The 72,089-nt window shown below is 41.9% G+C and overlaps 1 protein-coding gene across 1 annotated transcript; it reads right to left on the reverse strand.

Annotated features, from left to right (window-relative positions):
- Positions 1-25,479: 25,479 nt before the first annotated feature.
- LOC126176384 (calphotin-like) lies at positions 25,480-46,947 on the reverse strand. The gene is made up of 3 exons (XM_049923542.1): positions 46,824-46,947; positions 39,272-39,438; positions 25,480-26,685 (listed from the first exon to the last, which is right to left on the reverse strand). Exons 1-3 carry the CDS (start codon positions 46,945-46,947, stop codon positions 25,480-25,482), a joined length of 1,497 nt encoding a protein of 498 aa, XP_049779499.1.
- Between the last annotated feature and the right edge of the window lie 25,142 nt (positions 46,948-72,089).

A 72,089-nucleotide genomic window follows, 5' to 3' on the forward strand; every position in this document is an offset into this window, starting at 1 on the left:
ACTGAAGCGCCAAAGAAACTGGTATAGGCATGCGTATTCAAATATAGAGATAGGTTAACAGGCAGAATACGGCGCTGCGGTTGGCCGCGCTTATATCAAACAACGAGTGCCTGGCGCAGTTGTTAAGTCGGTTACTGCTGCTACAATGACAGGTTATCAAGATTTAAGTGAAATTGAACGAGGTGCTATAGTCGGTGCACGAGCGATGGGACACAGCATCTAAGGTAACGATGAAGTGGCGATTTTTACCGTACGACCATTTCACAAGTGTACCGTGAATATCAGGAATGAGGTAAAACATCAAGTCTCCGACATCGCTGCGACAAGAAGAAGATCCTGCAAAAACGGAACCAACGAGGACTGAAGAGAATCATTCAACGTGACAGAAGTGCAACACTTCCGCAGACTGTTGCAGATTTCCATGATGGACCCTTGATGAATGCACGACACAAAGCTTTACCTCTCGCCTGGGCCCGTCAACACCGACACTGAACTGTTGATGACTGGAAACGTGTTGGCTGGCCGGACGAGTCTCGTTTCAAATTGTATCCAGTGGATGAACGTATTCGGATATGTAGACAACGTCATGAATCCTTGGACCCTGTGTGTAATCAGGGGACTGTTCAAGCTGGTGGAGGCCCTGTAATGGTGTGGTGGCGTGTGCAGTTGGAGTATATGGGACCCCCGATACGTCTAGATGTGGCACTGATAGGTGATACGCACATTAGTCACCTGCATCCAGGCACATCCATTGCGCATTCCGACGGACTTGGAGTATTCCAGCAGGACAACGCGACACCCCACACGTCCCGAATTGCTACAGAGAGGCTCCAGCAACACTATTCTGAGTTTAATCACTTTCATTGGCCACCAAACTCCTAGACATGAACATTATTGAGCATACCTGGGACATCTCGCAACTTGCTCTTCAGAAGACATCTCCACTCACTCGTACTCTTACGGATTTATGGACAGCCCTGCAAGATTCATGGTGTCAGTTCCCTCCAGCACTACTTCAGGCATTAGTCGAGACCATGCCATGTTGTGTTGCGGCACTTCTGCGTGCTCGTGGGGCCCTACATGATATTAGGCAGGTGTACCAATTTCTTTGGCTCCTCTGTGTATATCAGTAAATCAGACTGAGCTCTGTAGTAGCTCTTAGCTTTTCCGCTACATGAAAGACATACACCGTAACGCAACTCAATGTTCACTTGGAGAATGATGAAAGGGTGTGTTGTAATGAAAATAATTTTCGTGAGCGAATATTAAGGCCACCAAAAACAGTAATGATTGACTTTTTTATCTTCATGTAACAGACGGTTTCTAAAATCTGTCCTGTACGTTGGGGTGCCGAGATATTATATTAAAACGTAATGGAAACTTTGACTTCAGGAATCCGTATTCGCAACTGGAAATTAGTGAAGTCAAGAGGTATTTAATGCAGTTTGTTTTTAAGTGAAATACCGGTGGACGAAGTACGTTAAGACATGTCTCTGCAGAAAGTTCGCATAATGAGTGCACATAGACTCGCTTAAAGTGATCACTATGCTGCCATTAGAGTATACAGTATGTTATGTTTGAGAGTCGCAGGAATTTTCAAGCACTAACTAGTAAATTAACACAAATGTCATATATTCACATAAGACAGAGCTCACTCCGCTCGTGAAGTATTTTATGGTATTCTGCGCAGTTTTACCTGGAACACTGCCTTGTTCCGTTTGTGTTGTTATTAGTATTATTTTTGCAAAGACTGCTAAATCTGATAAGGACGACGTCGACACTCAAAATACCAAGCAGTAAATAATTATGAAATGTATGATGACGTCAGCATACACTGTGTTTACTGCCTTGTTCCAGTTGCATTGATGCGAGTTTTATTTTTTTGCAAAGACTGCTAAATGCGCTAAGACGGTATGTAAACTCAAAAGACTGAGCAGCAAATAATTACGAGAACGTAAGCTGACGATATATATATCAATAGTATTAAAACTGATTCTTCCGGTTTTCCTGGTGTTCAGTCAAGAACAGATAATACAGCATATTTGAGTTTCGTGAATATTTCAGGTGCAAGATATGGTGTTCCATCTCATCGCTTTTTCAACGAGCGTAACGTAGTTTGACGATTATTATCTTTGCCGGCCGGAGTGGCCGAGCGGTTAAAGGCGCTATAGTCTGGAACCGCACAACCGCTACGGTCGCAGGTTCCAATCCTGCCTCGGGCATGGATGTGTGTGATGTCCTTAGGTTAGTTAGGTTTAAGTAGTTCTAAGTTCTAGGGGACTTATGACCACAGCAGTTGAGTGCCATAGTGCTCAGAGCCATTTGATTATTATCTTTATTTGCAATATAATACGTTGTAGAAGAACAAAAATAGTTCATGAACTTATCCACTAGGCCGATCAATTAAATTCAAGGTCAAGCATAATATATAATATCAGATTTAGTAGCATATTATCGACATTACACTGAGGTGGAAGCCTCCTGCAGAAATACTGAGCCACGATGCCTCTATTACCTGTTAACCTCTGATGTGCTCGAATGACGCTTTCTGTTTATTATCATTATTACTATTATTATTATTGTAACTGATTGTTTAGTAACCAGACAGAAGTAAATGTATATTCGTGCCAAGTATGAGAAGTGCTAAGAAACAAGAGCAAAACGAGGGGGAAGGGTAAAATAAGTTGTTTCAGAAGTGGGACGCGACAGAAAAATTTTGAGAACCCTTGTCTGTGGTCAGACGGATATGGTCACGAGCCCAGAAGAGGCATTACAGTTAAGAACGCAAAATCCCCAAGACTGGCTAAGTTTCACGGAAGCTCGTAATTTAGTGTGGACGTCAATGCGAGATGCTTTTAATTGTTTTCACATTGAAACATTATCTCAAAATATGGTAGAAAACCCAAAGAGATTCTGGTCCTATGTAAAGTACACCAGTGGCAAAAAACACTCAATACCGTCACTGCGCGATAGCTATGGAAATGTTACCGATGATGCTGCCACTAAAGCGGAGTTACTAAATACAGTTTTCCGTAATTACTTCACGAAAGAAGACGAAGTAAATATTCCAGAATTCGAAACCATAACAGCTGTTAGCATGAGTGACATAAAAGTAGATATCTTATGTGTTGCCAAACAACTCAAATCACTTAAGAAAGGCAAGTCTTCCGGTCCATATAGTATACCAATCAGGTTCCTTTCAGAATATGCAGACACAATAGCACCTTTCTTAGCAATCATATACAACCGCTCACTTGACGAAAGGTCTGTTCCTAAAGACTGGAAAGTAGCACAGGTCACACCAATATTCAAGAAAAGAAATAGGAGTAACCCATTGAATTACAGACCCATATCACTTACCTCAATTTGCAGTAGGATTCTGGAGCATATACTGTACTCGAACATTATGAATCACCTTGAAGAAAATCACTTATCGATATATAACCAACACGGATTCAGAAAATATCGTTCTTGTGCAACACAACTAGTCTTTATTCCCATGAAGTAATGAGTGCCGTCGACAAGGGATCTCAGATCGATTCCATATTCCTAGATTTCCAGTACGCTTTTGAAACCGTTCCTCACAAACGACTATTAATCATATTGCGTGCATATGGAGTATCGTCTCAGTTGTGTGACTGGATTCGTGATTTCCTCTCAGAGAGGTCACAGTTCGTAGTGACAGACGGTAAATCATCGAGTAGAACAGAAGTGATACCTGGCGTTCTGCAAGGTAGTGTCATAGGCCCTCTGCTGACCCTGATTTATATAAATGAGCTAGGTGTTAATCTGAGCAGCCCCCTTAGATTGCTTGCAGATGACGCTGTAATTTGCCGTCTATAAAATCATCAGACGAACAATTCCAATTACAAATTCACCTAGAGAGAAGAAATACGATAAATTTTGGGTATACGATAAATCGCACAAATCTAAAGGCTGTCAATTTGGCTGAATACCTAGGAATTACAATTACGAGCAACTTAATTGGAAAGACCACGTAGATAATATTGTGGGGAAGGCGAAACAAAGACTGCGCTTTGTTGGCAGAACACTTAGAAGATGCGACAAACCTACTAAAGAGACAGCCTGCATTACACTTGTCCGTCCTCTGCTGGAATACTGCTGCGCCGCATGGGATCCTTACCAGATAGGATTGACGGAGGACATGCAAAGAGTGCCAGGAAGGGCTACTCGTTTCGTATTATCACGCAGTAGGGATGAGAGTGTCTCTGATATGATACGCGAGTTGGGGTGGCAGCCACTGAAAAAAGGGCGGTTTTCTTTGCGGCGAGATCTATTTACGAAATTTCATCAATCACCAACTTTCTCTTCCGAATGCTAAAATATTTTGTTGACACCAACCTACGTAGGGTGAAATGATCATCATAATAAAATAAGAGAAATCATAGCTCGAACGGAAAGGTTTATGTGTTCCTTTTTCCCACGCGCCATTCGAGAGTGGAATGGTAGAGAAGTAGTATGAAAATGGTTCGATGAACCCTCTGCCAGACACTTACGTGTGAATTGCAGAGCAACCATGTAGATGCAGATGTAATGTCATACTGTTAGTAAAGGACTTGCGTCGGTCGCCTGTTGTCATAACCCATTAACGCCAAATTTTGCCGCATTGTCCTAACGAATACATCCGCCGTACGTGCCACATTGATTTCTGCGGTTATTTTACGCAGTGTTATTTGTGTTTAGCCTGACAACTCTACGAATGCGCCGCTGCTCTCGGTCGTTAAATGAAGACGGTCGACCACTGCGTTGCCCGTGATGAGAGGTAATATCTGAAATTTGGTACTCTCCGCACCATGGATCTCGGCTAAAGCAGAAGGTCTGCTTCCTTAAAGTTACAAATAGTTGCAAAAAATTACTGTCGTACCGAACGTCATTCATACTCCGCAAGGCACCTGACGGTGTGTGGAGGGTACTTTGAGTACCTCTATCGGTTCTCCCTTCTATTCCAGCCTCGTATTGTTCGTGGAAAGAAAAATTGTCGGTATGCCTCTGTGTGGGCTCTAATCGTTCTGATTTTATCCTCATGGTCTCTTCGCGAGATATACATAGGAGGGAGCAGTATACTGCTTGACTCCTCGGTGAAGGTATGTCCTCGAAACTTCAACAAAAGCCTGTACCGAGCTACTGAGCGTCTCTCTTGCAGAACCTTCCACTGGAGTTTATCTATCATCTCCGTAACGCTTTCGCGATTACCAAATGATACTGTAACGAAGCGCGCTGCTCTCCGTTGGATCTTCTCTATCTCTTGTATCAACCCTATCTGGTACGGATCCCACACCGGTGAGCAAACAATCTCTCCGTGATAACGCCTAATTATCATATCCAACAGCAGCAGCAACTGTAAATTGTTGGATGAGGATCCCTTCCAAGCATTTCCATATTTTATGACCAGATTTCCTCTTCGAATTTTGTTGTTGTAGATAATGTGCTTAACACATCTCTTACTAAGTCATCGCATTTTTCCATTGGGTAACACAGAAAATACTTTTCCTTAATATGTCCGCTACATGTTCCAGCCACCATTTTAGTTTCAGAACAGCTTATTTGATATCTCCACACACTTTCCTTCCTTCTCATTCACTCACTTATCCATCATATCATCCGTTCCAGGACTATAAGCAGCGAACGAAAGGACGTTCGCCCATCGTTCTCTCGGCCTTGTGACGCTTCTAGTCCCACCGCAGAGTGTGAGCGGATTTCTCGCTGCACGCTGTGTAGTGGAGGCTGTGAGAAGCCCATCGGCGCGCGTGGCGGGCGCTGGCGACAGGTGCGGCCCCGCCCACATCCCGCCTAGCGGTGAACGCCGCGGCTGACCTCGGCGCCGGCGTATATAAGGCGACATACAGTTGGTCGCCGGATCACACTCCCGCCGCGGAGGCTGGGCTGCAGCGACAGTAGCAGCTCTAATACTGAGGTAGACCTCCAAGTGAAGATTTCGATTTTATACTATCAGCGTCTCGTAGAAGACTCTCACTTGGTAGATCTGTCGTTCGTGTTCACAAATTCACAGCACGTTGTGTAATAATCATCTTACTATGGAAGCTCAGATATCTAGACGTAGAAGCGAGTTTAGGTTCTCTTCTGTAGACGTACCATGAGAATTCCATTAGCAAATCGACTGTACGTGCTGGACTTGGTTAGGATGGGAAATGAGCGGGTAGCGGGACGCCCGTTGGTGTTGGCGGAAAACGTTCAAAAGAAAAGAATGAATCCAATAACCAGCGTAGGTTTTATTTCTCGCCGGCCGGTGTGGCCGAGCGGTTCTAGGCGCTTCAGTCTAGAACCGCGCGACCGCTACGATCGCAGGTTCGAATCCTGCCTCAGGCATGGGTTTATGTGATGTTCTTAGGTTAGTTAGGTTTAAGTAGTTCTAAGTTCTAGGGGACTGATGACCTCAGATGTTAAGTCCCATAGTCCTCAGAGCCATTTCATCCATTTCTCCAAAAGCCTGCACCTAAGGATACACTAAATGCAGACTTGATGCGGTAGCAGGAGGCTGCCACAGTTAAGTTATGAGTCATTGCACCCCAAAAGGGAGGAACTAGTGGACACGTGTCCGGTCACAGACCGAGCTGGTAGGCAACAGAGCGTTCTCAATACCGACGCATTCTCACCAACCCGTCCGGCGCGTCCCGCGTGACCACCTCTCTGACCACCCATTCGTGGCTGAAGGGTGCTTCAGAGGGCGTCCCTCCGTCAGCAGCACTTAAACACATCGTCCATAGTCGGAGGTACTACCATGGAACTACGTTCATGTGGACTGAGCGTAAATGTTAAGCAAAACATCCGCCACTACGCGGGGCCTGACTCAGTCACTAACTTACTAAAGAAATATGAAATTAAAATGGAAAATACGAAAACAATTTTGAAAACCCGCTTTTCCTCCCAATAAAACTGCTCACAACGCATACGTCTCCCACTGATTCTCAAATCTTACCGACGTTAGCAATATGGGATACAGATTTTAAGTGGGATTCAAATCCGTAGCATTTCAGGGTAATCGAGATGGTTCCACCTAAAAAATCCGCGTATAATACAGTAACAAACATTGCTGGATGAATGCGAATATTATTTTTCATGTTGCTGAGCAACAATCATACAGTAATTTTTAAATCAACACACAGCCATTAGACTGTACTGTTGTTTATTTAATTACTACGCAGGTATCGGTCTTTTATGCCATTTTCGGGTGATTGAGTTTATGTCATTAACATATACTGCACGAAATCAAGCTCAAAATTGGCCATAAATTAAGAAAAATATTCACTCCCCACGAAATACCAGATGTAAAATCATCATCTTGTAAAATGCAAGAGTAGGTTTAATAATGAATAAAAAAAATACGAATGCGGTTAAGCTCCTACAAAGAGCCTAGTAAACGCATTATTGTGGCCAAGATAGATACGAAACCCACGCATATCATAGTAGTACAAGTTTATATGCCAACTAGCTCCGAAGATGATGAAGAGATTGATGAAATGTATTATGAGATAAAAGAAATTATTCAGATAGTGAAGGGAGACGAAAGTTTATTAGTCATGGGTGAATAGAATTCGACAGTAGTAAAAGGAAGAGAAGGAAACATAGTAGGTGAATATGGAATGGGGGTAAGAACTGAATGAGGAAGCCGACTGGTAGAATTTTGCACAGAGAATTACTTGATCATAGCTAACACATGGTTCAAGATTCATGAAAGAAGGTTGTATACATGGAAGAAGCCTGGAGATACTGACAGGTTTCAGACAGATTATATAATGGTAAGACAGAGATTTAGGAACCAGGTTTTAAATTGTAAGACCTCTCCAGGGGCAGATGTGGACTCTGACCACAATCTATTTGTTATGGACTATAGATCAAAACTGAAGAGACTGCTAAAAGGTGCCAATTTAAGGAGATGGGACCTGGATAAACTGACAGAACCAGAGGTTGTTGAGAGCTTCAGGGAGAGCATTAGGAAACGATAGAGAAGAATGGGGGAAAGAAATACAGTGGAAGAAGAATGGATAGCTTTGAGAGATGAAATAGTGAAGGCAGCAGAGGATCAAGTAGGTATAGAGACGAGAGCTAATAGAAATCCTTGGGTAACAGAACAGATACTGAATTTAATTGATGAAAGTAGAAAATACAAAATTGCAGTAAATGAAGCAAGCAAAAAGGGATACAAACGTCTCAAAAATTAGATGGACAGGAAGTGCAAAATGGGTAAGCAGGGATGGCTATAGGACAAATTTAAGGATGTAGAGACGTATATCACTAGGGGTAAGATAGATACTGCCAACAGGAAAATTAAAGAGACCTTTGAAGAAAAGAGAAGCACTTGCATGAATATCAAGAGCTCAGATGGAAACCCAGTTATAAGCAAAGAAGGGAAAGCAGAAAGGTGGGAGGAGTATAGACATGGTTTATACAAGGGCGATGTTCTTGAGGACAATATTATGGAAATGGAAGAGGATATAGATGAAGATGAAATGGGAGATACGATACTGCGTGAAGAGTTTGACAGAGCACTGAAAGACCTGAGTCGAAACAAGGTCCCGGGAGTAGACAACATTCCATTAGAACTACTGATAGCCTTGGGAGAGCCAGCCCTGACAAAACTCTGCCATCTTGTGTGCAAGATGTATGAGACAGGCGAAATACCTTCAGACTTCAAGAAGAAAATAATAATTCCAATCCGAAAGAAAGCAGGTGTCGACACATGTGAAAATTACCGAAATATCAATTTAATAAGCCACGGCTGCAAAATACTAACACGAATTCCTTACAAACGAATGGAAAAACTGGTAGAAGCCGACCTCGGGGAAAATCAGTTTGGATTCCGTAGAAATGTTGGAACACGGGAAGCAATACTGACCCTACGACTTATCATAGAAGATAGATTAAGGAAAGGCAAACCTACGTTTCTAGCATTTGTAGACTTAGAGAAAGCTTTTGACAATGTTGACTGGAATACTATCTTTCGAATTCTAAAGGTGGCAGAGATAAGATACAGGGAGCAAAAGGCTATTTACAATTTGTATAGAAAGCAGATGGCAGTTATAAGAGTCGAGGGGCATGAAAGGGAAGCAGTGGTTGGGAAGGGAGTGAGACAGGGCTGTAACCTATCCCCGATGTTATTCAATCTGTATATTGAGCAAGCAGTAAAGGAAACAAAAAAAAATTCGGAGTAGGAATTAAAATTCATGGAGAAGAAATAAAAAAATGGAGGTTCGCCGATGACATTGTAATTCTGTCAGAGACAGCAAAGAACCTGGAAGAGCAGCTGGACGAAATTGACAGTGTCTTAAAAGGAGGGTATAAGATGAACATCAACAAAAGCAAAACGAGGATAATGAAATGTAGTCGAATTAAATCGGGTGATGCTGAGGGAATTAGATTAGGAAGTGAGATGCTTAAAGTAGTATGTGAGTTTTGCTATTTGAGGAGAAAATAACTGATGATGGTCGAAGTAGAGAGGATATAAAATGTAGACTGGCAACGGCAAGGAAAGCGTTTCTGAAGAAAAGAAATTTGTTAACATCGAGTATAGATTTAATTGTCAGGAAGTCGTTTCTGAAAGTATTTGTATGGAGTGTAACCATGTATGGAAGTGAAACGTCGACGAGGAATAGTTTAGATAAGAAGAGAATAGAAGTTTTCGAAATGTGGTGCTAATTGATGATGATTAGATGGGTAGATCACATAACTAATGAGGAGGTATTGAACAGATCTGGGGTGAAGAGAAATTTGTGGCACAACTTGACTAGAGGAAGGGGTCGCTTGGTAGAACGTATTCTGAGGCATCAAAGGATCACAAATTTAGTACTGAAGGGCAGTGTGGAGGGTAAAAATCGTAGAGCGAGACCAAGAGATGAATACACTAAGCAGATTCAGAAAGATGTATGTTGCAGTAGGTACTGGGAGGTGAAAAAGCTTGCGCAAGGTAGAGTAACATGGAGAGCTACATCTAACCAGTCTCTGGACTGAAGACCACAACAACATCTTGTAAAAAGATCAGCAAATAATAGTGAGAGCACGTCATATATAATAGAAACAAGTTTACTTTGATATACAAAAGACGAAGAGAGCTTTACTTTGGTATATAAAAGATGAACACTCATTTTTGTTAAATATGACATGACACATGACGAGAAGAATTTCTCGTTGAAACCACACCTGTGGAGAACATGCTCAAGAGGGGGTTGCAGCGTTTTCGAAGTTGCGATACATAGCTTGGCTCGCTATCGACTGAAGTAAATTTCCGTTTCCGAGTGCTCCTACGCAGAGGCCTGACGTTCTAGGTTTCTATAACTCCTGCCTGTCAAACTGAATGGGGTCTGTGTCTGCTGCTGTAGAAAACGTGTACTAGTCTCCCAATAAGGGATGATAGCAGTAGCAGACGAAAGCAACCGACAACTTTGCACGACATACTAAAACCTGTGAAGTCACGCCTCCATGTAGGAGCACGCGGAAAAGCAAATTTACTTGTCAGTAGCGAGCCGGGTTGTGCATCTGACCTTATAACATGCTACGGCCTCCTTTCAAGATGTCCTCCGCAGATGAAACAATGGGCTTTAGCAAAAAGTAAGTCAGACTACAGCATAAAAATCAGAAATATTTTAATAAGAGTTGTATGATCTTAGTTAAAACTTCGAGGAAAATGTTGCATCTCATTCTTGTGTGTCTCGATGCAGCGCTTCTGATTTAGAACACACACACCCCAATCGTAGGATCAAGTCCTGTGTAGTTCGAAAAGTAATATAATACAGTCTCCTACAACTCGCATCATCCAAAAACGATTCATTGGACAGTTTCATCACATTCATTACGAACAATACGCCGATCAACGTTTGTGTAGAGATATAAATCTGATTTCCCTGGTCATATAACACGACGCTACTTCACGGTTTGGTGTTGGCGTTACTTTACCCCTGTAACCTGGAAACATTATAGGAGGGATAGTAAAGGAAATCCGCTCCAGATGTCAATATGATACATTTGTCTCTGTAGCTTTCCAATGGTTTCAAATGGCTCTAACCACTATGGGACTTAACATCTGAGGTCATCAGTCCCCTAGACTTAGAACTACTTAAACCTACCTAACCTAAGGAAATCACACACATCCATGACCAAGACAGGATTCGAACCTACGACCGAAGCAGCAGCGCGGTTCCGGACTGAAGCGCCTAGAACCGCTCGGCCACAGCGGCCGGTATGAGTTTTAATTAGGAAACAACTCGGGAAAGACAATCGATGACTTGCTAAAACGATTCTTACCTCGTACTAAACTAATTTTTAGCCACATGCTGGATTTAATGTCAGCTATTGTTACAACTACATCTACATCCGTACACTGTGAATCAGTGTGGAATGCTTGGTAGAAGGTATTTCCCGTTGCATCACTTGTTGAGGTTTCTTCACATTTCATCCACATAGGATCCGCGGGAAAAATAACGGCTTGAACGCATCTCTGAGTGGTGTAATTAGTCGCCGAACGGAGTGGCCGCGCGGTTAGCGGCGTCCTGTCACAGATTGCGCGGCCCCTCCCGCTGGAGGTTCGAGTCCTCCCTCGTGCATGGGTGTGTGTTGTTCTTAGCATAAGTTAGTTTAAGCAGTGTGTTAGTCTAGGGACCGATGACCTCAGCAGTTTGGTGCCTTAGGAATTCACATACATTTGAACATTTTTTTGTAATTAGTCTGATCTTTTCGTCGATGTCCCCGCGGGGGCGATACATAGGGTATTGTAGTACATTTCTACAACCATCATTTTAACTTGGTTAATGAATCTTACTAAGTAGGCTTTCACGAGATGATTTGCGTCTACCTTCAAGCTCTTGCCTGTTCAGTTCTTTAGGCGTTTCCCTCACCTTCTCCCACGTGTCAAAAAAAGCTATGAATAGTGCTGCCCTTCTTTGTGTACGTTAATTATCCACTGTTACTCTTGTTTAGTACGGGTCCCACTCACTTGAGTAATGTTCGATCATCAATCTCACATAAATTTTTCTTTTCTTTTTTTTTCTTTTAGCAATTTCCTTCTTTGATTCACGGCATTTCTTTAGTATTCTATTAGCGAACCGAAGTCTGCTACCTAATATAACTGGGACTGAGCCTATGAGATAATGCTTTTTCATATCACTACAAAGTGTTACTCCCATGTATTTGTATGAGTCAACCGATTCTGTGACTCATTAATATTGCAGTCACAGGATACTCCTTTTTTTCGTTTTGTGAACAGAACATTAGATTTCTGTACATCTAAAACAGATTACCAATCTTGCATCACTATGAAATCTTACAAATATCTGACTGATACTTGTTTAACTTTTTTCAAATATTACATCCTCATAGATAACTTCATAATCAGCGATAAGTTAGAGGTTACTATTAATATTGTCAGCAAGATCATCCATATACGGCATGAAAAACGAGGGTTCCTAAAGACTTCGTGGCGCACAACGAACGTTACTTCTACATCTGTCGATGACGACTCTCCATCCAAGATAGCAGTCAGCATCCTCCCCTTATTCCAGTTCCCCATGTTCATCTTCCAGTCACAGTCCTGTGAAACACGTAAGTCGTGTGCGTTTCCTGTTGGGTGAAGGTCATCAGATATGGTTCTGAGAAATGAACCCCTAACATTCTGTCTCAGGGCATTCGTGTTAATTTCAAAGAAAGAAGCTAGTTATCGTGATCTGATTCGTTACTCGCAGGGGACCCAACCGATACTGACTCAAATAACCGAATAAACGTCTTTATTCGTACATTTCATTTGCGCACGCATTTTTTCCAACTTGGGTGAGTCGATAATTTTCGTATTACAGTTCGTTACTCTCGCTTGCTGTTACTATGAAAGTGTACTCGCGTATATAGGGTAGTTATGATCAAACTGGCGGTGTACTGAAAGCTGCAGTGCGGGCTACGTACATCGAAGGACGCTGAAACATCGTAGGTACGCTGATTAATCGGTGCGCTCGCGGAGTATGCTGAACAAAATAACAGCCCACTTTCTGCCTCCGGGCGCTGTAAGCAGTTACAATCTCAACTGTTTCCTGTTTTGACATCAGTATGCTGTATGTCACTTGGCTGCGCGTGTTGATCTCTTTCTTGAAGTGACCGTTGCTGTGAAGGGTTACGAAGGTTGAAGTTTTCCGTACGAAATGCAATGGCTACTGACAAGAAAGACCGTTCACTGCTGGTAAAGTCGTTTTATAAGACCGACAGCAATAGTGGCACTGTATTCCGGGAATATCGCCAACAGAAACAGCTGAGAAAAGGCCCCATGTTAATATATGTGCTAAAGAATATGATCAGGAAATCTGAAGAAACAGGTGAATTAGGCGGTGCAGCAGAGAGAGGGAGGCAGCCCAATCCCATGGCAGTTGTTGACAGTGCAGCACATGCCTCAGTTCTCAAGCTGTGCCACGGGAATTGTCTCTCCCCTGGTCAACACTTCAAAGGATTTTTCGGCTCATTTTACACTGGTATCCCCAGAATATTCAGAATGTGCATCAAATGAGGCACCAAAACAGGCTACAACGCCGCGACTTAAAGGGGAAAGTCACGCATGGAAATGGACGACATGTGGCCGGGAAATATTTTTCGGACGAACGAGGCACGTTTTACTCTGCACAGTGCCTCAAATGCACAGAACTGTAGCATACGGGTTCCTACTTAGCCACATGTTGAGCAGAAACATCCACTACACTCAACGTATGTGACCGTGTGGTGTGGTTTCACAAGTCCTTCATTGTGGGCCCGTTTTTCTTCGAGATGGCATCTCGCGGTCCCGTTGGGTGTACAGTGACATCTGCACGATATAAGGACCTCCTTGTACGTGATTCGAACTTTGCATGAACGTAACTGTGTCCATACCTCTGTCTTCGTACAAGATATGGCGACACCACATGTCTCTTGCCAGGTAACAGATTTGTTTCGAGAAACCTTCGGTAATTACTACATCATCTCTAGGCAATTTCAAGATGTCTGACCTTCCAAATCCCCAGACCTAAAACCATGTGACTTCTGTTTGTGGGGATGTCTGAAAAATCTTGTCTATCAGGGATGTATCCGGACTCCTCCTGATCTGAAGGATAGTATACGACGACGTAACTTTCTGGTTATACCCTATATACTGCGAGCAACTGTCGAGCATGCCGCGTTACGGATGCAGCATGTCCCTGAGTCAGGAGACCATATAGAACGCAGTCATATAGTAACTTGTCTCCATATCCCAATAAACCTGCCAGAACCAACATGGCATGTGTTTGATCGTTCCTCCCCTTTTCCTTTACCCACACCACATTCTGATTGGTTACAGAAGCACCTGGTGCTAGAAAGTAAAGCTGTTTCTGGTTTTTTTTCCCGCATACATCGTTAGCGTACCTTCTAATGAACATAAGTACGATGTTTCAGCGACCAGTGATGTATACAACCCGCACTGCAGCACTCAGAACACAGTCACTTTAATTATAACCACTCGATACGTTCCTGGCCACTGAATATCTAGACTATATTTTAGTTACATGCACGTTAAAAGTGACAACAATCTCTCATTTGCATTCTGTACATTGCATCAATGTTTATATGAGGTCAGCATTGCAGTTATATTTGTAGTTAATGTTTTTCTATAAATCAAATAATGAACATATAAATAATGACAACCTAACGATTAAATTAGGGGGATTTAAAAGTATTCAGTGGGACTTGCCGACGGAACATGCCATATACCGAAAACTCCTAGTAAATTACGTAGATTTTGCACGGCTCAATGTGGGACACCAAAGTATAATTCGATGCAGAGCTACTATGTACTGCACAATTTGAAACGGTATTTCGTTATGATGCGTGTTGGTAAGTAACATTAAATCTAGAGATTTAAAAACCAACGAGATTTCCTCTGCTTATTCACATATTGTGATTAATGCTTCCTGGCTGTAATTATCCCTCCATCACTGGGCCTGCTATTCCTTTGTCAAGAAATAACATCATCTCAGGTGCACGATACGTAATGGCGATATCCTGTGAATCATTTGTAACAGCTAGATGACTCGAGAATACCGAAAATTTTTGGTTCACAATTTCGTTTTTATATTACAACCATAGTGAGTGTTGTCCGTTACCTAATGTCACTCCATCGTACGCAATGTCTAACAAGACAGTAACTATGCTATAACAATTGCGTAGCAAGTGGTCAATTTAAATCCTATTCTACACTGACTTTTTACTTGACACACTTCGTCACTGTTCGGAATTACCATTTCTCACAATAAGCACAGTAACCACCTGAGAGTCTAACAGAGACTGCTTCCAATACAAACAGAAACTGAATTTTGCCTGATTCCTTAGTTAGAGTTTCGGAAACATTTTGGCAACAATTGTCAAGGATTTTGGCAGACATGGTATGAATAGTGAAGGAAAATAAGAAACGTTATCACTATTACGCGTATTTCACAGCGCACTCTTATTCTCCATCCCCGGCTCACATGCGATTGTCAAACGCATATTAGAAATTTCCTTTATACATTTACTTCTTAAGTTTTCTGGCATGCCTTCAGTCAAGCATCTATGTTTCCACATGTAGGTTACTATCTTGTAAGTTTTCTCCACACTTCCATCCACGCACTGCTGCAGTATTTATTCAGCAGCCCGTCAGTAAATACATGTCTGCTCAATAGCGCACACTCACTGTAATGGAGGCTACTGACCGCTTGCTACCTGTATAATGTCTGTCTCCCTGGTCCTGACATGAAGCCGTCAGCCACGTGCTCCTGTTCCATAAACAGTAGGCATTCCTGTACTCTACAAGGATGATGAAAGTGTGGCCTCAGAAATCACTCACATGAAACTCTGGTAACACTGTTCGTCTAGTGAGACGGAAAATATGGGCTGTATTGTTCACAGTTTTTAGTGATTCCTTAGCCAGTCTTCATTTTTGCTATGTTCTCAGGACAGGAGACTCTGTATCTATTAATTATCTTACGCGACAGATAAATTTTGCAATATTTAAATCTATTTTGTGTTGATATGCCGAGTTCACTGCGTGGCACTTAGTAAATGTTGACAAGGGATCGTCCAGTCGTAGTGACTAGGATGAGTGAAGTTTTCTCAACAGGAGACCCACGTAAATTTTCAGAATATTATTATGTAGAGTACTGTTTCTATTACACTGGTATTTCACACGAAGGTATCAAGTTCGCAAGTCACCGTCTCTCCCGAAAACCTCCCTGGGGTGGGTTATTATTTGTCTCGATGACATGGCACATGTATTCGAAAGTCCATACTGTCTGTATAACTATTCATCCAAATATTCCATACACAGGATATGGATATTTCGATATAGTGTCCTTCAGCATGATTGCGAACTTTTAGGAGCTCCTTGCCTTTCCATGAAACACAAGCCGTCAATACGTTTGGTAAAGAGCACTTCCTAATTTTTTTTTTTAAACCGTGACTCCCTTTGGAAGCAATCGTATTCGCGCCTCCAGAGGGAACACGATACCTGTATAAGCAGCAGGTAGGGATATGACTATGCGCTCACAATTAGGTGTGGTTCATCTTATGGAAGAAATATCACTACATGTGTGTATATGAGCAAGATTCTATGTTGTACGTTTTTGCGTCTAGAGCTCTTCGTGACTTAATAACGTATTCGGAAAAAAGTGTCATCGTAATTTAGAGTACCATCTCTTTATTCCTGGCGGTACTGCACCGTAAATTCAGGTCTGTTTGATGGTGTTCCACATGGTTTAATGGCCAGTCTGCAATCTCAGAGTAGTTGCTTCAACTACGAACTTCAACAAAATTTTGTTTTATAGTTGTGTGAGTGAATGACTGACAAACCGATGTAAGAATCTGTGTCACTGACGGATTTCGCTCCATTTGTGTCAATCAGGAATATTTATCACAATCGAAGTAACACAAACTATGATTTTATTCGTGAATTGTCTGTATTTAGCAATTATTATTTCTTCGGTAATTAGTATTTACAACTTCTCCCAGTTTTTCTTCGACCCATTTCGCTGGACAATCACACTCTGCACATTTCACAGTAATGTGTGCGGTGTTCCGTAGACGACATAAAAGTGTAACCCAGATTCCTGCAACCGCCCCCTACCTACGCCTTTCACGACCCTCACTTTGTTTGATTTTTTTGTATTCGTGACACGATACGCATTTGCGACGAAGTTTCTTTAAACGTCTTGAGAGGTCCGTTCTGAAATTTTTTGGAGTAAATCTACTTGATTTCGAATGGAATTTTTCGAGTATCTCCTTGACATTACAGGGCCGACTGAACAACAGAGTGACAGGGCGCTCTCCTTTGAATTTCTGTCGCTACCGTCAATCAGGCATAGTGAGTCCTTCACTGGGGACAAATGCACAAAAATCGATCGTACGAGAGTTATTCAAGTCACCTCTTCCATGAATGAATTACACTAGGTCCAGTAAATGTCTAATTTACATCTCCCTTGGTCACAACTAGTTGTCTGCGGCGTGGATCCCAAAAATGATTTCTGGTGCATACCCCTAGAAGTTTGACAGTTTGACTGATTATAGTTTTTGCTCACCGAGGGTTTCTGAAACAATGCCCATCACGCTGCTCTTTGTAACAGAGTTATACCAAGCACGCCATGTGTATGGGGCATATATGTCCATTTGTGAAAGAATGCGTACAACGAGATGTGTCTGAAGATCTCATTACTGGATAAAAGGAAGTAAGCTATCTCAGCAAGCTCCTCGTAATAATGCTGCTAGTAGCTCAAAAAGGAGTACAGTATGCATCAACAAAAAGTTTGATCATTTGTCCAGTTACATAAAAGTTTAAAAAAATCTTTCAATTGATCTACGGAAAATGTAATTAATTAACTAACTAACCCTCATTTGCTCTATTTTCCTGAATCCGAGTGCAGTAAGGCACTGTTATGCATAGAGTACTATAACTATAAGGGGCGATCAAAAAGTTCCCTTTTGAGGACGTTGCTGGAGCGGATATGCAGCGTAGTACGATTCCGATGCGGGTACACAGTCACTGGCAAATATGCAACGGATCAGTGTGGCATTCGTGTCTTTCTGACGTGTGTGCGGTAAATACGGAAACGTGAACTGTGGCGACGTAATTAACGAATGCGTCCAAGCAGGATTAACGTGCTGTTATTTATTTTTTGGCTGCCGGAGGACAAATACCGGTACGTATCCATCGAAGAATGAAGAATTTGTACGAGGCAGCATATCTGTCGAAACCAACGATTTGGAATGGTGTGCGTAGTTCCGTGCGCGACAATGGGTGCTGCTATTAAACGGTGACGCATGTTCCCCCATCGCAAATGTCTCAACGCAGAAGTTAAGCCAACTCAAGTGGGAGGGGCACAAGCCCTACAGTCCTGATTCAGATTGACATACAGCGTTATTACAAATGATTGAAGCGATTTCACAGCTCTACAATAACTTTATTATTTGAGATATTTTCACAATGCTTTGCACACACGTACAAAAACTCAAAAAGTTCTTTTGGCATTCACAAATGTTCGATATGTGCCCCTTTAGTGATCCGGCAGACATCAAGCCGATAATCAAGTTCCTCCCACACTTGGCGCAGCATGTCCCCATCAATGAGTTCGAAAGCATCGTTGATGCCAGCTCTCAGTTCTGGCACGTTTCTTGGTAGAGGAGGTTTAAACACTGAATCTTTCACATAACCCCACAGAAAGAAATCGCATGGGGTTAAGTCGGGAGAGCGTAGAGGCCATGACATGAATTGCTGATCATGATCTCCATCACGAACGATCCATCGGTTTTCCAATCTCCTGTTTAAGAAATGCCGAACATCATGATGGAAGTGCGGTGGAGCACCATCCAGTTGAAAGATGAAGTCGGCGCTGTCGGTCTCCAGTTCTGGCATGAGCCAATTTTCCGCGGGCTACGCGTGAAACTTGCCCGCAGGCGTTCAACCGTTTCTTCGCTCACTGCAGGCCGACCCGTTGATTTCCCCTTACAGAGGCATCCAGGAGCTTTAAACTGCGCATACCATCGCCGAATGGAGTTAGCAGTTGGTGGATCTTTGTTGAACTTCGTCCTGAAGTGTCGTTGCACTGTTATGACTGACCGATGTGAGTGCATTTCAAGCACGACATACACTTTCTCGGCTCCTGTCGTCATTTTGTCTCACTGCGCTCTCGAGCGCTCTGGCGGCAGAAACCTGAAGTGCGGCTTCAGCCGAACAAAACTTTATGAGTTTTTCTACGTATCTGTAGTGTGTCGTGACCATATGTCAATGAATGGAGCTACAGTGAATTTATGAAATCGCTTCAATCATTTGTAATAGCCCTGTATATCGAACTATATGAAATAAAATCGTTATAACTTCTGAACGGTTTGTTTTAGGATGTTCAAACAACATGGTTGGCCGCGGGGCATGATGGGAATTAGTATTCCCGCGCATGGTTTGATTTAGCTAGGAAGCTCACTTTCCTTTGGATGGGTTCGTCAATAAGCAAAATCGGCGCATTTGGGGAACTAAGAATTCGCATTTCGCGATCGGTAGGTCTGTTCACCCTCAACGGGTGACTGTGTGGTGTGCAGTGTCCAGTCACATAATAATCGATGCGATATTCCTTCATGGCACGGTGACTACCGAACAGTATGTAAAGATTCTGGAAGATAATTGCATCCCCATTATCCCAAGTGACCATGATTTCGATGTGGTTCATACAAGACGGAGCCCGACACCATCGAAGCAGGAGAGTACTTGATGTCCTGGAGGAACACTTCGGAGATAACATTCTGGTTCTGGGGTACCCCGAAGCCTCTGGAATGGGCCTCGATTGGCCACCATATTCACCGGATCTGAACACATGCGACTCCATTTTGTGAAATTGTATTAAAGACAAGGTGTACAGCAATAACCCCAAAACCACTGCTGAGATAAGAACAACCTTTCAGGAGACCATCGACAGCATCGATGTTCCGCTACTTCAGCGGGTCATACAGAATTTCGCTATTCGCAGGCGTGATGACAGGTGTATAGAACATGTAGTAACATAGATCTGGATATCTGTAGTGATGTTTACATGTTGAATAAAGTGTGTGAACGTCATAATTTGTAACTAATTTATGTTTTTTTCGTGTAGCTCAATAATTGTATTTCTCCGTGCGATTATCACGCTCTCGGTCCCTTAAAAAGTCCTTGAAGGGTTGACGGTTCCTTTCGGACTACGATGTGCAGCAGTTAGTTACGGACTTGACACAACAGGAGACGTCGGCGGTATGATTGGCTTAACAGTGACGTCGAATCGCCTGATACGAATATCGATTCTGGACTGTACGGCCTTCGAACGAAAACTTTTTGATCGCCCTTATACATTAGATTGGCCAGCTTTTGCATTTAATTACACTCATTGCCTTTAAAAATTATTCTTGGGGAGTCCTAATACGATCTCTAACTTTTTTCCTTGCGTCGGTTACGTGTTTCGGTAATCTGTTGTTTGGATCAATGCCTCAATGATACTTAATTTTTTCACCACACGGATTTTTTAATAGCCAGTTTATATACACTATGTGATCAAAAGTATCCGGACACCTGGCTGAAAATGACTTACAAGTTCGCGGCGCACTCCATCGGTAATTCTGGACTTCAATACGGTGTTGGCCCCCCTCAGCATTGATGACAGCTTCCACTCTTGCAGGCATACGTTCAATCAGGTGCTGCAAGGGTTCTTGGAGAATGGCAACCCATTGTTCAAGAAGTGCTGCACTGAAGAGCGGTATCGACGTCGGTCGGTGACGCCTGACACGAAATGGGCGTTACAAAACATTCCAAAGGTGTTCCACAGGATTCAGTTCAGTGCTCTGTTCAGTCCAGTCCATTACATGGATGTTATTGTCATGTAGCCACTCCGCCACAGCCCGTGCATTATGATCAGGTGCTCGATCGTGTTGGAAGAGGCAGTCGCCATCCCCGAATTGTTCTTCAACAGTAGGAAGCTCGAAGGTGCTTAAAGCATCAATGTAAGCATGTGATGTGATAATGCCACGCAAAACAAGGGGTGCAAGCCTCCTCCATGGAGAACACGACCACAGCATGCACCAAAGCCTCTGAATTTAACTGTTGGCACTACACACGCTGGCAGATGACGTTCACCAGGCATTCGCCATGCCCACACCCGCCATCGGAGCGCCACATTGTGTACCGCGATTCGTCACTGCACACAAAGTTTTTCCACTGTTCAGTCGTCCAATGTTTACGCTCCTTACACCAAGCGAGGCGTCGTTAGGAATTTACCGGCGTGATGTGTGGTTAATGAGCGGTCACTCGACCATGGATACTAAGTTTTCTCACCTCCCGCCAAACTGTCATAGTACTTGCAGTGGATCCTGATGCAGTTTGGAATTCCTGCATGATGGTCTTAATACATGTCTGCCTATTACTCATTATGAGCCTCTTCAACTGTGGGTGGTCTCTGTCAGTAAACAGACGAGGTAGGCCTGTACGCTTTTGTGCTGTACGTGTCCCTTCACGTTTCCACTTCACTATCACATCGGAAACAGTGAACCTAGGGATGTTGAGGAGTGTGGAAATCTAGCGTACAGACGTATCACATAAGTGACACTCAATCACCTGACCACGTTCGAAGTCCGTGAGTTCCGCAGAGCGCCCCGTTCTCCTCTCTCACGATGTGTAGTGAGTACTGAGGACACTGTGGTGAAGTACCTGGCAGTAGGTGGCAGCACACTGCACCTAATACGTCTATTTTTGGTGGTGTCGGGATACTTTTGATCACATAGTATAAATTTCGGTGTATTCGATGTATATTCTGTTTTGGGAGAACTGAAAGCCCGTTTCCTTCGAAATTTCTCAAAATTATTGTTTTTATACTGGATTACATCTGTAACAAAAGCAGCAAGGTTGCGTGGAAGTCAGGATACTTAATTCTATCTTCTTTTTTTATTTTCAGTTTGATTTTCTTTTTATGCAACACCTTTTCAGACCTCTAAACATTTTTCGAGGCATAGATAGGTAAAGAACACACGACATAGTATATAAAATCATAATGAACAGATATTCATTTTATGAGAAATGTATGAAAAATATGTTTTAAAATAGGTGCTTCCTTTCAAATTCTCTTGAGGAATCTTTTTTGTGATCTGCAAGGCTGTTAAGCAATCACTTCATACCCGCAATCACTTTGCGACCAGTAGTTGGAGAACGAAACTTCAGTGCTGGTATCTCATGAGATGCCAAAAGCAGAACGAAGCATTGTTTTCTGTTAATGTGTTGCACTTCAGGAATAAGAACAAGGACGAACTGGAACTTAAGTATTACCTCTCATTCGCCACAAACAAGGTGGTGGTCTACTTTCCATATTTAGTGGCGCTGTCCCACTTATCACCAGATTGCGAAATACAAACGCCTTACCGTCTAATTTAACACAACGCTGCACTTCAAAAGACTTGTTGCAACCGTGCAAAGAGCAACCACTTGCCTTTCGCCGAGTTTACCTACTCTAGTTAACACTGAAAAGCGGTAAGTGACATATTGAATAGATTCTTGTAACATAAAATAAATGAGCAGTAGAAAGTTGGTATTTGAAATGATCTCTTCCTCCGTATTCAAGATACGGTTTACTCTCTTCATTTTACTTTTTAGCGGGTCTATAAACATTCAGTTTGCATCTCGTCAACATTTTTCGCTAAGTGGGGAACGAAGAGGAAGAAGAGGAGTATGGGAAAGAAAGATGGCGATCAGTTTTAAAGTCCTATGATGGGAAAGAGCTTAGGAATGAATAGACGAAGTTGTCAGAAGGAAATGGCAATGATCTTATTGAAGCAGTGACCTTGACATTGGCATGCAGCAATCTTCTACGCTGGCCACGGGGAACCAGAATTGCAAAAGCGGAGCGGGTTACAGGACTCGTCTCATCCACACCGCGAGTCAAATGTTTTTATTTCTTGCTAATAAGCCGGCCGCTGTGGCCGAGCGGTTCTAGGCGCTTCAGTCCCGAACCGCGCTGCTGCTACGGTGGCAGGTTCGAAACCTGCCTCGGGCATGAATGTGTGTTATGTCCTTAGGTTAGTTAATCGCAAGTCTAGGGTACTGATGACCTCAGATGTTAAGTCCAATAGTGTTTAGAGTCATTTGAACCATTTCTTGCTAATAAGCAATAGATCATTAGTAAGCAGTATCATAACAGCTATTGTATTTCTCATTTAGTTTTGAAATGCCGCAGAAACTGACTTACAAACACTAATGGCATCCACTTATATTCTTGTTTCACCAGTTCTCCAGTAATTAAATCCACAATTTATATATGTTATTTCCGATTTACCGTTACTATTTAGCGAGCGGTGAATGTTGCCATACAGCATCTTTGAGATTTTCTAGCAAAAGGTTAACACAAGACTCTACACAAAGTAAAAGACATATTTAGGAAATATTAAGATCTTGGAGCTATCACTGATTTCATAGTATTTGGTAATCATGGCGATTTAACCAAAAGTCTCTGGACACCTGTTGTTATGTATTGTGACGGTTTTAGCCAAGTAACTAAAACCCACAGAACCTCGAATCATATTATTACTGCTCTAAGAGTTCACCGAAAGACCTTAAGTAATGACACAATGAAAAGGGAATTTCTTTCACTCCTTCCTAGACCATGGTATGTGGTTGTTGTTGGAAGTCTGGGCAAATGGTGTGATTTTCAAATGATGTGATCCTCGACACTCATGTGGGTATCTCGCTGCTGTCAGGGGCGTCTCCAGACACGTTTTCGGCCTGGAATCTCATTGACTGGAGTACAATTGTCTTCAGTGAGTAGTCCCGCTTCGAAATGAGCCCCGATAACCAGCGAAGACTCGTCTGGAGACGATCCAGAAGTGGTGGGATACCAACCTGACATCACCCGCCGTACCACCAGGCAGCCAGGAGTTATGGTCTGGGGTGCTACTTCATTTCACAGCACAATCCCTTTCGTTTTTACTCGCGGCACTCTTACAGCACAGTGCTACGTAGACGATATTCTACTCCGTTTTGTTCCCCGTCATGGCAAGCCATTTTGGGATTACATTTCACGAAGATAATGCCCGACCGCAGATGGTGAGAGTTTCTACTGTTTATTTCATATTTGCCTAACACTATCTTGTCCAGCAAGGTCGCCAGATCTCTCCCCATATGAGAACGTTTGGAGCATTATGAGCAAGACCCTCCAACCAGCTTGAAATTTTGACTTTGTAATGCTCCAATTGGACAGAGTTTGACACAATACTGTCAGGAGGACATCCAATAATTCTGTCAGTCAACTTCAAGCTGAATAACGGCTTCCTTAAGGGCCAGAAGTTCACCAACGTGAAATCTTTAGCAGTGTTAACGATGTTTCTTCCCAAGTGAGCTACATGTTAGGAAATGTCACTGTGACAACTCTGCCTCCGCGCGATGCTCATGCTCTCCAGAGTTTCTACCTTTCGAATCTTTCTACGATCGGTTCCATCCAATATAATGTACCAAATCTTTCTGGAAAAAAAACGTTAGAATAAAATGTAACAATTAATATCAGAATTGACACAAGAATGAAATGCAAGAATATGAGGATTTGAAAATATTTTAACGCTTGTAAATTCCACACAATTTATGTTGCACGATAAATTTATGACACTTACTGCGAAATCCAGCCACGCAGGATTATCCGAGCGGTCTAGGGCGCTGCAGTCATGGACTGTGCGGCTGGTCCCGGCGGAGGTTCGACTCCTCCCTCGGGCTTGGCTGTGTGTGTTTGTCCTTAGGATAATTTAGGTTAAGTAGTGTGTAACCTTAGGGACTGATGATCTTAGCCAAGATTTCACACACATTTGAACTTTTTTTTTTGTGCAATCGAATTGTAATTTTACAGTTAATATAACGCTCTTGTGTCCACTAATTTGGTAAGAAAGGTTTATGTAGTAACCTTGTACAAACATGGGTAGACAAATAAAATACAATAAAGTAAAACTTTAAAAAATCAGGTTTCGAAAACGGGGCGCGAAAATGTGAAGCCAAGACCCCAGCTATTGTGCCACCGCTTCGGTTCAACCTCCATCTGCCACAAGGCGTATAAATTACGGCGAGAACTTCGACCGTCGTTTTCTCAGAAATAGTCGAGTTTCTACGAATAAACAGCGACATGTGTTCGCTTATTTTCACCCCTCTTGCATTGAGCGAAGTTATTGAAAAATCTGATGATGGCACTTACCGTGTCCTCCACGTCAGACTATTTTAACAATTACGATAATAACCTTGTTGTTGAACGCGCTAAATACACACACACACTACTCAAAATAGTCTATTAGCGACCTCGGTTGCAAAAGTTAAATAGTTGCTCGTACCATGGAATACTTTACTCTCTGCTGCACCAAAAACTGTGGAAGGGCGCTGGACTGGGTATAAGAAAAAAGATAAAATTGAGGTTTTTATTTATTTATTTGGTTGTAATAAATAAGTGAATGCGTGTTGAGCATCTAGTGGACGAGACCTAGAGCACGGGCGCCATAGCCGTAGCTGAGGGCAGAGGAGGCATATCCAGCGTATCCGTAGCTCAGTGCCGGAGCGGCGGCGGCGTAGCGGGCGATGCCGATGGCGGGGGCGGCGATGGCCCGTGCGTACCCCAGGCTGGGGGCGGCGAGGGCACCGGCGTATCCCAGGGAGGCAGCTCCGTAGCGGGCGTAGCCCAGGGCGGGAGCTCCGTAGCGTGCGTAGCCCAGAGCGGGGGCGGCGTAGGCGGCGGGGGCGGCCAAGACACGGGCCGTCTGTGATACTCTGTACGTGTTGGCAATGGAAGACGCTGCAGGAACGGCTGCAGCCAGAGCTGGTGCGGCTGCGATGGCCGGAGCAGCGGCGATGGCAGGGGCGGCGGCGACTGCGGGGGCGGCGTAGGCGGCGGGGGCGGCCAGGACGCGGGCGGTCTGCGATATTCTGTAGGTGTTGGCAATGGAAGACGCTGCAGGAACGGCTGCAGCCAAAGCGGGGGCGGCAGCGATGGCCGGAGCAGCGGCGATGGCAGGGGCGGCGGCGACTGCGGGGGCGGCGTAGGCGGCGGGGGCGGCCAGGACGCGGGCGGTCTGCGATATTCTGTACGTGTTGGCAATGGAAGACGCTGCAGGAACGGCTGCAGCCAGAGCTGGTGCGGCAGCGATGGCCGGAGCAGCGGCGATGGCGGGGGCGGCAGCGACTGCGGGGGCAGCGTAGGCGGCGGGGGCGGCCAGGACGCGGGCGGTCTGCGATATTCTGTAGGTGTTGGCAATGGAAGACGCTGCAGGAACGGCTGCAGCCAAAGCAGGGGCGGCAGCTATAGCCGGGGCGGCAGCGATGGCAGGAGCGGCAGCGATGACTGGGGCGGCGGCGACTGCGGGGGCGGCGTAAGCGGCGGGGGCCGCAAGGACGCGGGCGGTCTGCGATATTCTGTACGTGTTGGCAATGGAAGATGCTGCAGGGACAGCAGCAGCGATGGCGGGGGCGGCGATGGCACCGGCGTAGCCAATGGCGGGGGCGGCAGCGATGGCAGGTGCCGCGTAGGCTGCGGGAGCAGCAGCAAGGACGCGTGCGGTCTGGGACACCCTGTAGGTGTTGGCAATGGAAGACGCCGCCGGGACGGCTGCGATGGCGGGGGCGGCGTACCCTCCCAGGTAACCGGCCGAGGCGGCGGCCAACAATGCTGACAGGACGACCTGCACATACGTAATCGTCATTACCACCGTTATACCTAAGTTACAGCAGTAACTACATAGTCAGTTAAAAAATACAAGAATATATATGTTTTTACTTTGTATGCTGAGCTATGACACTGTGACGTAAATAACATTTTATTTGCTTCTAAACTGGAGGGGTAGCTTTATATTTCGGAATAATTTATTGTTCCATAAGCCAACTTTTGCCCACTGAACATTCATCATTATATAGTGATTGTTGACAAGTTCTGTATACTCTATATTAGTGCATCCTGTAAAAGTTGAAATTTGTTCACTAAACAGTAAGAAATGTTATGAAGAGATTCTTCCCAAACCAAACTGTATGTCAGAAGATCAATAAATCAGTATCTCTCAGCACAGGCACAAGGGATGATTCGAAACAGTGCAATTTTCTTTCATTCTCCAATCATTCATTCATTCCTTCGATAAAGACAGAAGCTGAAGCAATGAATTAAAATTTGCATTAGCGTCAGAACTTGAACCCAGATCTACTGAATATGACGCATATCTACTGACCACTACACCACCGTAGCATTGTGGCTAGAATACTGCATGGACTGGCTTCCCTAACACAAACTTCAATTCACGCCTTCAACCCATTTTTCCCTTCTTAAATCATTAGTATTGTCGAGACTTCCGACAGTTTCCTATTCTCCTTAAATTGGGTCATGAAGAAGAGCTTTCAGATATTCGGAATAACTCAAGTTAGAGATTTACAGACAGAAGCAGCCACTACTAAATACTTTTGAAAAAACACAAAGAACTAATTATGACTAGCACTAATCTATTCATACAGATAATTATGTGAATATTTCCTAGAAGGATGTATACACGGTGATTATAATTAAAGTTAAACTTTCAAAAATGTGTAGCAATAACACCACTGGTCAGAATGACGTCAAATTGTCCCAGAATATTAACGGAGAAGAGGGAAAACGTATGGCAGAAGAAGAAATATAGTGTGAAAATTTATCAATAGATGGCGCTGTATGTGTCAGAATACGTAAATGAAAACACCTGTTATGCGCACGACCTATTGAAGTTGGTATGAACAGGCCGGGTTCTCGGATTTTCCTCGTTTCGCGTCTGCGACATTCGCTACGACAGTCTCAATGCAGAATCGCGCTCTGCTTGTAAGGCTATATTACAAGAATGATGACTGTGCACAAGCCGCTCTGCAGAAGTTCCGGACACTGAAGGCTTTGAAAAAATGTGTTGGTCCGATGACTGCTATGGGTCTGGAGAAAATTATTCAGAAATTCGAAAAGACGGGCTCTTTTGGTGTGCACCCGGTAGAGGGAGGAAACGAATGGATCCGACGTCGGTGGAAGCAGTAGCCACAGTAATGCAAGAGGAGACGAGTGGTGGTGTGCAAATGTGTAGTGCATGGAGAATTGCCCGAACATTGGGCATACTAGTGAGCACGGAGCGTAAAATGCTACGAAACCTCATTTTTTGCCTACCATTCTAAATTACCCATGTGCACAAGTTGCTTCCTGTTGACCTGCCAGCAAGAGAGATACTTTTGCTTTAGAATTTCTTGCTCGCATCGAAGTGGACAATATTTGGCCGGGGAAGATTTTGTGGACAGACGAAGCCCGTTTCCATCTGATAGGATATGTCAGTACACAGAATTGTCGAATATGGGAAACGGGAAGTCCACACGAAAATCAACCAGTACCACTTTAGCCTGAAAAAGTCACTGTGTGGTGTGGGTTTACGGCATCATTTATCACATGGCCATATTTTTTCGAAGAGACAGGTGATTCCGGTCCTGTTATCTGTACCGTCACCGGTAAGCGCTATGACTGTCTTTTGCGCAACAGCGTCATTCCAGCTCTCCAACAGCAAGATGGCGCACCTCCCAGGTCCAGTTAATCAGCTGCTGAAGCGCCATTTCGGAAAAGCTAGAATTATCAGCGGCCATTTCCCTACAGCCTGGCCGTCCCGATCACTTGATCTTAATCCGTGTGACTTCTGGTTGTAGGGATATCTGAAAGATGTTGTGTTCAGTGTTCCGATTGCAAACTTAGCTTCACTGAAGGCACGCATTGCGGAACACATTCTGAATGTGACCCGGAAACGCTTCAATCAGTTATGGAACATGCTGTTCCTCGATTGTAGTTTGTTGCCGGAAACGGTGAACAGCATACTGAACGTGTTTTGCGTCAGTCGGAGGGAAATTAATACAGAGCCTATTTGGTTTTGATTGGTGTTTTTAATGTGGTTTTTGGCATCAGGACAGTTAAAAACCGATGCGATTAATGCAGTTTATGCGATTTTTGGCCTCAGGACAATTAAACACCGATGTGAGTGATGCTTCGTATGGCGTTTTTGGCCTCAGGACAATTAAAAGCCGATTTTTCATTCCGGTGTTATATGACCTTGCCGTGGTTAATGGGCTTACGTGACTAACAGTGTCACACCTGTACACCCATGCAAACTAAGTAATACAGCTTAACATCAAACGTACACCTTAGGCATTGTTGTCTGATTCATTTGTCATTTGTAGTCGACTACTATTAAATTATGATGCTGACAGCACCATCTATTGCTACATTTTGTAACGATTTATTTTTCTTCTGCCATACGTTTTCCCCCTTCTCCGATAATATTCCGTTGCAATTTGACGTCATTCTGACCAGTGGTGTTATTTCTACATTGGTTTGAAAGTTTCACTTTAAATATAATCACCCTGTATACAAGATGACAGACCCGAAATTGTTATGATATTCAGTTTGCCAGTTTCCTATTAGAAATGAACACAAAAAAAAGCTGTGTCCGTAGGGAAACATCTAAAATATTTCGTTTACATGCATTCGTGAAAACACCATTTAAAATATGAAACAGTCGTACAAAGAAGTAGGCATAATGTACAAAGCTACAACTACAGTATCTAAATTAAGAAAAATGAGCCAGGACACTCCCTGCACGCTGGGCGCATTTTCTTCGCGTGCGTACAATGCGATTTTGAAACGTCACTACGACCTCTATAGACGGCTACTCTTTTCACATATAACAGTTTGGGCTTCGTAGTTGAAAACTGCCCTGCTAGGTGTCAAGGACTTCCTTAAAGAAAACTGATTCGACTGTACGAGTGTCTTAGTAGTATGGAATAAATGTGTCAAACTTCACGGATAATGAGGCAATTTTTCACTTATCTCCATGTTTATGACGTAATATTTCTTGAACTATCTGTTGTAGAATGATGTACTTGTGTACATTCATCGGCATATGTGGATGCTGTCTGAAAAATTTATTGAGAATAAGAGTTAAAAGAAAAGGAGAAACAAATTTAAATGTCATGCACAACGAGGAAGTTTTTCACGCATCTCATTGTTTGTCACGTCATATCCCCTGAACTATGTCAGGTAAGTGGTTCTTATCCACACAGCGGTCGTTAACGGACAGTAAATGATGTGTGTACTCAGTTTGGTTGAAATCGGTCCAGTGGTTTTAGGCGAAAATGAAATATTCACACACACACACACACACACAGACACACACACACACACACACACACACACACACACACACACACATTCATTTTCATAATATGTGTGGATATAGTAGGAACTTCAAGAGCCACTTAATTCAAATATTAAGATTTACAGATGACGTCCCTGAGTTCAAATATTCTCATGAATATTAGAAGGAATGACCAGTGATGTATTCTTTCACTTTGTTGTTGGATATTTGGAGGGTGGGGTTTCAATTTCTTGTTTGACATTTTTATGCAACACTTTACGGGCTTTTGCACCAGAATGTAAAACTCCTTCCTGAACCCTATATACCAATGTCTAGTTCACATTGAAATTATTTTTACTGCTAGTACTGTGGTTGTGAATTGCCGCGTTCATCCAACATCACTCTCGTTACTAACCACAGACACCATAAAGTCGGCGAGTATATTTATTGGTACGAAAGTGTAAGAATCCCTAGCTCCCTGCAGAAACTTCGCAAGTTGATCGATTATCAACATATTAGAATATTCCTACCACATGATTTTCTAAATTAATACTTTTCGGCCATAGCAGCATTTTCCCAGGAGGTTATGGCATAGTACAGTACTGAGTGGAAGTATGCCAAACATGGCAGAACTGGGCTTTTTACTTGACTTATCGACGAGCTGGTGCCATCTCAGAGCTCAGTTTATTATCTGTCTACATCACTAAGAACTTCATACACGAAGCCACATCTGGTGTGTGCCCATTGATTGATGGTAACTGTGATTCACTCTGATTTGCATAGCAAAACAAACATTACAACTCTTGATTTGCACATTACTGCTTTAATGAAGGACTATATTACGAAATCCAAAAATACACAGTGCTCCGTTAATTTCGTCACATCTACAGTACAATTAGTCTAAGTAGGACGATAAATACCCACATAAACACAACCCAGCATGGTGAAGCTTGTGCTAGTCTAGGGAACCGCGAAAGGAAACGGATTCTCCCAACTTGTGCAGAATCAGTCATTACCAATCATTACCATTGCTGCGGCACTCCTTCAATGAAAGTTTTTATTGATTTACCTATGATCACTTTTCACACAGAATGAATGAATTTTCCCCATAAATGTAATCTGAGAGTACTGATTACTGTTCTTCTGCTGGCATTGATCTTCATATCAACACTGCGAAAGAACACTCATCTATAACAGAACGCTGCAGCGAATATGTTTTTATAGTGTGCAGTTCTCCATACGCGTGGAAATCTTGCATTCCCAACCATTGATAACACAACATGCTTCCTTAACAATCACAATGTGTTGTTATTCCTTGTTTAACAGTTTATTTACATCTTCCGGTGACTCAAAATTAAACATAAAATTTAATTTCCACTCTCCATTTGTACCTATTTGCTCATAAATTTTCTTACATATTTCTTCTACTAATTAAAGTCCGGGTTCCTCGTATTCATGTGGCCAGTGGTCCCCTCCTTTCTTGCTTCGTGATGTTCTTCATTCCATTGTTTGACATTCAGTCTCTCCTCTTTCATCTTTTCATACGTTCACACCATTGATTCTTCCTCCACACAATCAAAAATCTAACTTGCGATATCCATTTTCTTCCTGATGACTTCATCTCTGACGCTTCCCATCTGCATAGCTCCACAAGTACGTCTCAGTTGCCATCACTATTTTCATTAACAGGGATTTAATTGCCCATACTTCTGATTCATATGTCAAAGTGTTTCTAATAATTGTTTTGAAGGCTACTACTTTTGTTTCCTTTATAAAGTGTTGATCCCATTAATTACCATTTAATCTTGCAATAGTGAACTCTCCAGAATCTAACCTTCATTTACTTTTCTTGTCTTGTTTATCACCTGTTGCGAGTTTTACTCAAAGTTGGTTGTACTCGTCAGTGTGTGCAGTCGTTTCCATCCTTCTTCCAGCGTCAAATATTGTTTGTTGTTTTTTTTCTCCTATTAGCATGTACCTTTTTTATTCATTTTGAGAGGAAAACCACGGTTTTTATTTCTCTCTGATAATTTCCTTTTTATGTCTGGTTCATAATTAGCTGGTCGTCGCCAAATTCTAAAGAATATAAAGTTTGTATCCAAAACTTTTTCCGTGCTTCCTGTCAAAAATTCTATAAATTATTTTTCCCAAGATTGGCCGCTAATGGACCCAATGTGTTGTCCCTCTTTTGAATTTTTCCTCAAAATTTTCAGTATCCTCCATCCTTTTGAGCTAATAAAAATGTAACTGTACATAAAATTTAATATCTGAAAGGAAGTAAATCATCCATAGGCAGAAAAATACGAGAGGGAGTTGTAAAGCAGGTCGACCGTGGGCAAAGTTATGTGATATGGGCAAAAGACAACACGGCTGGTGAACGCGCACATGCAAGACAGCAAGACACCGCTAGACCATTGGGTAGAGGTCGACCGCCATCAAGCAGATGGCACTGTCGCAGTACCTGCGCAAAGAGGAGGCCAGCCGCTCAGTCTTTCCCCGGAGCTGTGGAGAGAAGGTGCGTTTTGGAGGCGGAAATGAGAGCTGTTATCCGCTATGAATGGTCACGTGGAGTATTAGGCACAGAAATTCATAACCGCCTTGTTGAGGTGTATGGGTCAGGTGTGATGTCGAGGCAAATGGTGCGGAGATGGTGCCAGCAATTCAGTGGATGTCAGAAAGTGCAGGACATACCGAGACCTGGAAAGACGCGCACGACCACTACAGCTGCAAATTTCAGGAAGGTGGATGACACGATTAAAGCGAACCGGCGTATCACCATCGATTGAGTTAGAAGCAGAACTTGGAATCGGACATGAGCGAGCTCACAAGATCATCGACGACATTCTTCGATACAGGAAGGTGTCAGCACGACAGATGCCCCTCCAATTGACCCCGACACACATGGAACAACGCATGGCGTTAAGCCTGGGACAGAGCGTGCGTTATCATGTATCAGGCAATGACCTTCTGTTTCGGATTGTGACGGGGGATGAAACTTGGGTCCACCATTACATTCCCGAATCGAAGGCCGCATCCATGGAGTGGAAACATCCGTCATTACCCGTCCGAAAGAAGTTCAAAAGCACTCCGTCTGCAGGTAAAGCGGTACTCACCGTTTTCTGGGACGCCAAAGGATTTCTGCTGCTGGAATTTCTGGAAGATGCAACCATCAATGCTGCGCGGTACTGTGCCACTCTGTCGAAATTGAAAGAGGCGATTCGGAAACAGCGGCCTGGCCTTCTCAGATCTGGCGTTCTGCTGCTGGATGACAATGCGAGACCACACACGGCGACGGCAAAACAAAACCTAATTGCAACTCTTGGTTGGGAGCGCCTATACCATCCGTCTTACAATCCGGATCTCGCACGAAGTGACTTTCATCTGTTTCCTGCTTTGAAGAAGATTCTCGGCGGAAGGTGCTTTTTCAAAAAATGGTTCAAATGGCTCTGAGCACTACGGGACTTAACTTCTGAGGTCATCAGTCCCCTAGAACTTAGAACTACTTAAACCTAACTAACCTAAGGACATCACACACATCGATGCCCGGGGCAGGATTCGAAACTGCGACCGCAGCGGTCGCGCGGTTCCAGACTGAAGCGCCTAGAACCGCTCGGCCACGCCGGCCGGCGGTGCTTTTTCAACAATGCTAACGTCAAACAAGTCGTTCAACACTTCTTCCGCATGCAACGCCCAGATTTTTTCCTGGAAGGCTTTTTGAAGCTTATAAAGCGGTATGGAAAATGTCTCAATGTACTTGGAAATTATGTAGAAAAATAAAGATATGTCTTTTCTTTAATGTCTCATTCGCTTTTTCATCCTTTCACACACAACTCAGACCACAGTCGACAGGGGAATCTTATTTTACAACTCCCCCTCGTATTTAACAACACTAAAATAATAATTGCTGACAATCAAGTTTACAGATTATGTACGCACACGTGATACAATTGACGAGAATTTTTGATTTGTTTTAACACACAACCATCGATGACGATTGCACTGTGGATTTTCCCCTACACGTTGTCCTTTGACTATGGAACCCAAGTAGAAATTAAATAGGAACAAAAAGGCTGAAAAGTCTCAGGCGCTTGTACAACATATAACAAAAATGTTCGAAGGTGCGGCAAAATTTTATGTACAGCTGTAATGCATGCATTGAGACTGATAGCTGTCTATTTGAAAAGTTGCTATGAACGTAAGGCGTTGCTGTAAAGTGTAAACTTTTTGTGTTAATAATTAAACTAAATATTAATTTTTGATCATTCGTTCCTGCTCTCTAAGAGCTAAGTTCATTATCATCTATTGTTGGTAAAATGTTGGCCCAGTAGGTTTGGGGCACCTCTAATACTTGTCCCGATACCTACATGGAAAAGATAAAATACTGGTTAAATGTTTATCCAGGACTAATTTTACAGACCAACTGTACTTCTTTTCAAATGGGTTGATGAACTTTGGTGATAAGTGCAAGATAAATTGCATTCATAGCTTTTATAGTTAAGCCTAGTTCATTACTAACAACTATAATCTTCACAGTTAGAAATTATTTTCTTAGGAGATTGTTTCATAATACTGTTCTTGTCAAAACATTTCACTGCTAATGGGATTAATTTTCAGCATGTCTGTCGATTTTTAAACTTCTGCTAATAACATGATAACAACCGCCTCCAATTTAATCAATGAGGTCTACAAAAACATTGTCGTCTGTGAAAGTAACTGGGATGTAACCTTGACTCAATGAGTGGTGGAATTAGTCTGACCTGTATACCGTTTCCTGTACCTGTTTCTGTTCCGTGAAGGTTCAAAACCCTTTGAGCATTTTCAATGATTAGTTAACCTTCTTTGTTTTACAACTAAGCCTACATACATAGTCCGCCTGCATTGTACAATCCATGGAAGAGGATTATTTTTACAAATTATAGCCATTCCCTTTTCTGAACCAAGTTCCCTTTTGCAATGGGGCGTGTGCTGATTTAAAAATTCTTGGCAGATTAAAACTGTGTGCTCTCTCTGACCTTGAACCTGGCATTCACAGACGCACGATCAATCGACTGATCCATCCAGGTAAAGTACACACAGAATAACATGGCCAGCAGACGTGCAGTTGGTTGGGCCAGTGTGTGGATAGCAGTAGTGGTGGGGGTTGCGGGAATGCCCCTGTAGGGAAAATGGCAAGCGCTCGTTTTCAACTGAAGCACATGCTCGCATTTTTTGTAAATATTGAACGGAATCTCTCCATATCCACACTTGCATGACGACCATTCAAAAAGCCCTGTTACACCTACTTTGGTTAGCATCTAAAAAGAACTCCACTGAAAATGCTGGTAAAGCAGCGATTTATTTTTGCCTAACTTGTTAACCATTTTTAACTTTCATACATGTGTCATGAGCGCAGAATTTTGAGTAAATTCCATGTTTCTTTTGTTGCTGTGTTAAAATTTGCTCCTTTTGCCAAAACATAGCTAAGTTTACATGTACAGACACTATTGTGAGAGGATTCTGAAACAGTGGTTTATTAAGTGAGGAACTGAGGAAAAGTAAGATCAATAGCTTATGAAAAAGCAGATCCTCAGTACAAAAATAAACGTGTAATATCTTCACTTGTGTTGTTCCAAAACCTATTGCGTTTCTCGATTCCCCATCTAATGGTGGCTGATAAAAATTACTTTCTTTCATCGAAAAAGTCTGTAGTTGTGGAATAATGCGGAAGATGAAGTTTTTCATAATGATAACATTGTAAAATACCCTCCTCTTTCCATTCTACTATTTGCCAAAATCACATTTCTATACCTAAAACCGTTTATGAAATGTGAGGAATGTTGTGGATATTTCACTCTGGCTTTATCACTGGCACGCGCGATCGCAAATAGATGTGCTACATCAGATCAGTTTTCTCGAAATCGGTGACAGATAGAGACCTCCACCCAAGTCTAAAGAAGAATTAAATGTTTTAGGTAAATTTCATAGGCAGAAAACATGTTATGTGATATGCGCCAAATGCAAAATCATGTTGTTGTTGTTGTGGTCTTCAGTCCTGAAACTGGTTTGATGCAGCTCCCCATGCTACTCTATCCTGTGCAAGCTTCTTCATCTCCCAGTACTTACTTACTACAACTTACATCCTTCTGAATCTGCTTAGTGTATTAATCTCTTGGTCTCCCTCTACGATTTTTACCCTCCACGCTGCCCTCCAATGCTAAATTTGTGATCCCTTGATGCATCAGAACATGTCCTAGCAACCGGTCCCTTCTTCTTGTCAAGTTGTGCCACAAACTCCTCCCCAATTCTATTCAATACCTCCTCATTAGTTATGTGATCTACCCATCTAATCTTCTGCATTCTTCTGTAGCACCACATTTCGAAAGTTTCTATTCTCTTCTTGTCCAAACTATTTATCGTCCATGTTTCACTTCCATACATGGCTACACTCCATACAAATACTTTGAGAAAAGACTTCCTGACACAGAAACCTATACTCGATGTTAACAAATTTCTCTTCTTCAGAAACGCTTTCCTTGCCATTGCGTCTACATTTTATATCCTCCCTACTTAGACTATCATCAGTTATTTTGATCCCCAAATAGCAAAACTCCTTTACAACTTTTAGTGTCTCATTTCCTAATCAAATTCCCTCAGCATCATCCGACTTAATTCGACTACATTCCATTATCCTCGTTTTGCTTTTGCTGATGTTCATATTATATCCTCCTTTCAAGACCCTGTCCATTCCGTTCAACTGCTCTTCCAAGTCCTTTGCTGACTCTGACAGAATTACAATGTCATCGGCGAACATCAAAGTTTTTATTTCTTCTCCATGGATTTTAATACCTTCTTCAAATTTTCCTTTTGTTTATTTTACTGCTTGCTCAATATACAGATTGAATAACATCGGGGAGAGGCTACAACCCTGTCTGACTCCCTTCCCAACCACTGCTCCCCTTTCATGCTCCTCGACTCTTATAACCACCATCTGGTTTATGTACAAATTCTAAACAGCCTTTCGCTACCTGTATTTTACCCCTGCCACATTTAGAATTTGAAAGAGAGTCTTCCAGTCAACATTGTCAAAATGCTTCATCTGACCACTATTTTTTTATTGTAAAGTTTCTCGAATTTCGCATAGGGTCTTACATGCATGCATATACCACAATAACTATAACCATTAACGAAATGATGGGTACATCATCACGAAGCTGTCTTATAAAGTTATAAGTATAGCAAAAATTAAATTTTTAATGTCGAACAGTTTCGGGAAAATCGTTTGAGAAAGAGTGAAGGGCGTGTGCCTTAAACGTGAAATGGCGGAGTTCCGAACAAACGAACGACCTCGCACAGCGCTCTGCATTGTCAGCGTATCCTCCGCGGACTCTACAATACATGGGTAACATCCACAGATTTAATTTCTTCAGGACTTCTCACCTTCCTATTACAGGGTATGTCTTCCAGGATTTCTCATCCTGCAAGTTACACAAGAGACATCTGAAGTTTGGAAGGGAACACAAACGTGCTGGTGTAAGTAATGCTGTGAAGGAATGTAGTGATTCGTGCCCTAATAGCGCAATTAGCAGCGCACTTACTCGCGAAAGGTGTTGGTTCTGGATTTGACCCACGGTCAGCCACAAAGTTTTAATTTACTAGGAACTTTGTTCTTCTTTCCTGTTCCTGGAGCGAGGGGGAAATGACGCCTGTACATCTCTCTATGAGCCCTAATCTCCCTTATGTTGTCCTTACTATTCTGACACGGATCAGCATTCGATGTAATCGAATCGTTCTGCAGTCTGTCGCAAATACTCGTTCCCTCAACTTCCTCAGTAGCGTTTCCGGCAGAGAGTTGTCTTCTTCCGTGCAATGTGTTCCATTTTAGCACATCGTAACAGTCTTGAAATTTTATAACCGACCTAGATCCAGGAGCCACTATTGAGGAGGCAACGTTTGAGTGTAAAATAATGTTTAGCAGAAAAATGAGCGTCCGGAGTATGTACAACTGTGCTTCTGCTATCGGAGTCAGCTTCAATAAGAAATCTGGCCCTGTGATATCATCATGGTCTCATATTATTCAGCGTATACGCCATCATCCTGCTGAAGAACACCTGAAATAGTCATTAAAACTATGGAATATTCTACGTAAATCGACAAGAATTTTATCGAAATTCCGAAGAGTGGTATCTACGAGGTGACTTCAAGACGTAATTTGCACATTGTTATGGTAGATCAAGTAGCTTTCATTGAATGCTGCACTGCACTTGAAAGTGACGCAGAAAATGGGGTTATTTTTCAACATAGTCATCAAATCACTGTAAACAATGACCGAAACGTTCCATCAGTTGTTCAGTTTCTCAGAACAGAAATCCGATCATTGATAACGTAGCCATTATAAAACCTCTGAGTCAACATCTTCAAAGTTGGAAAGTTTCTTTTCCTCTGGATATTCTTCCATTTTGAGGAAAAGATGGGTATCGTATGGTAGCAGATCCGGACTTCCCGAACTACAGCGACTTGTTCTTAGTCCATAGCACCAGAACGTCACGGTGAATTCGTATGCAGTTTAGACATTTGCCAACGAAAATCGTAATGTCCCACATACTTCATCTTTGGAGTACGTGTCCAGTTGTCGCACAATTTCATTCGCCCACTGTGATGCTCTTGTTATCTTTACCACAGCAGAATTGTGGTAGCAGGAACCCGGAGTAAACTGACCTATGACAATGCGCCATTTTCATTGTGCAATGGTCTTGTTAGTCTGGGACGACATATGCAGCTTACTTCAAGAAGTCTCTAGGTACCTGTTGCTCTGTATCTCCACTCATTTAGCATGAAGACGCTAGATCTTTAATCACACGTCGATGGTTTGATATCCGCTATGAATATCGCCTTTAAGAATACATTTTCGTAATCCCTGTTCTGGAGACCTATTCCAAACCGGTGGCCCTAAAAGGCTTCGATGAACGTCACAGATAAGATTAGAGTCTCGTAGTGAACACTGAACGGCGATGCCATCAACGTAGCGGCTTACTGCGCGGTCAGTGGGAACATCCAGGACAGGTCCCAGCTTGCGGCAGAGAAGCAGCGCACCGAGGTGACAGCGCCAGCCAGCACTTACCAGAGTGTACATGTTGTCGGCTGGTGATGCAAGTGTGACCTGCCCTACGCAGCTGCGCGTATATATAGCAAACAGCCGCGCGTCCGACGGCCCGGGCACCCCCTTCCCCTCTGAGAAGCCAAAGAGCGCGGACTGGTTTCCAAAGTGTCGCGCAGCCACAGTAGATCCTGTCGGAGCAGGCACCTTTCGTGTAAGCACCCGTTGCTCAATGCACATAAATTCCACTGCTTGATAGAAGTAAGTCACCTTTCTGTGTCCTTGAACTGAGAACTCCTCATGATGCAAAAGGTAAATTCTTGCCTTCTGGTCGTGAGAGCACCAAGAGCAGCAACGTTTTCCAAACCATGTTACTGATACTCTTATATTTAAATGAAAATGAAAATGGATACGATATCGACTGAATTAAAAACCAAATATTTCAATTAAAATAAGGCAATATTTTTGACTTGTCTGCATATGAGGAAGTAACGCTCAAGGCTCTTTTATTTCTACATCTACATCAACAGCAACATACATACTACGTAAGCCACCATATTGCATGAGGTGGAGGGAACTTTGTATCACTGCTAGGCATTCCTTTTCCTATTCCATCCACAAACTGAGAGAGGGGAGGAATAAAAAACTATCTATATGCCTCCACTCGAGAACTAATTTCTCTTATACCGTTTTCGCTGTCATTGCGCAAAATGTGTGCGGCCGCAGAATCGTTCTGCAGTCTGCCGAAAATATCTGTTCCATAAATTTTCTAGGCTTTCGCGGAAAGATCGTCGTCTTCCTCCAGATATTCCCATTTGAGTTCAGGGAACATTTCCGTAATATCTTCATGTCGATAGAGCCCACGCATGACAAATGCAGCTACTTTTAATCAGATCTGGTGGGGGGGGGGGAGGGGGGTCACAAACACTCCAACAGTACTTCAAGACGTCATCGTACTACTGTTCTATACGCTGTGTCCTCCATAAAAGAACCATACTTCCCTATGCAAAAGATTGCGACAAGTGATGATAGCAGAGTATGCGAAACATGCAATTAATCAGTAAGACACAAGTGTGATTTGTGGACTATGGTGTGTGAACATTTTTAATAGTGAATGTGTTGATCTTATCAATAGTGAAGTGCCGGCCACTGTGGCCGAGCGGTTCTAGGAGCTTCAGTCCGGAACCACAATGCTGCTGCGGTCGTAGGTTCGAATCCTGCCGCGGGCATGGATGTGTGTGATGTCCTTAGGTTAGTTAGATTTAAGTAGTTCTAAGGCTAGGAGACTGATGACCTCAGATGTAAAGTCCCATAGTGCTTAGAGCCATTTGAAACAATAGTGAAGTTCGTGTGGTAAATAGCTCAAAACAACGAATTAGGTTCTGCTGTGGTGTATGTGAACTTAGGTTAATCACCAAACTTTCAGAGGTCGGTGCCTCCAGTAAAACATCAGCAGTCTGTGAGTGGAACATGCCTTATCAACAGCGAAAAAATGAAGGTAGGTGACGGATACTGAAACGTATACTGAGTGCAAAGGCTCTGCTATTCAAGACAACTCGCGGAAACAACCTTGTGAACTATGTGGAACTGAACTGAAAGAAATAAACGGTACTTGTGACGTAAACAGTCTGAAAATACACTCGAGTTTAATCGGCTCAGTAGAGGATTTAACCAGACCAGTAAATCATCTAATAAAAAACAATCCGAAAATTAAAATGAAACTCGGCACAGTGATGATCACAAATTCTAGGTTAGAAAACCTAGCGTCACGTCTGACAAAATCATCTCGAAAAAAGAAGTCGAAAAGTGCAGAGAAACATTGTATTTACTGCTAAAAATGACCGCTCTAAATGCTTAAATGCATATCAAGAACCGATTGTTGAGTTTGTAACACACGGCTCTCATTCAAATATTCAAAAATCAAATAAGAGTACAACACAACATTCCAAGTGTCAAAACAAACTCAGGATGGACAAGTAAACAACACTGCTTTCACTGTAGGAGGGTCAAAACACGCGAATAGTGATAATGAACAGTCAAGAATCCATGGAGCAACGCAACATCGATGTGTGAACAATACTTCCCTTGACAAAACGAAAACTAAACTAAAAAATAACATTGCGACTATGACAGAGCAACGTAACATATCGGAAAAAATAATGGCAATAACGAATCTACAATCCCTGAAATAATATAGAATCCACGTGTGAACTCTATTCCATCTTTTAACAAAACAGAAACTGACATCAGTAGTGACCAAAATAGTCCTCATGACTCTGTAAGGTTTTTAGAAGCGATGCCTTCACCAAATAAAAATACAGACTGGGTGAGGTTCATTGCAGGAAAAGAACTGATAGTTTTAGAGATACGCAATTCTCATCCGCTACAGCAGAACAACAAACCAGAAACATGCACGAAATGACTCAGAATGTACATGAAAAACCAAATACACTATACAGGGTGATTCAAAAAGAATACCACAACTTTAAAAATGTGTATTTAATGAAAGAAACATAATATAACCTTCTGTTATACATCATTACAAAGAGTATTTAAAAAGGTTTTTTTTTCACTCAAAAACAAGTTCAGAGATGTTCAATATGGCCCCCTCCAGACACTCGAGCAATATCAACCCGATACTCCAACTCGTTCCACACTCTCTGTAGCATATCAGGCGTAACAGTTTGGATAGCTGCTGTTATTTCTCGTTTCAAATCATCAATGGTGGCTGGGAGAGGTGGCCGAAACACCATATCCTTAATATACCCCCATAAGAAAAAATCGCAGGGGGTAAGATCAGGGCTTCTTGGAGGCCAGTGATGAAGTGCTCTGTCACGGGCTGCCTGGCGGCCGATCCATCGCCTCGGGTAGTTGACGTTCAGGTAGTTACAGACAGATAAGTGCCAATGTGGTGGCGCTCCATCCTGCTGAAATATGAATTGTTGTGCTTCTTGTTCGAGCTGAGGGAACAGCCAATTCTCTAACATCTCCAGATACTGTAGTCCGGTTACAGTAGCACCTTCGAAGAAAAAGGGACCAAAAACTTTATTGGCTGAAATGGCACAGAAAACGTTCACCTTAGGCGAGTCACGTTCATACTGAGTTGTTTCCCGCGGATTCTCAGTGCCCCAAATACAGACATTGTGACGGTTGACTTTCCCGTTAGTGTGGAAAGTTGCTTCATCACTAAACACAATCTTTGAAACGAAAGATTCATCTGTTTCCATTTGAGCAAGGATAAAATCACAGAAATCGATTCTTTTAATCTTATCAGCTGCAGACAGTGCTTGAACCAATTTCAGACGATAAGGTTTCATAACTAACCTTTTTCGTAGGACTCTCCATACAGTTGATTGTGGAATTTGCAGCTCTCTGCTAGCTCTACGAGTCGATTTTCCTGGGCTGCGAACAAATGCTTGCTGGATGCGTGCTACATTTTCATCACTCGTTCTCGGCCGTCCAGAACTTTTACCTTTGCACAAACACCCATTCTTTGTAAACTGTTTATACCAACGTTTAATAAACCACCTATCAGGAGGTTTAACACCATACTTCGTTCGAAATGCACGCTGAACAACTGTCGTCGATTCACTTCTGCCGTACTCAATAACACAAAAAGCTTTCTGTTGAGCGGTCGCCATCTTAGCATCAACTGACGCTGACGCCTAGTCAACAGCGCCTCAAGCGAACAAATGTACAACTAAATGAAACTTTATAGCTCCCTTAATTCGCCGACAGATAGTGCTTAGCTCTGCCTTTTGTTGTTGCAGAGTTTTAAATTCCTAAAGTTGTGGTATTCTTTTTTAATCACCCTGTATAATATGGCACTTAAGGAACGTGTAGAGAAAGGAAGACCTACACACCAATCACCTTCCATAGGTTCAATCAGACGTTCAAGTTTCAGGGACAGCAAAAATCTGACAATAGGCACAGGTGAAGAGCAAGGATTGCTATTTGGAGAGAAAAGGGAATTATTCCATTTAGGAAAGCTGCTGAAAATGTAATCATATTCCTGGAGAAAATCTGTCCAGGTTACAAGTAGAGAAACTAGAAACTAGCGGTGTGAACAACAGCTTCTAGATTGGTGTGTACTTCCATCTACAAGATAAGCTAATGGACACTGACATATGGCCCCAGAACGTTGTAATAAAACGTTTTTTATTCTGGAGATCAACCAGTGCCCCAGTAAAATAAACTCTGAAATCAAACATCAGGACCATGGGCTATGAGATAAAAAGAACATTAGTGATAACACTAATATGCCATTACTTATAGCGAGTGTAAATCTACAGTGCTTCATAACCAAGGTGGGCTTTTTATCGTTCTTTGTAGAAGAAGTGAAACCAGATGTTTTATGTATCTGTGAGCACTGGTTGACCGAATCAGAGGGTGACTATCAGGAATCTGTTGAGTTAATGGATTTGATAAATGCATGGTATAGAAGTGCTGCAACTCACTATGGTGTGTCCGTGTATGCAAACAACAATCTTAGTGTAAAGTAAATCGATTTAAAAAACTTTTGTACGTATGTGGATCTTGAACTAGCTGTATTAATGTTACCAAAAATTGACCTCACGGTTGTCTCTGTACATCATTCACCTGATTGTGACTTCAAGTGCACGTAGAATGTGGAAGTACTAAAGAGAGGGTTTTCATGAACTTAATGAAAAATTATGGGTTGTTTGTAGCAAACCAGCTCCCAACAAGAGGTGTTGCCTGTCTAGATACAGTTGTCAATAAACTCAGTACTTGGGAATATAATATCAGTGTAATTGAACAGATGATTGCAGACCACAGTGCATTAGTAATGGAGCTTAGTACGGAGAGCAAAATTAAATTCCAACCAATCACATGGCACTCAAGTTACACATTCAGTAAAAGGGTTATCAAAGAAGAAGGATTTAATGACCATAAAGCAGCACTGTCTAGTGAAACTGGCAACAGAAACTTGCAGAAATGGGGTCCAGTGACTCATTTTAATGTCTGTTCCAAACCTTAAGAACAAAATTTGATGACATTTTCCCAGATATCCCTACGAAGAACCCAGCAAGCAAGCCACTAGGAAGGGAAAAAATCATTAAAGGGAAGATACGGTATATACCTGAGCTAAAGAAATTACAATGCATCACCAAAATATTCAGAGACCATATGGAAACAGCCGTAGATCTTATAACTAAAGACCTGCTTCACTGTAACTATTTAAGAGCCAAAAAAAATCTACAGAAAGGTAGGGGAGGATGCAAAAAAGAAATACAATTACAATTTCATTAAAGAGGCTCATAACCCATGTAAAGCAGATGGAATCTGGTGAATGAGCACAGGAAGAAGCCTACTTCCATCTTAAATTCCGGTAGTCCTGATGTCTTCAACCAGCATTTTGTTAGCGTAGGGGTAAGTACGGTAAATGAAATCCCAGTTTAAGGGTTAGATTCCACGACAAATATAAAAAGTGTAAGCTGCACATTTAAAAACTGGGAGGAAATACATCCTGAGTACCTTGTAAAAATAGTGAAGTCCTATAAGCGTTCAGAGAGTCCAGATATCTATTGTATGCCCTGCACAGTACTGAAGAAAATAATACCAGAGCTTGCTCAGCCACTAGCCACAGCAATTAAAAAGCGTTTATCTTCTGATGTCTTCCCGTATTTCCTGAAGGTGGCGCGGACAATAGCAGTCTACAAAAAAGGCGACCCATGCGAAGTGTCCAGCTTCAGATATATTTCAATAATACCCATTATAGCTGCAGTCATGGAGTCCGTAATGAAACATCATACAGAAAATTACTCTGAAAACAATAAACTCTTCCAGGACACGCAGCATGGTTTTCGCAAGGGAAAGTCAACAGTTATAGCGGTACTCGACATAATCACAAAGATAAGGGAGCGGTATGGCGACCTGAGCAAGGCGTTTGATTGCATCTCACACAAGATACTGATTAATAAGCTCAAGTGTTATGGTATTGAAGATGCGGTCCTAGCTTCTCTTGAATCCTATCTTGAAAACCGAAAAGAAATAGTACTGACCATGCAACAACCTCCCAAGAGCACAAATTGGAACACGGCGTACGCCTGGGGTTCGTCATGGGACCTCTCATGTTCCTCATCTATGTCAATAATATAGGGTGTATCTACGACATTCTGCAGTTTGCTGGTGATACCACACTCTTTGCCAAGGGGAAAACGACTGAACAAGCTCTGTTGGCAGCAAACGTACACTTTGAAAGCATTAAAGAGTGGTTCGTCGAAAATAAAATGAAAATGAATAAAGAAAAAACACATGATATGCAGTTCCAGCAACGTCTGCCAGGATAACATGGAGGCTGTCAAACTACTAGGCTTTATGATAGGCAGCAAACTGACAACGAACAAGCACACAGAGTATGTGTGTTCCAATCTATCTCGTGTTATATACCTGCTAAGAACTACACTCCTGGAAATTGAAATAAGAACACCGTGAATTCATTGTCCCAGGAAGGGGAAACTTTATTGACACATTCCTGGGGTCAGATACATCACATGATCACACTGACAAAACCACAGGCACATAGACACAGGCAACAGAGCATGCACAATGTCGGCACTAGTACAGTGTATATCCACCTTTCGCAGCAATGCAGGCTGCTATTCTCCCATGGAGACGATCGTAGAGATGCTGGATGTAGTCCTGTGGAACGGCTTGCCATGCCATTTCCACCTGGCGCCTCAGTTGGACCAGCGTTCGTGCTGGACGTGCAGACCGCGTGAGACGACGCTTCATCCAGTCCCAAACATGCTCAATGGGGGACAGATCCGGAGATATTGCTGGCCAGGGTAGTTGACTTACACCTTCTAGAGCACGTTGGGTGGCACGGGATACATGCGGACGTGCATTGTCCTGTTGGAACAGCAAGTTCCCTTGCCGGTCTAGGAATGGTAGAACGATGGGTTCGATGACGGTTTGGATGTACCGTGCACTATTCAGTGTCCCCTCGACGATCACCAGTGGTGTACGGCCAGTGTAGGAGATCGCTCCCCACACCATGATGCCGGGTGTTGGCCCTGTGTGCCTCGGTCGTATGCAGTCCTGATTGTGGCGCTCACCTGCACGGCGCCAAACACGCATACGACCATCATTGGCACCAAGGCAGAAGCGACTCTCATCGCTGAAGACGACACGTCTCCATTCGTCCCTCCATTCACGCCTGTCGCGACACCACTGGAGGCGGGCTGCACGATGTTGGGGCGTGAGCGGAAGACGGCCTAACGGTGTGCGGGACCGTAGCCCAGCTTCATGGAGACGGTTGCGAATGGTCCTCGCCGATACCCCAGGAGCAACAGTGTCCCTAATTTGCTGGGAAGTGGCGGTGCGGTCCCCTACGGCACTGCGTAGGATCCTACGGTCTTGGCGTGCATCCGTGCGTCGCTGCGGTCCGGTCCCAGGTCGACGGGCACGTGCACCTTCCGCCGACCACTGGCGACAACATCGATGTACTGTGGAGACCTCACGCCCCACGTGTTGAGCAATTCGGCGGTACGTCCACCCGGCCTCCCGCATGCCCACTATACTCCCTCGCTCAAAGTCCGTCAACTGCACATACGGTTCACGTCCACGCTGTCGCGGCATGCTACCAGTGTTAAAGACTGCGATGGAGCTCCGTATGCCACGGCAAACTGGCTGACACTGACGGCGGCGGTGCACAAATGCTGCGCAGCTAGCGCCATTCGACGGCCAACACCGCGGTTCCTGGTGTGTCCGCTGTGCCGTGCGTGTGATCATTGCTTGTACAGCCCTCTCGCAGTGTCCGGAGCAAGTATGGTGGGTCTGACACACCGGTGTCAATGTGTTCTTTTTTCCATTTCCAGGAGTGTATTAACGGTTTATTATGCACTTTTTCATAGTCATATTAATTATGGCCTGCTGTTATGGGGACACTCTGCAGGTTGTAAGGAGGTGTTAATGTTCGAAAAAAAAAGGTGTCAGGACCATTACACCAAGTAAAAAACAGGAGAATTGCAAAACCTATATTTACCAGGTTAGGGATAATGACAGTGTTCAGCCAATATGTGTTTCTATGCCTCAGCAGTGTAAAGGAAAACCAAGGTGATTTCAGCATGACGCAAGACATTGATAATCACGACACCCACAATAACAGAAACATTGAAGTATCAAGTTGTCAACTGACTGGAACGCAAGAGAGTTTTCCAGTGGTAGCCCTAAAAATGTTCACACTGGACCGAGAAGCGCAATCTCTGCCTCTAGGACTGTTCAAAAGGACAATTGCACAGGACTTGAAAGAACACCCATATTATTCTATTGGAGAATTTTTCCATATTGACCAAAGTGAATGGACAAAATAATATTGCCTTAATACGTTATATCTGCCGTTACTGTGAATACTTTTCTGTATGTTGAATAAAATTGTAACCAAATCTTATACGAGGGTTCGAACTTTAATAGTGGCAACTATTTATTTACAGCTCGTAAAAAACAGATACGTGGTTCAAGGTTTTACTGACCTTCAAAGCAGTCACCAGCACTATGTATAACCCGTTGCCAGCTATGTGGATGTCGTAGGATACTCTTCGCTCTTGTGTTGACAGTTTGAGCGATGTGGTCTATTGCCCGACGAATTTGTAGCATTTCTGAAGCGAATGCCGTGAAGTGTTTCCTTCAGTTGAGAAATCGAGTTGAACTCCCGAGGGGAGCGCAGTAAGTGGTATAGCAGTTAGCAGCCCCATCAGTCAAACAAATCAGTAACAGCTTGCACTGGATGTGCCTGAGCATTATCCTGCAAAATGATGGTCAGGTCCTGCAGAAAGTGTCATCACTTCTGTCTCTAAGCTCGTCGTAGGTTGTGTTCCAAAAATGAACAGCATAGACTGATGGGGCTGCTAAGTGCTATACCACTTACTGCGCTCCCCAGACTTAAGCCCTCGTAAGTTCAGCTCGATTTCTAAACTGAACGAAACACTTCACGGCATTCGCTTCAGAACTGTTACAAATTCGTCGGGCAATAGACCGCGCCGCTCGAACTGTCAACACAACTGGCACTGCTAAGAGTATCCTACGACTTCCACATCGCTGGCAACGGGTTATACACAATGATAGTGACTCCTTTGAAGAACTCTGAAAAACGTATCTATTTTTTACGAGCTGTAAATAAATAGTTGCCACTATTGATGTTCCAACCCTCGTATATGTAACCCTGACGCAGTCTGTCCAGTCACGATTGGTAAATGACACAGACCTAGTAATAAAGTAATATAATTCTCCCAATAAATCGAACATTCGCCTCCCTTACATCCGATCTCACGTGCTTGTTCCATTTCACATCGCTTTGCAGCGTTACGCCTCGATATTTAATCGATGTGACTATGTCAAGCAACACGCCCCTGATACTGTATTCGTCGGACATACATCTGCATAAACTTACATTTTCCCATGCATAGTGCAAGCTGCCATCCATAAAAAAAATAGAAATTCTGTACTAGTGAACTTACATTCTCCTACAGTAACTCAACAACGATACTTCCTCGTTCACTAAAGCTTCATCAGCAAACAGTCGCAGATTGCTACTCCCCTATCCGTCAGGCTGTTTATTTCAACTATGACTTGAGGTAAGTGTGCAAGCATCAAGTTCCCACGAAAGAAAAAGTTTTACAAACATTATTCTTAAGCAATTGCCTATTTTTTATTAATTTTCGTATGAGCCGTACCATTTCTCTGCGATTTCCACAGGCCGCTCTTAGTAGCGTCATTTATGTTCGGTAGTAGTACTGACAAGCATTTCTACCATTACAGATTGAAAATTCAGCAGATGCAAACATTATATGCTGTGGGGAGGCAAATTAAATTTTCGTATCCGAGATTATCATCGACCTTTCTTTACTCAATGTGACCATTTTTTACAAGACTGATGGAAATGGAAGCCTATGTAATATGGTGCGGGACCACGTTCAACGTCCTAAATAGCCTTAAAACCCCATGATAATCATTTCCTACAAATTCTGAATGTCAGTTACTGGACTGCTACGTCTTCCCCCGCAAACAAATTCTTGTAGTTGTTTTAGAAGTGCTGGAGCACTTAATTGTTTTCTCGATATAAACTACAAAGAAATGGCTCTGAGCACTATGGGACTTAACTTCTGAGGTCATCAGTCCCCTGGAACTTAGAACTACTTAAACCGAACTAACCTAAGGACATCACACACATCCATGCCCGAGGCAGGTTTCGAACCTGCGACCGTAGCGGTCGCGCGGTTCCAGACTGAAGCTCCTAGAACCTATCGGCCACCTCGGCCGGCTATAAGCTACAATAGCTTAATGATGTTGAATAGCTGAAACACATGTTCTTCCATCATTTTCATTAATTCAATATCGGACATGTCCAGCCATGTTGTGAGAAACATTATTATCTGAGAAGATGCAACCCATGCTGGATAAAGAGTGCTTGAGATATTTAAACATCTTAAGAAAAAAATTGTCTTAGACATTACGAGATATTTTTACTTTCAACGCAATTATACTATTGTATTGGAACCCTAACCAAAACACTATTCCGCATTCTGAGGATGTACATCAAAAGTCTGTGTCCAGAATTTTCTCCTTCCCTCAATCAATGCACCCCATCTCACACAATATTTTTTATGGATTTATTACGCCAATAACACACATTCAATACGTTATACTTCGCCTTTCTTGTGCTTTGGGAGGACACTGAGCTCCTGATTTCGAAAATACGAAACACAACTGGCACCATCAGATGCCCATCACTCATGTCCGTTTAACACGATCGACGGTTATCCTATTTTCTACTGACTATTATGCAGTAACTAGTCACTTTTTGATTCACAGAAGAAGCTGTGCGTTGTTGGAAAGTGAAAACTGCAAAGAAAACTTTGAAATATGCTTGTCTGGCATTGTAAATTATGTAAAATGAAAGAAAGTAATTTACGTTTACTAAGAGCTGCAACTTTAGTTAACCGAACCCATAGTAATAATTCGATTAATGCAGGAACTTTTGAATATCAGCACAAAACGAGAACGGTCAGATGTATTAATTCATTTTGAATGCCGTATTCGGCTAACGAGTATATTTCAGGCAATACCATCAGAGTCAAAGACGATAGCATGCTGATGGATAACTTTACGTAACATATTAAGGCAGAATTATGAAAGTACACGGGTTAACGGCGGTCTGTGCAACTACAGAAATAAAATAAAAAAGAGACCCATCCACACAACATATACACTGAAGCACCAAAGAAACTGGTATAGGCAAGCATATTCAAATACAGAGATATGTAAACAGGCAGGATACGGAGCTGCAGTCGGAAACGCCTATATAAGACAACAAGTGTCTGGCGCAGATGTTAGATCGGTTATTGCTGCTACAATCGCAGCTTATCAAGATTTAAGTGAGTCTGAACGTGGTCTTATAGTCGGTGCACGAGCGATGGGACACAGCAACTCAAAAGCAGCGATGAGGTGGGAATTCTCCCGTACGGCCATTTCACGACTGTACCGTGAATATGAGGAATCCGGTAAAACATCAAATATCCAACATCGCTGCGGCCAGAAAAATATCCTGCAAAAACAGGACCAACGATGACTGAAGAGAATCGTTCAACGTGACAGAACTGCAATCCTTCCGCAAACTGCTGTAGATTTCAATGCTGGGCCGACAACAAGTGTCAGCGTGCGAATCATTCAACAAAACATCATCGATATGGGCTTTCGGAGCCGAAGGCCCTGTCATGTATCCTTGATGACCGCAGGACACAAAGGTTTACGCCTCGCCTGAGCCCGTCAACACCGACATTGACCTGTTCATGACTGGAAACATGTTGCGTGGTCGGACGAGTCTCGTTTCAAATTGTATCGAGCGGATGGACGTGTACAGGTATGGAGACATCCTCATGAATGCATGGATCCTACATGTCAACAGGGGTCTGTTGAAGATGGTGGAGGCTCTGTAACGGTGTGGGGAGTGTGCAGTTGGAGCCATATCTGACCCCGGATACGTCTAGATACGACGCTGACAGATGACACCTGCATCCTGTCTGACCACTTGCACCCATTCATGTCCATTGTGCATTCCGACGGTCTTGGGTAATGCAACCACGACAATGCGACACCCCACAAGTCCAGAATTACTACAGAGTGGCTCCAGGAACCTTCTTCTGAGTTTAAACACTTCCACTGGCCGCCAGAGTCCACAGATATGAACATCATTGAGCATATCTGGGATGCCTTGCAACGTGCTGTTCAGGAAGTACTCTTACGGATTTATGGACAGCCTGCAGGCATCATGGTGTCAACTCCAACACTACTTCAGACATTCGTCGAGTCCATGCCACGTCGTGTCGCTGTACATCTGCGTGCTCGCGAGGGCCCTACACAATATTAGGCATGTATGCCACTTTCTTTGGCTCTTTAGTATATAAAGGGAGACCCGATGAGCGGTTAAGAGGTGTACTTGAAAGACAAAAAGGATTGTAGTTTAGATTTGTCCAACAACTAAATCGAAGTGTTCAGCTTCGAAATTTCTCTTAACGCAGTTACTGAGCTCATTTGACAAAAAAAGAAAGTCACCCCGGTGCAGGCACACAGATGAATCGTTAAACCTTTACAGATGGCCCAGTGATCGAGTCCCTTGCTTACCCGCACGCGCACTGCTTCTACGTGAGTGTAAGGCAGTAACGATCAGTGGGACATTCATGTTTCAAGCGGATGTGGACGCAAACTTGAGTACATCTAACAACGTGACAGAGTAACAGAAAGTGGCAATCGTGTTTGGCCGTATTGTGGGTGGAGTTTCTGGATTTGTTGACGTTCCGCGGCAGACTGCTCAGCGTGTCTACAATGAGTGGTTTTAATACACGTGACCACAGAACACGACGTCACAAAATTTTTCGCCGGGAAAAATCCTGACTGAGAGAGACCAGTGACGCGTTTCACAGCTCGTGAATCAAAATCACTTCCAACAGGAATTGCTGTTGGCAGTGAATGAAGGTCCATCCCAACCTGTTAGAGAGAGAACATTATAGCAGGAACTGGATGCAATAACCATTTGAAATCGATCACCTCACAGGAGGCCAGTACTCACACAGGCATATAAATCGGCACCTCTTCATTACACTAGAAATCATCGAACGTGGACAGTAGCTGACTGGTGGTACGTAATGTGGTTCGTCGAATCACGTTTCTGCCAGTATTTAAATGACGCACGTCGTCGAGAGCACTGAAGTCTGAATGAATCAGTTCATGCTCACAACACGACAACAGCTCATCGGGCTGGAAGAATATGGACTCGTTTTCGGAACTCTTCCCAACCCTATCACGCCTCGATTGGCCTGCAAAATCACTTGACTCGTACACCATTGAAAATTTGTGGATCAAATTGGAGTAGCGGGTTATACGCCAACATTCGCATCCCCATATTTTAGTGGAATTTCACAATCAAATCCTCTTCGAGTGGCTTAACCTCGATGCGACTTACCTACACAGCCTTGTGGACTCATTTCCTGACCGAATCCAGGCGGATACCAAGTCCAGGGGGAGAACTTCACGGTACTGAATGATGCTTGTAATTACTTCTTAAGGATGACTAATGTTTTGGCCGGTGGGCTTACCTGCTACTTCTTCGTCGTATCCTTAAAACTGCAACACTATTAAGGGGGCATGCAGCAAACGCTAACATGACGTGAAGTGTGCTACATGCTTCTATACACAAATTATCAGCATTTCATTGCAACCACTTAAAGTAAAAGTGAGTGACGGCATCCACTTTCTGCACGTAAGGAATGATTACGCAGTGGGTTTCTAATTTATAAATAGCACTTAAATGTTTTTTCGTTTCAGAGTATGTTATGCCTCGTATAAGATGTACACATCTTAGCCGTGACGTGTCATAATTCCAGAGCGGCAGGATCCTTCTCTATCGACAATCCGATTTATGATTTTGTGATGTCATTGTTCACGTTGGTCGGGATTCCATGGTTGGCCTACAAATATAGGAACGACGGGGTCAGCAGGGACATACACAACGCCACGCACGATCTCAATGGCCCCACGAGGACAGAGGACAGATATATTATTCGCCGTGTAGTACTCAACAACCAAATCACATACCTTGAGTTCTGAAAACGGGCTTGTTCGCAGCGCAAAAAAATTGAAATAAAATAAAATAAAAAAATGCTGACAATGCGGACTGTCAGTAGGGCAGCCGTTGTTGTGAGGCTCCTCTCCCTGTTGCTACGTCATTCAGGAACAGACGAGGCCTACGAGAAAGACGGGCCGCGGCGAGTACGTCACGAAGGTAGGCCTGCGCTCGCTCAGTCGCTCACATGATCAGACAAACTACGTTTCTACAACTGTTAACTCGTAACTAGGCATGTCCGTACGAACGGAAACTGAATCTTCTACTGGAATCCGCTATTATGGAATCTTATTGTTGTTAGTCCTATAATGATCGGAAGTCCATTGGCCTACTTATAATTTCTTATGGCTGTACTGTCGTACAATAAAATAAAATCATGCTAAAATGATTATCAGTTGCATAAGGCACCACTTCCAGCATGTAATGAGTACTGTTAAGCAGAAGAGACTAAATGCTATAAACAAGCCGTTATACCATTTATATCGAGACTGATCTTAAATTAAATTTTGCTGTAATACTGTTAATCAGTAAGACTTCACAACAGCAGATTCCCGTGGAAGATGCAATTCTCGTTAGTACTTACACCCCCAGCTGAGAGTTAACAGGTTTAGCAACGCATTTTGTCTTCTGAGCTGAGGGAGCGAGCGAGTTCAGGACTACCTTCGTGACGTACGCGCCGCGGCCTGACTTTCTCGTGGGCCTCGGAACAGGCCAATGGACGCCGTATCGACAGTCCGTGTACACCAGACTCATGGGCCTGTCCATGTACACTTCTCTTGGTCATTTATTACTAAAGGAACGTAACATTATAAAGAAATAACGTTACATTTACATTTTCGTAATGTGTTGTCAGTAATGTAGGCAACTTATTAACGACTAGCTGAGTACTCTTCATTCCCTGGATATTTTGTTTATTTCAGTTCTATTAGTCCATCTCCTCTTTCCTTCTCTCTGTCCATCTCCTCTTCCTCCTTCTCATTCCACTTCATCACCGCCACCTCAAGGGGAGGTTACCTTGTCTTATTCTGTTGATGGCTCTTATCCCACAGTATTTCTCTCCAGATAGTAATACACTGTGTAACCTTCCCACAAAATTTTTTAATGACAATTATTTAATATAAATGGAGCCAAGTGAAACCTCCCGTAATGAAATTTACTGACAATGACAATTAAACAAAAATTAGCAATCTGACTCACAAATAAAAAATGAAACAATTCAGTGGTAATGAAAATCAGTGGCAGTGAAAATTCAATTAAACCGAAATATCGGTCTTTGGCCCTGTACAAAAATCAGAATTAAATTCTTACCTCATTGTAACTGCTAGTCACATTTCTGCTCTTATTCTTGCGCACAGCTTGGAGGAACTGCATTGCAAATAATAATATTCCTTTTTTTTTTCTAATTTAACTGAGACTTTAGTTTAAGGGAAGTGGAACTTCAATTAAATAATTTTTTTTTTGTAAAATTGCTTTTGAAATCAAAATTATTATTGGGGCACTTGTTGGAAATTAATTACAATAAATAAACTTTAAATTATCTGATGATTACCTTAATTAACAATATACCTCATTCAGCATCTTGACCAGTGTTGCCGAGAGACTACATCACACAACCGCACTGGGCTGCTACTACTGACCGACCGCTCTGCATGACGACTACTATAACTGCTCTCAACGACAACTAACTGAGTACTGCCCTCAACTAGACAGAGCTACAGACTCGCAACGACTGACCGACAGACTGAGAACCGCTCGCAACACTCGCGCGGTCAAGCGCATACTCTCTGGTCACAGATGCTACAATGCCTCGCCATCGCTGCTATGTTACATACGTGTTTCATAACCCTCCACTGGGGGGGCAAAAATTTGGCAGCGATGGTGAGTCATTTGGACTTGCCAAGCGCGGCAAAATTTTTCTTTAATTAACAAACTTCTACAACTTACAGAATATTTAGATGTAGTACATGAATTAAATGTTGTGCACACGCACTAAGTACAAAATATATCAGACAAAGACAAAATGTGAGTACAAAACATAGTAGCAAATCAGAAAAATGTATATACAAATTATTTGACAGATAACAAAGTGCACAGGCACTGAAAAAATTCTTTAGCATATTCAGAACAAATAAACAGACTGGCAAAAAATATTATGTTGACAAGTGACATGTTGCACATGCACTGCAGTTGAGAACATATCAGTAAATGATGAAATGTATATACAATTAGTAACAAATGACATAAGTGCATACGCATTGAAGTATTGAATATACAGAATAGTACAAATCATATTGAAAAATGAGAAAAGTGCACAGGCACTGGAGTTCAGTAGAAAACATATTAACACACAACATAAGTGCACATGCACTGTAATTCAGAACATATCATTAAAATAAAATACTAAAAAAAAATGTATATACAATATAAAAGACAAGAGTGCACACACTGTACTTGAGAACAAATCGAAAAAATGTCTTAGGTATTTTTGCAATAAATAAACATAATGGCAAAAATCATATCGACAAGTGACATAACTGTACTCGTACTGGAGTTCAGCGAATCAAAAAAAAAATGTATAGTCATGAACATAAATAATGTTAGCAAAAAAATGATTTTCACTATGTGACAAGAATTAGGATAGGAAAGGGAAGGATCGCATCATGGTTGTAGCACTTTAGATTGCACACAGCTGTTCTGAAAGTCCATATCTTTCCACAGAAGTACAACACCAAGTGACACAATTTGCAGTTCTTTTCCCATCAGAATTCATCAGTGTAGCCAAGACACTGAACTCTCGTAGTAATATTTCATGTTCTCATTTTGGCAGTACATTAGGTACACCAAACAGTGGGACCATAATAATGTCTTCATCGCTCATGGTGGTGGACAGCATGTCGTGTCAACACCACGCTTTTACAAGGCACACCAACGTAGAAGTAGTACAAACCCAAAGGTAGTGCTCCATGATCACTAGGATAGACAGGACAAATGGACATTGCAGTAATTCAGGGTAGTTAGCTCATGAGGTGAAGGACATTAAGTCACATAATATTGACAATTACAGTTTTCATTTGCGGCATTCATAGCCCAGTGTTGAACATTTCTGTACCATGAATGTAGTATTACAGAAAATGTTCATTAATTGTTTGACATAGAATCAGTAACCTTCTTTTCCTAGTTACAAAGCATTATTAAATAATCGCATTCTTTTCCAGTTACAAAGTATAGCATAGTTAATTAATTATGTGTCATTCCAATATAGTAATAATCATTAGCCTTCTCCTAATTACAAAGCATTATGAAGCAATCGCATTCTTTTCCAGTTACAAAGTATGGCATCGTTAATTAATTATTTGTCATTTCAATAGTAATAATCATTAGCCTTCTCCTAATTACAAAGCATTATTAAACAATCACATTCTTTCCCAATTATAAAGCATAGTTTGTCATTTCAATATAGTAAGAATCATATTCTTTTCCAGTTACAAAGTATCAACATTGAAAACAAGAGTTAATTAATGGCATAATTAATAACATAATTCATTGAGTGACATTAATTATTGGCACTCAGTGGCCATCAAGTATTGAATAGAATAAAACATTGTTCATCATTCAGTATTATTCAGATCATTACGAAGTCATTATTAAAAAGCACCTAATTACAGTCATAGCATTAATAATCATGGGCATTATAAGTAGTCTCATTACAATAAACAGTGGCAGTTATTAGCCAGTTATAAAGCATTATTTTATATATATATATTTTTTGTATCATTACGAAGTCATTACTGAAGTGACATACTATTCAGAGTTGATCAGTATTATTCAGAACTTTCTCAAACTGGTATCACTATTTGGGACAGGTAATACATTTGGGATCGATAATTAATTGCTGAGGCATAACACTATTTGCTTTTGACCTATTGCTGCAAATGGGGATAGGTAACGTCATTCATCATGAGTCAGCTGTAGCAAGGTTATGTAACAAGGCAGTATATGTGATCACATTTATAAATGATAAACACAAATGAGTTAAAAAAATGCAAGTACTAGAACAGGTATAATAAGTAACAGGTTTAGTATGTATCATGAAAAACTTCTCCTGGAAGAAATACAAAATGGATTATTGACCTGAAAGAAGAAACGCACACTATGCTGAAAAGTAGTGAACTTCGAATTAACAAGTAGTGAAATGTGTATAAACATGTGTTCCATAGCTGTCCTTTCCAAAACTTTCCGTCATCCTACTATGCAATATAACACCTGCTGTCAAAACAAACTGCAACAAATACTTAAATAACTACGTAGCATAAATACATAACTTCAACATTATCCTCATCTATAAAGAAAAAACTTCATTATCAATCACTTCATTATCCATATTATCATAACTTCATTATTATCATCACCTGTAAAGAAAAACTTCATTATTCATAATAGCACATTCTTCATCATTATTCATCAGTATTCATTATCATCTGCAAAAATATCACTTCATTACTCATTATACAACTATTCCTTATCTCTAGCATATTTCATCACTAAAACTAAGATGTGTAGTTCTGTCCGACAGCCTGCATCAATCACCTTGTATTCTGAAAGAAAAAATTAGTTAAGACTGCTATTCTACGATGAGTATAGTATATTCTTGTTAATGCTTGTTAATCCTGATCCATTTACTCTTCCTCATAAAGTTATTGCATCTTCTATCGTTTATTCCGTAGGTGAAATTCCCATTTCTGTTTAATTTATTTTCTTTACACGTTATTTCTTTCTGAAAATGATGAACAGAGATTAATGTCTTGCATTCAAATCATATACCCACTAAATAATTACTGATTAACGGTAACAGAATCAAGCATACAGCATAACATGACAGAAAACGTAATATGTCAAAAGCATAGACAGTGTTCAAAGGCAAAAAATGTATACGGAATATCACAATGCAGCAGCAAAAAATTTAAAGTAGTCACGATCTTGAGATATCACAAAGCAAAATGTCAAAGTCAACTGGTGTTTGCTATATCTTAGCTAATTCATAGTGCATACAAACAAAACAGGAAAACAATCATATATACATAAAAAATGGAAAATGTGCACGGTCTGACGTATAACGACAAGAAAAGCGACCTGCTAACCTTATCTTGCCGAGCACTTGCCAAGAAAAATACGACAGTCATCAGTAGGTAGTCAGGTGAAATAATTGCATTAGTAAATGGCATCATAGCATGTTACATTATAAAGTGATTTCATTCAATAAACGGTTTAATGTTTGAGATATGGTGATTGCCTTTCGATTTTCTGGTTCTCAAAGTTTCGACGTGTACAACATTGGGGTGAGGGATGCTGCGAATCCGATATGGACCTGCGTATAGAAGTTCAAATTTACTGCACTTACCTTTTAATTTGCTGGATAAATAGTGTGTACGTACTAATATTTTCTGTCCAACGTGAAAGTCGCGGCGTGTACAAACCTGTTTTTGCTGTCTTCTCCGGCGCTCTGCGGCACGTTTGATGTTGTTCAGTGCAATGTCGATTATTTCGTGGTGTCGTAAGCGACGAGATGTAGGAAAATTTATAAATTCTTTAATTTTGTTTGGTGGTTCAACGTTTTTCAGTATAACAGACGGAGATAGCATAGTGGATTCATTTGGAATGGAATTAATTACATCTTGGAATGAGAGTATGTATGTATCCCAATCAATATGTCTTTTGTGGCAGTATATTCGGCACAGCTTACCAATTTCTTTCATTAATCTTTCACAGGGGTTCGAAGAAGCGTGGTACTTGGATATATAGATCGGAGAAATGTTTCTGGCTCGTAACATGCGTGTCCATATGCTACTACGAAATTGAGATCCATTGTCAGAAATTACTTTCATCACATGCCCTACATGAAACAGAAAATGTTTTACAAATGCTTTCGAAACAGTTTTAGCAGTAGCTTTGCGTAACGGAGTGAAAGTAACAAATTTCGAAGTGAGCTCAACAGCGACAAAGATGTAGCAAAAACCTCTGTTAGTTCTCGGAATCGGACCAAAAATATCTACTGCGGCCATGTGTCTTAATTTAACAGGTACAATGGGATATAAAGGAGGAATATGTGAAGTGGTGTCTGACTTAGCTTTCTGGCAAATTTTACAAGACGCTAAAACTCGTCGTATACGTTTCTCCATGTTGTTAAAATAACAGTTCTGTCTCAGTATAAGAAAACATTTTCGTGCTCCGTAATGTGCGTAGCTTAAATGAGTGTACCAGATTAATTTGTTAACCAGTTCGTCAGGAATACATAATAACCAATTGTTGGTGTCAGGGTGAGAGCGGCGAAACAAAATGTCATTGCGTACAGTGTAATGGTTTCTAATAGTAACATTATTCTTATCTTGCCAAAGGCGTTTAATTTCTTTCCACACGTTGTCTTTACTTTGCTCTTTTGCTATGTCCTGTAATGACGACGAAATAAAATTTTCAAATGCAACTTGTTGGATGTACATTACGCTGAAATTTGCTTTACAGAAGTTGGTTGCGATGTCTTGCTGATTGTTGCAAAGAGAACGGGATAATGCGTCTGCTACAACATTTTGTGTGCCGGGAATGTGAACAATTGTGAAATTAAATTCCTGCAAGTAAAGTTTCCATCTGCTTAACCTGTCGTGAGTGAATTTAGCTGAAAGTAAAAATTGTATCGCTCTGTGGTCTGTGTAAACTGTAGTGTGTCTTCCATAAAGAAAGTGCCGAAATCTCGTAAAAGCCCAAACAACACATAATGTTTCAAGTTCAGTAACGGAATAATTTCGTTCAGCAGGTGATAGAATGCGGCTTGCAAATGCGATGTTTTTAATTACTGTAGAATCATCTTCTTCAATTTCCTGGAAAATATGTACGCCTAAAGCTGTGTTGGAACTGTCGGTGGCAATGGAAAAATTTTTGGTAAGATCTGGGTGCGATAAAAGTGGTGCATTCAACAAAGCGTATTTCAAATAACATTTTCGTGGACAAGATTCTGTGTGTCAAAAGTATTGCTTACATTATTGGAATATGCAACCTGTACTGTATTTAATCAAATTCTATCTGACGTGTTATTGAATGTACACTGAAAATTGTGCTCATTAATTTTACGTCTGTCGTGACAGTCACTTCTATACGGCGCATTGCTATAGGAATTAAAATACTGTGTTTTCGGTACGTAGTTATTTCTTTGCTGCCGTGCGTTACTATTTGTTGTAGCTGGGACTATACGTGCACGCGGCGAAACATTAAAGCTTGGTTGACCTTGTAGACTGCATTGTTGGTTAGGTATGCAAAGCGGTTGACTTGCATGCTGTTGTGGTGAAAAACGTGGATTGTTACAAAATGTGTTTACTGTTACTGATAATTTTACACGTACTGATGATTAAAATTTTTCCTGATGTCAAAATTACGCTGGTAATTCTGGAGTGCCTAATAAAAATTGTCACTTTCGGTAAAAATTTGTCACATCGGGTTTTCATTACATATTCTTAATTCTAAATAGAGCAATAGTTAAAGAGCGGTTTTGATAGATATAAAGTATAGTAGAAGAGAAGGCAGCAGTGCAGAAAACTAAGGATGAAACAGCACTACTACAGCTCGGGGCCCTATGCTCGCTACGGCACATCTTCATTAAAGTGTAATGAATCCCCTGAGGTTAATTACGCTTTACAAATAAATTTCAGCTTTTGCCTTACAGTCAATGCCGGTAAAAATTCAGAAACAAATTGCTGTATCCATGCTAATTCAAGTTTTTGCATTACACGAAATGTTGGTACAAATTCAAGAGCAAATTGTCGCATTAGGTTCAAAGCTAGCTTCTGCATTACAGGTGATAGCGGTGAAAGTACAAAAATAAATTGTCGCATACAGTTCAAAGCGTGTACCTGTACGCTGTCATTATTAAATTCTTTACCTTTTCTGGCGGATAAAAATTGCTCGTAATCTACATTCTCGTCATTGAATTTGAAAACACGTTCGGGTTTCTGTGTGAATCTGTTTGTCTGTGTCATTTCGTACTTCAAGTTACGTAGCTTTTTCAGATTTTAATTCGCGTAGTCTCTGTAAATTGTTCACATTATACGCGTTGCGCGAGTCTGACAAATGCTCGCAACGTGGCGGATTCTGTGACGTATTGGTGACTGAAATAATTGCTAATTCTGTTACTGTAATACTTTCGTCAATTTGGTTGTTGTGTCGTTCACTTTTATTAACAACTCCCGTATTCACAGTGTGTAAAACTTCCACTGACTCTAAATTAACTTCGTCGCGAATCTGTACTGCGTTTTTAGGGCATTGTTCGGTGACCGCATTAATCTTGTCTTTATGTGATTCTGTTGTGCTTACACGTGTACAATTTAATTCTTGTGCAACAGTGCCAACTTTTTCGTTACTGTTATTAGCACAAGTCTTAGTATCCACACGTAATTGTCCTCTAATGTCCTGGCATTGCACGGTAACAGCTGTATTCTGTTCACTAACTTGTATGCTCTGTTCGTTAAGGTTGTCGTGTTTTTCTCTCGGCTGTTTAATACTTTCAGAAAATTGTTTGTTCCGTTCTCTAAATTGTTTGTTCTCTTCTTCCAGTCGTTTGTTCTGCTCATCAAGTTTTTCATTAAGTTGTTTATACTGTTCATTAAGTTGTTTGAAATTTTTGTCTTGTCTTTCGTTCTGTTGTTTAAATTCTTCCCTAAATTGTAGCAGTATTGCCAAAATTGGATCCGACACAAAATTAGCATTTCTATTCTCTGTGCTGTTTAACGGTGGATCTGGAATTGTCGCGCTTTGCGTGACCATTTGGTCATTCTGCAATTTACAAAAAGGATTATCATTCGGACCTACACTGTCACTCACTATTTCGGAATGAAATAAATCCGTCGTACTTTGTGTATCCTGTTCATTTTCATTAGAAAAATTCGTCTGTACATTACTTGAATTCTCCGAACCGGGTGCGTTAAGCTGGGCAGCGCTCATTACAATAGACCGCTCCGCGTCATCAATTGTCGTCAATTTAACAGACGAGACAATTGAGTTCGTTTGTTCCTCATTAAGATAAAAGTCACCATTAGTGGTTGTAATGCACTGATTGTTAGTGAACGCAGGATTGTCATCATTACACTGCGTGTCACAATTACTATCGGTCACGTTGTTTAAGTCGGTAAATTCATTCATAATACCTCGCGATACACTATTCATAGTCTTTCGCGGCATTTTTACAGTAGTCACAATTATTCACAAAACAATAAACACAAATGCAAAAACAACACACAAATACAACAGAGCAACGAATTGCCGTTGACCTGTAGAAAGAAAGTCACAAGATTAGTAAAAGCGTAGCGCCAAATCCTAATTATATCTAAGTAAATAAGAGCAGATATCTGACTGTTGTTCAAAAGATTCTCAACGAAATACGATCCTGGACTGGGTGTCGCCAAGTGTAACCTTCCCACAAAATTTTTTAATGACAATTATTTAATATAAATGGAGCCAAGTGAAACCTCCCGTAATGAAATTTACTGACAATGACAATTAAACAAAAATTAGCAATCTGACTCACAAATAAAAAATGAAACAATTCAGTGGTAATGAAAATCAGTGGCAGTGAAAATTCAATTAAACCGAAATATCGGTCTTTGGCCCTGTACAAAAATCAGAATTAAATTCTTACCTCATTGTAACTGCTAGTCACATTTCTGCTCTTATTCTTGCGCACAGCTTGGAGGAACTGCATTGCAAATAATAATATTCCTTTTTTTTTCTAATTTAACTGAGACTTTAGTTTAAGGGAAGTGGAACTTCAATTAAATAATTTTTTTTTTTTTTTGTAAAATTGCTTTTGAAATCAAAATTATTATTGGGGCACTTGTTGGAAATTAATTACAATAAATAAACTTTAAATTATCTGATGATTACCTTAATTAACAATATACCTCATTCAGCATCTTGACCAGTGTTGCCGAGAGACTACATCACACAACCGCACTGGGCTGCTACTACTGACCGACCGCTCTGCATGACGACTACTATAACTGCTCTCAACGACAACTAACTGAGTACTGCCCTCAACTAGACAGAGCTACAGACTCGCAACGACTGACCGACAGACTGAGAACCGCTCGCAACACTCGCGCGGTCAAGCGCATACTCTCTGGTCACAGATGCTACAATGCCTCGCCATCGCTGCTATGTTACATACGTGTTTCAACTGCCGGGGGAAAAAATCAGAACACCTGGAAAGACGACGTCCGATGATGACATGTGACACCTGGGGGATAGTATATACAGTGAGCCGGCCGGTGTGGCCATGCGGTTCTAGGCGCTCCAGTCTGGAACCGCGTGACCGCTACGGTGGCAGGTTCGAATCCTGCCTCGGGCATGGATGTGTGTGATGTCCTTACGTTAGTTAGGTTTAAGTAGTTCTAAGTTCTAGGGGACTGATGACCACATATGTTAAGTCCCATAGTGTTCAGAGCCATTTGAACCATTTTTTATATACAGTGATAATGCTTTCAATAGGGAATACTGACAGCCAGAAGCCTGAGTGTAGTACAAACGTTTGCAGCAAGCTGACAACCATGCCATGGAGACACACTAGTGTTCCCTACAGCCAACATAGAGAGTTTGAAATGTGTCAAATTGTGGCCTTCCGAGTGGCGAGATACCCTTTCAAAAATTACCACACGACCTTGACGTGCTGTATCAGTTGTGCAACAGTGCTGGTATCGGTGGCCACTCGAACGTTCGCACACCTACAGGTGAGTTTCTGGACGTCCACACACTACAGAAGCCCGATGGGATCGTCATACTAGTAAGGGGAGCAATGGCAGATCGTAGAGTTACCACAGCACCGACAAGAGGGTTTGTGATCCCAGACGTGTCAACACAAAGTGTTGCGAACTGGACATTAGCAGTGGGACTACAGGCACGCACGCCTCTAGCCCGTCTTCCATTTACACCACAGCATCGACGTACACGGCTCGACTGGTGCCACATGACGATCACTTGGAAGATGGAAGGGTGGCGTGTCCTAGTCTTCAGCAATGAAACCAGATTCTACCTGCACGCAAGTGATGGTCGTTTGCACATACGACGTAGACCTAGTCAACCCTGCATCGTAGACTGCATTCGTCCATAATACACTGTCCCACCCGAGGCCTTATAATCAGTAGTGCGATCAGCTACAACCCTCGTCCACCTGTGGTGTTTCTGGAGGGGAAACTAACCAGCTGTCGTGCAGAATCTTGTTAGACCCCCTTCTTTTGCCAGTCTTGCAACACGAAGGTCATGCATTGTTCCAACAGTATAATGCTCGTCCACGCACTGCCCGCGAAACTCAGCAAGACGTGCAGCAGCTTCTCTAGCCAGCACGATCTCCGGACTTGTCTCCAATCTAGCAAGTGTGGTATAAAATGGAGTGAGCAGTGTGACTCGTGCGACTCGTCAGCCGAACGTTCTTACAGAACTACGTCAATAGGTCGAGCAGGCGCGGATCCCAGGACAGTATTCGCCGTCTGTACGTTCGACTGCATGCTAGAGTCAGTGCTTGCATTGTTGCCCGTGGAGGCTACACCACATTCTGATATGGGTCTTCAGCATGGGTCGATACTTGCCTGTGCTACTGATCTGTAAATACAATAATTTCATGTACTTCATATGATCTGTTGTAACAATAAATCTCAAGTGAATTGGAAATCTTTAAAAAGGTGCACTATTTGTTTTCTGGCACTGTTATGTACCAAGTTTGGTTTAAAGGGGTCCAGGAGCTAAAGAGGAGTTATTTTTACTTTTGTCTTTGCCCGTATACGCACATGTCACATTTATTTTACACATCTGTACACATATTTCACCCACATCTCTACCGAATTTCGCTCTGCAGTTTCGTTCTACGCAGCTCAATGTTTATGACGTCGTATTTCCTGAACTACGAGTCTTACAATGGTACAAATTTATAGCTACACTCAGTGCCATTTGCAGATACTGTCTCCCAAATACTTCGTGAAAGAGTTAGAACCAAAGAGGTGATAAATTGAAACGTTAAGCACGATGCGGCAGCTTTTTACACATCTCAGTGACTGTCACGTTATATCTCCTAAACTATGTGTCGTAGAATGACATAATTTTGCAAGTACAGTCAGTGGTAAATATGAATACTGTCTACAAAATGTGTCCAAAATAGAGTTAGTTGTAAAGTAGTCACAAAATTGGAACGTCATGCCCGATGTGACTGTTTTACTGCATAAACAGCCCACATGTAATAAGCGATACACTTTTTAACTGCCCGCATCTCGTGGTCGTGCGGTAGCGTTCTCGCTTCCCACGCCCGGGTTCCCGGGTTCGATTCCCGGCGGGGTCAGGGATTTTCTCTGCCTCGTGATGGCTGGGTGTTGTGTGATGTCCTTAGGTTAGTTAGGTTTAAGTAGTTCTAAGTTCTAGGGGACTGATGACCATAGATGTTAAGTCCCATAGTGCTCAGAGCCATTTGAACCATTTGAACTTTTTAACTTTCAGCATTTTGTGCGGGTTGTCAGCGAGCAAAAATTTCATTTAAGGTCGAAATTATGTGTAAAGTTCGTTGTAAGTCACTATGTGATCTCACTTCCAAATACTGGATGAATCGAGTAAGGGTAGTCTCTCGCCGTGGGTTACACTTCTTTCTCAACCTCACCCCCATGTCTTTGGTAGGTAAGTGGTTCGTAGGCCAACAGCGATTCTTTCCAGGCATTAATTCATATGTGCACCAACTTTTGTTGAAATCGGCACACAGGTGTCGGAGGAGATGTGGAACATACGTACATGCAGTTTCATAATGTGTATGATATCCATTTTCTCGAACCGCATTAGGTCTGTACGGGAAAACTACTGACAGTCAATTTCGTCTTCAGTATTGTACAGGGGAGGTAGACCTTTTCGGAAGAAATTGTCGTGACTGTTTTTTGTGAACAGTACACTAGCAATTTATTTTGAAAAGTGCTACATTCTTTTGCAAGTACTTGGTGATTACTTTTGCTTAATTCCTATCAAATCTCTAAAACTTTTTAACTAGAAAAGAGATTGTAGTTACCGTAAAATTTGTATAGTTCATTTACAGAAGAAAGTAGAGAAATGCAAATTTGAGGATCGTATAGTAGCAGTACTTGATTAAATTAAGTTGCATAATTTCTCAGAACAAAACTAAATTCTTCGATAGTAATAACTAACTTCTCTTTAATTTGAGAAAGTTTTGTAAAGTTGATTGTTAGACAAACAGTCATTAAATATCTTGCGTTTTTCAGTCTAGTACTAAAAACTAACGTTACATTTATTCAAAGGTAAATTAACTGTTTCAAACTCGATGAACATAACTGTTTCCACAATTACTCCGTTCAGGACTGGCGACCGAATTCAGGAGGCAGAACTATTTATTTTCAGAAGAAAAATACTTAAGGTGAGCTTGTACTGGTTATTGAATCGATTGTTAAGTACTGCCACCTTGTCTTAGAGGGAGAATGTAATTGTTGTTGTAGTTGTGGTCTTCAGTCCAGAGAATGATTTGATGCAGCTCTCCATACTACTCTATCCTGTGCAAGCTTCTTCATCTCCCAGTACCTACTGCAGCCTACATCCTTTAGAATCTGCTTACTGTATTCATCTCTTGGTCTCCCTCTACGACTTTTACGCTCCACGTTGCCCTCCAGTACTAAATTGGTGATCCCTTGATGCCTCAGAACATGTCCTACCAATCGGTCCCTTCTTCTAGTCAAGTTGTGCCACAAACTCCTCTTCTCCCCAATTCTATTCAATACCTCCTCAATAGTTATGTGATCTACCCATCTAATCTTCAGCATCCTTCTGTAGCACCACATTTCGAAAGCTTCTATTCTCTTCTTATCCAAACCATTTATCGTCCATGTTTCACTTCCATACATGGCTACACTCCATACAAATATTTTCAGAAACGACTTCCTAACACTTAAATCTATACTCGATGTTAACAAATTTCTCTTCTTCAGCAACGCTTTCCTTGCCATTGCCAGTCTACATTTTATATCCTCTCTACTTCGACCATCATCAGTTATTTTGCTCCCCAAATAGTAAAACGCCTTTACTACTTTAAGTGTCTCATTTCCTAATCTAATTCCCTCAGCATCACCCGACTTAATTCGACTACATTCCATTATCCTCGTTTTGCTTTTGTTGACGTTCATCTTATACCCTCCTTTCAAGACACTGTCCATTCCGTTCAACTGCTCTTCCAAGTCCTTTGCCGTCTCTGACAGAATTACAATGTCATCGGCGAACCTTAAAGTTTTTATTTCTTCTCCATGGATTTCAATACCTACTCCGAATTTTTCTTTTGTTTCCTTTACTGCTTACTCAGTATACAGATTGAATAACATGGGGGACAGGCTACAACCCTGTCTCACTCCCTTCCCTTTCATGCCCCTCGACTCTTATAACTGCCATCTAGTTTCTGTACAAATTGTAAATAGCCTTTCGCTCCCTGTATTTTACCCCTGCCACCTTTAGAATTTGAAAGAGAGTATTCCAGTCAACATTGTCAAAAGCTTTCTCTAAGTCCATATATGCTAGAAATGTAAGTTTGCCTTTCCTTAATCTAGCTTCTAAGATAAGTCGTAGGGTCAGTATTGCCTCACGTGTTCCAACATTTCTGCGGAATCCAAACTGATCTTCGCCGAGGTCGGCTTCTACCAGTTTTTCCATTCGTCTGTAAAGAATTCGGGTTAGTATTTTGCAGCTGTGACTTATTAAACTGATAGTTCAGTAATTTTCACATCTGTCAACACCTGCTTTCTTTGGGATTGGAATTATTATATTCTTCTTGAAGTCTGAGGGTATTTCACCTGTCTCATACATCTTGCTCACCAGATGGTAGAGTTTTGTCAGGACTGGCTCTCCCAAGGCCGTCAGTAGTTCTAATGGTATGTTGTCTACTCCCGGGGCCTTGTTTCGACTCAGGTCTTTCAGTGCTCTGTCAAACTCTTCACGCAGTATCCCATTTCATCTTCATCTACATCCTCTTCCATTTCCATAATATTGTCCTCAAGAACATCGCCCTTGTATAGACCCTCTATATACTCCTTCCACCTTTCTGCTTTCCTTTCTTTGCTTAGAACTGGGTTTCCATATGAGCTCTTGATATTCATAGAAGTGGTTCTCTTTTCGCCAAAGGTCTCTTTAATTTTCCTGTAGGCAGTATCTATCTTACCCCTAGTGAGATAAGCCTCTACATCCTTAAATTTGTCCTCTAGCCATCCCTGTTTAGCCATTTTGCACTTCCTATAGATCTCATTTTTGAGACGTTTGTATTCCCTTTTGCCTGCTTAATTTACTGCGTTTCTACATTTTCTCCTTTCATCAATTAAATTCAGTATTTCTTCTGTTACCCAAGGATTTCTACTAGCCCTCGTCTTTTTACCTACTTGATCCTATGCTTCCTTCACAACTTCATCTCTCAGAGCTACCCATTCTACTTCTACTGTATTTCTTTCCCCCATTCCTGTCAATTGTTCCCTTATGCTCTCCCTGAAACTCTGTACAACCTCTGGTTCTTTCAGTTTATGCAGGTCACATCTTCTTAAATTCCCACCTTTTTGCAGTTTCTTCAGTTTTAATCTACAGTTCATAACCAATAGATTGTGGTCAGAGTCCACATCTGCCCCTGGAAATGTCTTACAATTTAAAACCTCTTTTCTAAATCTCTGTATTACTATTATATAATCTATCTGATACCTTCTAGTATGTCCAGGATTCTTCCATGTATTCAACCTTCTTTTACGATTCTTGAACCAAGTGTTAGCTATGATTAAGTTATGCTCTGTGCAAAATTCTACCAGACGGCTTGCTCTTTCATTTCTGTCCCCCAATCCATATTCACCCACTATGTTTCCTTCTCTCCCTTTTCCTACTCTCGAATTCCAGTCACCCATGACTATTAAATTTTCGTCTCCCTTCACTACCTGAATAATTTCTTTTATCTCATCATACATTTCAAAAGTTTCTTCATCATCTGCAGAGCTAGTTGGCATATAAATACAATATAATTACCAGATCAATAAGTAAAATAAGAGTGATGTCGAGAGTTTAATATTGTTTCTAGAGAGAACAACGCCCCTGAAGATATCCTGAATACTCCCCCCCCCCCATTCCAAAACCAGCACCCCTCCAGCACGCCGGCCGCGGTGGTCTAGCGGTTCTGGCGCTGCAGTCCGGAACCGCGGGACTGCTACGGTCGCAGGTTCGAATCCTGCCTCGGGCATGGGTGTGTGTGATGTCCTTAGGTTAGTTAGGTTTAAGTAGTTCTAAGTTCTAGGGGACTTATGACCTAAGATGTTGAGTCCCATAGTGCTCAGAGCCATTTGAACCATTTGAACCTCCAGCACGTCTTTCTCTCCAAAAATGCCATGAAGTTTTTCGCCGTACCCTAAAAGTGTACCCCTCAGGTTTCTTAGCTGAAGCTCCAGTGAGGTCGTTCGGCACTATTTCGACAGTCACGCAAGCGTTTCACCATTTCAACCTGTCGGGATTGCGCTCTGTACCACGGTCCGGCGTTCCGAGTGGCGCCGCCCACAGCGTGTGGTGGGAGTCACCGTGTAATTGTGGCTGCCAGCCGCCGGACCGCCCATCTGGAAGGCTCCAGTCTTGCCGGACGCCTGGTATCCGCCCTCACAGTTAGTAAACTCCCTCCACTAGATGGTCAGTTCCTTAAAAAAACAACCACGACCCCTTCCATAGCGTGACAGTTAAAACATTCGCCAGTACTCACACTAAATCTTTAACTTAGAACTCGCACCGAGAAACTAACTATACATTAAGATCCCACTAGGCCATCACATCCTCGGATAGTTCAGGTAACAGTTGCTCTGTTTTTGTATTTGCTATGATTCTAACTCCAACATCGTTGGTGCACGATCGACTCTGTAGCAGGCAGTAGGTGGTACGACCAACATGACACAGGGACTATTTAGCTGATGCGGGTGGACCGAAATTAATGCGGCTATATTGCCAGAGCAGGCACAGGGGATGGACAAAAATATGGTAACACCACAAACACATTAAGGAAAAGAACTAAAAACCTTCACCACAGCACACGTGGGTAGCAAGAGGGACTATTCCCTTCATTTTATCATGCGGGATAAACGAATAAAATTGCTATTAAAGTGAGTTTCTATAAAAATTAAGCATAAATAAGAATCACAATTAATTCAAATAACCTACAGCGGAAGATCACTGTGGCCTTGGCATTGTAGACTTTCCCATTATATCACGAACGCGTGGTCCTCACAAACAAAAGCGTGCACAAAGAAAGTTATCGAGTGAGACGAATTGCACAATATTTCGGTCCTAAAATCACGGAAATCATACGCAATATACTCGTAAACGCTCTCTCGAAAGAGATACTAATCAAAATGAACTGAATCACAATAAACTCAACACGGCTTCACGTATTTTATTTATACAAATAAAACAAGCACACTGGTTTCACCGTATCACTGTGAGAAGTACAGCGAAACACTTTACTTCAACAACTCTGCATGCTACAAGCAATTTAATTGAATTTCGTATCATTTTTAATATTTGTACTTATACTATGTAATGAAAAGTGGTATGAACACTGGCGGTAAGTCAGATAATAATTACGGATGTTGTCCATAACATTTATGTGGACAAATCAATATCAACATAGTTTCAGCAACACTTTTAATTGACGAGTGAGGCGTGAATCTGTCAATCGAGTTAAGAAGTTTCCGAGGGATCGCAGACATTGACAATCACGGTTGAGGTGTCTTTGGACGCAATACTTTACATGTAAAAATATACAGCATAAGTGTAAGCATACTTCAGCAGTGTTACAATATCTGTCTTTTGACATCGAAATACGGCGATCACGCCGCACACACATGCTTAGAAAGAAAAAGTTAAAAGTCAGCAACAGTCTAACATTAAGGATAAGTAGACCTAAGACAGAGTATTCCAGAAATTATTTGTATATTCTTTTGGACAGATTATTTGGATCGAATATTTACGTGTGGGTATATGTAACTATTGTGGTTAACATGTCTGTATCTGAGTTTGCGTGTATATAAACAATATGTTTATATTTAATTTTTCAAGTTTCCCCGTTATCTTCACTGTGAAATTGTACTTTTAGATTCGTACTGTGTCACGCTTGACAAGCTACGAAAACAAGAAGGCGAATAGTTGAATGTGTTCTAGGCAAGAGTTTTGAATCTTCTTAACACATTAGTGTTTTTGGTATTTAATTACCATAGTTTTTAGCGCTAAGTGCTTGCCCCACTGACTAAATTCATTGGTGTTCTGTATTTAATGAGAAAAGCTTGTCAAATTTGTTTTATGCATTGCTATTTATACGTAATTAGAATAGTGTTTAACACTGCCTATATCTATGTGTGTCAGTACAGATTAGCCATTACTTAATGCCTTATCCATCGGGATGAACCCAGAAAGGGGCTTCATTTTATGCTTTGGTCGGTCTCATGGCATTCACAAAATGATTTTCCGAATTCCTTATTCATCTGTGGAGAAGGTATCTACTTTAGTAAGATACCTTGCCAGCTGATGCTAATAAGTCCACATTACATGCCATTTGCTATTTCCCAGTTAGCCGCCTGTGTGATAATTATCCTGTCATTCGTGTATTTGCCACTTCTGCCTACTGTGCTTAGTTGCTTCCGT

This window comes from Schistocerca cancellata, chromosome 3, assembly GCF_023864275.1.
Source record: "Schistocerca cancellata isolate TAMUIC-IGC-003103 chromosome 3, iqSchCanc2.1, whole genome shotgun sequence".
Lineage (NCBI taxonomy): Eukaryota > Metazoa > Arthropoda > Insecta > Orthoptera > Acrididae > Schistocerca > Schistocerca cancellata.

What these genes read in the sequence shown, in the direction of transcription:
- LOC126176384 (XM_049923542.1), bottom strand. Translation starts at nt 46,947, where the DNA reads ATGGCGCTAGCTGCGCAGCATTTGTGCACCGCCGCCGTCAGTGTCAGC. An exon ending in CGACAGCGTGGACGTGAACC is followed by an intron (nt 39,439 to 46,823) that starts GTATGTGCAGTT and finishes CTGCTCCGACAG; the next exon opens with GATCTACTGTGGCTGCGCGA. An exon ending in CCGACAACATGTACACTCTG is followed by an intron (nt 26,686 to 39,271) that starts GTAAGTGCTGGC and finishes ACGTATGTGCAG; the next exon opens with GTCGTCCTGTCAGCATTGTT.